This window comes from Lissotriton helveticus, chromosome 6, assembly GCF_964261635.1.
Source record: "Lissotriton helveticus chromosome 6, aLisHel1.1, whole genome shotgun sequence".
NCBI lineage: Eukaryota > Metazoa > Chordata > Amphibia > Caudata > Salamandridae > Lissotriton > Lissotriton helveticus.
In genome coordinates, this window is record NC_136067.1 from 2,135,405,063 (window position 1) to 2,135,477,151 (window position 72,089).

Here is a 72,089-nt window from a genome sequence, read left to right on the forward strand (position 1 = left end):
TTTTTTTAGCAGCGGGATGACCATCGCCTGCTTCCATCCTGGCGGAACCACTCCCTGACTCAACGAAAGATTGAGAAGAGGGTTCGCCAGTGGGTTAACCACCTCCGCCAACTTGAAAAACTAATCGCAATAGCATATGTACCTGTGACTGATCTAGCAGAGCACTACAATATTCTAATAGATAGCCCCTATTACAAAAGGAACGAAAACAAATTAACCCCACTCCTAGACTACTATTAGGACACTTGGGTGGGAAGACTACACAGATCAGGGCATAGAAGATAACCAAAGTTCCATATTCCTTGGTGGAATGTGTACCTAAGTACCTTAAACAAAGAAACCAAAATAAATAATAGTTTTGAGGGATGGCATAATGCCTTCCAAGCAACTACAAGCAGAGGGAAACCTACCCTATAGAAACTACTGGAATCTATACAGAAAGAACTAAGCTATCAAGAATTACGGACGAAACAATCTGTAACTCAAGTAGGTCCAAAATTAGCTAAACAAAAATGTTTGAGCTACTACAAAGTCAGGTTACCCTATCCCCATCAACAAGAGACCTAGACTACCTGTCCCTAATAGCCAAAAGTATCACTTTACACACATATATTAATATTATATTTTCACAAATAATATTTAATTGGTATATATATTTTTTTAATATACTAAAGATATATTTACACTTAAATATTAGTGATCAATATATACTATATATCAGATTTATTTATAACAACATTTCCCACCCAAATAAATAAGAAAAACTGAACTTACAATTTATGTAGCCGGAGACAATGTATTCCAACAAGCAATAATCCTTCCATCTGTCTGTTAATCCATGGTATTGGAAACAAAATGCCCCCCCAAACAATGCAAAAATCCAACAGGTCAAATATAAATCCATACTCGACAAATCCAAGTAGTCGAAACCCTCAAAAACCCGAAAAAGATATAAAAATATAAAAAATCGCTCCAGGAAATCCCAAAAAATGAAAGAAAGTGTGATAACAATATTAGTTGAACCAACTAATACACACTTTATTTTACAAAAACGCGTTGGGGAGTGGGTGATTTCCGGGGCGGGGGGGTGGGGGGTTCGTTAATATTGTTACTGTCCACTTGGCTTCATGATAGATCTTTGTTTGGAAACACAAATTCCAACAGCAGCACACTACGAGGACTCCGGTGTGATAAGAGGACCCTGGCGAGTAACGGGAAGTGCTATACAAAACAGAGATGCCGGCTTGTCCTTTGCTTTTTTTGTGGATTCCTTATGGCATTGTACTGTACCTGTTTTATACTGAAACCAACAAAAGAAATTTAAACCTAAAAAATCCCGCATCTTTCTCTCCAACGTAACATCGAATAACAGGAACCTGCAAAAAATTTCAAAAGCATACCCAACCACATAAATACACCCAAATACATTAATACACCCAAATACATTAATTAAATATAATACCATTACTTTAAAATAACCAAAAAACACATATTTACTCACAATATCATCTATCTACACTATGCCTCAAACTCTAACTCACAACATCTCACTAAAATATTACTATCACCTACAGCACACCAAAACCACGATGACCTAACAACAAATACACTATATACATCCTAACTACACTTAAACATAAGTATAAGTAAGATATAATACTTAAAATTCCCCTTACCTTGCTCAACGTGATGCAGCTTCCAAACCGCGAGCTTCTCCGGTCCTGAATGACCCAAAATAACATTACGCGGTTACAAAATAGTCCTTGTGAAATTAAAATGGCTGCTTAAACATATTGAAAGAAATGAATAAAGTAAAAAACATGCATTATACTAAACTGTAAATGTTACATATATTTTTCTGTATCTTTAAGAATTAGTTTATAATTTATTATTCTTTGTAAAGTTATAATAATGATTAATATACATACATATTTATTATTATAATGCTATATGTATGTTTATTCATTCTAAACATTATTAAAAATACATATTTATTATGTAAAAATTTAAATTTATACTTAGCTGTTTAAAAAAGTTATTGGCATGCAATGCAACAATATAATAATTGTTATTGTTAATATTATATATATTATTAAAGTAATTAAATTTATAATTATGTCACAATATTAATATTTTCTCAAAATGTTAGTGTCAACTACAGCATTATAATGTTAAAATGTTATTTAAAGATCAAATATACAATCCTTTATGTTATGTATACATATTCCAAAAATGTCTATATTAATTGTGTGAATATAATAATATGTTCCAACAACTGTTCTGAAGTTATAAAAAAGGTATGTTTTGTATATAAAAAAATTAACACTTCTGTTTTAAAATTTGATTATATTGTCAAATATTCTTTTCCATAAAATATTGCATAAAGTAATAAATATGTACATGTTTTCTGTATTTTTACTAATGTGTATTCCATGCTGTAAATAAAAAATCATTTTTATTTTATTTCTACCTACTTCTACAAAAATAAAGCTTGTTTGAAAATTACAAATGTCTCATTATTTTTATATTTATGTATTAGTCTTTAATACTTAACTTAAATGTATTTATTTGATAATTGTACTATCTTAAATAACTTTAAATAAGCACATTTATTTTTATTAGTAAATTATAAAATATACATCAATTACACAATACAACTACATTATCACTGTACATAATATACATCTCTTACATTTGTTTACATATAATAACACATATTGTAATATTACTACAATTATTTATATAAATGTATCAAATACACAGCACATAACATATACGGTATATTCCCCCCTGCATCCCATCAGCCTGAGAAACCCCCCTTCCAAAATAGGTTCTTACCTATTCGGACCCCGCCTCACAGTTGGCTCTATTTTATAACATTGAAAAATGTTTGCTTCTTACTGGATCAATAAAAAAAAGATTTTTTTCATAACAATTAACCTCCCTTACAACCCCCCCCCCCTTGTTTTTCTTCCCGGATCTGAGCCATAAGCGTATCTGTCTCTTTAGTTGTTCGGATCATGTGCATGTGATTATTCCGCATGACTCGCAATGTGGCTGGGAACCTTAATTGGGCCTTTGCCCCTAAACATTTTAGTTCTGTTAATCTCTTCCCCAGCTCCCATTGCCTTTCTGCTGTTATGTGTGAGATGTCAGACCTAATAGAAAAAGAAAATGCAGATAGGTCAGAGAAGGGAGATGGTATGCTGCCTGCTTTTAGGGCCGATAATTGGATCTGTTCTTTCACTGAATAAGAAAGAAAGTTCACCAAAATTTTCCGTGGCTTCTGTCTTCCAGGGTTCCTTTTGAACGGGTCTCTATGTATCCTCTGGATTTCATTCTTTAAATCCACGTTTGGAAGAGCCTTAGACACTGTTTTTTCCAGAAGCGAGATTACAAAGCCCTTTATATCTTCTCCCTCAATAGCCTTTGGCACATTCAAAAATTTTAGATTATTTTTGCGTGAATGATTCTCAAGCCTTTCCAGATCCTCTTTAAGTTCTTTGTTCTGTATGGCTAGTTTCTCTAATTGAAAAGAGGTAGACTCTATTGCACACTTCATCCTGGGGATCTCTGCTTCGATTACCTCAGTTCTCGCTGTGACCTCTTCTAATTTCTCGGCTAAGATTTCGCACAAAGATTTAATAGCAGCCTGATTTGCCTCGGACACTAGAAACCTATTTGCCAATTCGGCCTGGTTTGCCTCTGAAACTGAAAATCTATTTGCGATGTCCCCTTTCAAAGCGAGAAGAATATCCACCAGAGAATGGGGGTGTTGATCTTCGCTACCTTCAATTCCGCAGTTATGTGTATTCCCCGACTTGTCCCTATTTCCTTTAATTTTGGAAACATTGTCTGCAACCTGAGATGTAGCTTGTCCAATATCGGAGCCTGCTATGTCTACTATATCTGCCAATTTTTCAGGTTCTAATACTGAATACCTGTTAGATAAAGTAACAATAGGATGAACCCTTGACATAATCAGTCAATCAATCAAATCATTTGTATAGCGCACTACTCAACCGGAGGGTCTCAAGGCGCTGGGGGGGGGGGGTCCGCTACTGCTCGAACAGCCAGGTCTTGAGCTGCTTCCTGAAGGCCAGGTGGTCTTGGGTCAGGCGGAGGTGGGTCGGGAGGGAGTTCCAAGTCTTGGCGGCCAGGTAGGAGAAGGACCTTCCTCCCGTGGTGGCTCTTCGGATGCGGGGGACGGCGGCGAGGGCGTGGCTGGTCAATCGAAGCTGGCATTTGGGAGCGTAGAAGTTGAGGCGGCTGTTGAGGTATCCTGGGCCTTGGTTGTGTAGGGCTTTGTGTGCGTGGGTGTGGAGCCGGAAGGTGATTCTCTTGTTGACCGGGAGCCAGTGCAGGTCTCTCAGGTGTCCGGAGATGTGGCTGCGGCGGGGGATGTCCAGGATGAGTCGTGCTGAGGTGTTCTGGATCCGCTGGAGTCTCTTCTGGAGTTTGGCGGTGGTTCCGGCGTAGAGGGAGTTGCCGTAGTCCAGACGGCTGGTGACGAGGGCTTGGGTGACCGTCTTCCTGGTCTCGGTGGGGATCCATCGGAAGATCTTACGTAGCATGCGCAGGATGTTGAAGCACGACAAGGAGACGGCGTTGACTTGTCTGGTCATGGAGAGGGAGGAGTCCAGGATGAAGCCCAGGTTGCGTGCGTGGTCTGTGGGTTTGGGTGCGCTGCCCAGGGCGGGGGGCCACCAGGAGTCGTCCCAGGCGGAGGGTGATGATCCCAGGATGAGGACTTCCGTCTTGTCCGAGTTCAGTTTCAGGCGGCTGCTCGACATCCATTTGGCTACGTCTGTCATCCCTTCGTGCAGGTTGGCTCTGGCGGGGTCGTTGGTGAGGGAGAGGATCAGCTGGGTGTCGTCGGCGTAGGAGATGATGTTAAGGTTGTGCTGGCGCGCGATGGCTGCGAGGGGGCTCATGTAGACGTTGAAGAGTGTTGGGCTGAGCGAGGAGCCTTGAGGAACGCCGCAGATGACTTCGGTGGCCTCCGATCTGAATGGGGGGAGGCGGACTCTCTATGTCCTTCCGGCGAGGAAGGAGATGATCCACTCCAGAGCCTTCTCCTGGATTCCGACGTTGCTGAGGCGCTGTACTAGGGTACGGTGGCAGACAGTGTCGAAGGCCGCGGAGAGGTCCAGGAGGATGAGGGCCGCTGTTTCTCCGTTGTCGAGCAGGGCTCGGATGTCATCGGTAGCTGCGATCAGGGCGGTTTCGGTGCTGTGGTTGGCCCGGAAGCCAGACTGCGAGAGGTCGAGGGAGCCGTTCGTCTCGAGGAAGGTGGCCAGTTGCTTGTTGACGGTCTTCTCGATGACTTTTGCCGGAAACGGGAGCAGCGAGATGGGGCGGTAGTTCTTGAGGTCGGTGGGGTCGGCTGATGGTTTCTTAAGTAGAGCGCTGAGTTCGGCGTGCTTCCAGCTCTCCGGGAAGGTGGCGGTGTCGAAGTAGGTGTTGATGATGTCCCGCAGGTGGGGTGCGATGACAGCGTCGGCCTTGTTGAAGACCCATATCCCATATCTCACTGGAACTAATAGGTTCTGCCTGTTCTACCGAGTTAGGCGTAGTAGTTCCTGGGGACTTTGATTGCACATCTTTAGACTTCGGACTCTTAACTCCTGTGGTTTCCTTAGTGACCTTAGGCTTTAGAGGGACCCCTTGCAACATCGTGAGAGAGGATTTGGGCGTAAGCTTATTTTCCAAACCCTCTTCCACCATCAAGGGCAAGGACAGAGGAGGGGGCGATGGAGATGTTACTTTAGATGTTACTTTAGCAGTTGACAATGACATTACTTGATAAAAAGTTTTTAGTGATGGAGTAATTTTAGGCTTAGAGAATATATTTTTCTTTGCACACTCTTTTCCTTTTCCTCTCCGAATCCTTAGTTTCGGTGGAGTGACTTCCAACCCAACCGCTCCTTGTTTGTGCTGTTTTGCAGACAGTTTTATTTCCTCCACTGGTGGTGATTGACGTTGTGGTATCGAGGATTGAATTATCAATTTATTGGCTGAGAAGTGTGCTGCCCTCGCTCTTAGTGAATACCTATTTAGCTGGGGGGGGGACTTTCCCTCTTGCACTTTGGTGTCTTCCTCCTCCATACAATCCTCAAAGATTTTTAAACATTTGCTACCCCCAACCCCCACATGCTTTAATGCAGCCTCAAAAAAAACTCCTTGCGCAGCGCGTGCAAATTCACTTTTGTCTGTTCCACACTCCTCTCTAAACACCTCTCTCCATTCCCTCCATCTCCTGTCTCCCCCTACCTGCTCCCGGAGTAAGGCTCTCCCAGGTCTTAACACGCCTCCACAGTTCAGAAGCAAGAGGGGGCCACTCCGTCTCCGCTCACGTTTGATGCAACCTCTCAGCGCCATCTCGACTGCAGCGCACCAGGGGGACCCTCAGGGCAAACTCCAGCTGTACGAAAAACAAAAACGTCTACCCCTGGGCTCGCCTCCGATCTCAAACTCGCTGCTGACCCCCCCCACATACCAGACCGCTACCGCCGACCACGCCAAACGCGGAATGAGGAGGCGGGCGAGGCAGGGTGTAGAGCTGATGGAGAGACACAGCCAAACGCGACGCGGAGAAACGGCAGCAACAGTATCTGAACGTCGAAGGTAATACACCTTAAAATTTAACAAAATCCATCAATAAGCATGCTCTAAACTTGCTCAAAACGACAAAGGATAAAAGGGGTTCGAGGTCTCCAGCCTCATTGATCCAGCACAGCTAGAGCCTCCTGCGTGGGTGTCCGCGACCGTTTACTCGGCGGCCGCCATGTTCCTCTGCTGGAATGGTCACGGAGGTGTGGGGTTCGAAAGGGGGGTTTTGGGGAGGGGGGCACTGGGTGGGAGCAAAAAAGATAAAAAATTGTCCTTACTCCATGATGTCCGAATAAGTCGGATGGTCAAAGGGTTTTTTGCCTTACAGACAAGCTTTGTACAAATCATATAATGTTAAGATCAGAATGAAGGGTCGGAACATTCAATTTATGTCTTAGAACCTGAACGGCCTGAAATGTCCGAGAAGACAGAGATTAATATTAAAATATATAGAACTTTCACCTGCACAAGTATTCTTGCTGCAGGAGATGCACTTGAACAAGTCAGAGTTTGATTCTGTATTTTCAAAAATACCCTGGCTTCAAAGCTTTTGTTGCTCTCAACAAGTATTGAGTACCCGTGGAGTCGCCATTTTGGTAAAAAGGGGATGTACATGCATAATAAGATCGTTCCAGACCGACCAAACAGGCAGATGGATCACCGCACTATTAGATTTTGAAGGGGAGAAATTGACATGTGCTTCATATTATGGTCCTAATATAGATGACCCCCTCTGTCTGGTAAAATTGCAGGACAAGCTAATCATGGGAGATCCACCAGTTATTTTAGGGGGAGATTTTAACATCTTGCTTGACCCAGTAAAGGATAGATCTAATACTAGTCATGTTATAGGTACCCCAAGGGTTATGAAGAACCTATTAGTAAACATCAATTTAGTCGACTTATGGAGAGCCAAGGAGGGGGACATGGATGGATTCACATTTTTCTGTAAGAAGAATCACCATGCCTCTAGAATCGACTATGTCTTGGTAAATAATGAAAATATAGAGAATGTAGTCAACATCTCAGTCTATCGAAGCCATCTGTCGGATCACGCTCCATTAGTGTTCTCATATTCTACTACAATAAGTCTGCAACGGGCTAGATGGACGCTAACTAGTTCGGTGCTCTTGGACCCTGGATTAATCCAGGCAATTAAAGGTACTACTTTGGAGTTTTTTTATATAATTGTGGGTCTGCATCCGAGGAGGTCGTCTGGGACACCTATAAAGCGAATCTGAGGGGGGTTCTGCGTTGCCAGATAAGAGCAAAGAATAAGCGGGATTTTTTAGAACTGCAGGGTTTGGAGGGAAGAATCTCTTCTCTGGAAATTAAAAGGGGTCATATTTCCCCAAAAAATGTAAGGGATATGCAGAGCATCGAGGGAAAGCTCGAGGAAGCAAGAAGAGACTTACGATCCTACTTTGATCAGAAATGCAAAGCGCAGTGGAAGGCTCGAAACATGGAAATCTTTGCGTATGGGGGGAGAGCAGGTGCCTTATTGTCATGGAAGGCAAGGATCGACAGGGCCAAAAATAACATAAGAGAATTGCTGATTGACAGTGTAGGTACTAAATCTAGCGAGCCTGTAACTACTCAAAACTGTCTCTTGTCACGCTTTGCGAATCTCTACAAGGAAGATATCAACCCCTCAAATGAGGCAATAAGATCATGGTTGTTGGATAGAACACTGCCAACACTTACGGATACAGCTAGGGACTTTCTTGATTCACCTATCAGTATGGAGGAAATCAAGGAACATATAAAGAGGGCAAAAACTAAGAAAGCAGCAGGTCTGGATGCCCTGCCTGGAGAAATCTATAAGGAATTGATGGAAGAGCTCTTGCCTGTACTCCTTGTGTTGTTTAATAAAGTATATAGTGTAACAGGGAAAGTTCCCACCTCCTGGAGAGAGGCCACCATAGTGCTGCTATTAAAGCCAGGAAAGGATCCCCTATTGCCAGATTCATATCGCCCAATTTCCCTGCTAAATGCAGACTATACAATCTTTATGAGCATATTAGCAGGGAGATTGGGCAAACTGACACCTAGTTTGATTAATAGTGATCAGAAAAGCTTTATGCCTGGGAGAATCATTCAGGAGCAAATTCAGCTGCTAATCGGTAATATCGATTTGGCAGAGAATAGAGGGGATCCTCTGGTGGTAGTGGCATTAGATGCCGCCAAGGCATTTGATCAGGTCTGTTGGAGATATCTATGGGGGGTGTTAGAAGCTATAGGCATGGGTCAAATCTTTATTCAGACCTTAAAAAACTGTTATAATGGAGCGTCGGCAAAAATGTTAATAAATGGTTCCCTGACCCGAGCTTTAAAATCCAGAGGGGGACTAGACAGGGGTGCCCTCTGTTGCCTATGTTGTTCAATATATATATTGAGCCCTTGGCGCAGGCTATTAGGCAGGATAATATAATGCGACCTTTTAAAACAGGGAATTATGAATGTAAAATCGCCTTATATGCAGACGATATTATAGTTATAACATAAAGCCTGACATCTCTATTCCCCATTTAGAAAATCTACTGCTTGAGTTTGGCGAGATCGCTGGTTACATGGCCAATTCAGATAAGACAGAGATTATGTGCTGGAATCTGATCAATAGTTATGAATAGTTATGGTCCCGAAAGTAAGGAGTTTAGATATTTAGGGGTAAAAATAGTAAAAGATTTAAACAAAATACCATCGCTCAATCTAAAAAAAATTGAAAAGATATAGACTTTCTCTTTGCTAAATGGAAAAACCTCCCTTTATCGGTCTATGGGAGGGTTAACTTAGTAAAGATGACAGTATTACCTAAACTAACCTTCCTTTTTAGTGCGCTCCCCCTTATTTTTCCACAAGATAGTATAAATAAAATCCAAGGGAAAATAGGCAGTTTCATCTGGGGCCAGAAAAGTGCCAGGGTATCTTGGAAAAAACTACGAAGAAAATTGCTAAAGGGGGGGTAGGCGCTTCCGTATATAAATTTATATCAATTGGCCTTTTAATTCAAGGGGATCAGGATGCGTCTATCAAATCCGTCAGAAACTTCATGGGGTAGATTATTAGGAGAACTTGTATTAGCGGAGGGCGGCAATGGGCAGGCGGGGTTCCTATATAAGTTCGGGCCCCAAGATTCTTCAAGAAGGTACGCCTTAAGGTGTTAAAAGCAGCACTTCAGATATGGTATAAACTACGACGCATCTGGGGTGTAGGCTATTTTTCTCCATTCGCACCGATCTTGGACTCACCAGGTACCCCGGCCTGTTTAAGAGACTCTTTGGCAATCCCGATAAGAAGAGCAGGGTTAGAGAAGTGGTCGGATTTGGTATATTTGGATGGGGTCCTCCCCTGGGAAGTACTTTTTGACAAGATTGGGTCCACATTTTCCAGATTTAAATATCTTCAGTTAAGATCTTGGTTTGAGGCGGAGGTAGGAGAGACAGAAGGCAATTGGGACTTAGGGCGGCTATTTGCGTGTGTTATACCGAGGAAAAAAGAGGTATCGTTTTGGTATAATAGCCTCTTAGATGCAGTAGACCAGGAAGTTCCTCCACAGGTAGATGTCTGGAACAACACCCCACTTTACCAAGAATTCTAAACCCTGTTCGAGCTCTCCGAAAAGTTAATGTAGAAATACATTAAGCCTGCCACACTTAATAAAAATAATTTTTATGTTCTAAACAGGCTATACTACACTCCAGCGAAGATAGCCAAATTTGCTGTCCCCTCTACCTCAGTACCTTCATGCACGAGGTGCCGCATCAACAAGGTGGATGATATACACATGTTTTTTGAATGCGCAGAACTGGGCAGATATTGGAAAGAGGTGGGTGAATCCTTGTCGGATATTTTTCAAATGCATATAGTGGTAGACCTGCCTCTGGTCCTTTTTGGCGTGAATAAGCAGTAGAATATAACATCGTTACGGCCCCAGAATGGTTTGCACCTTAATCTGGTGGTTTTGGCCAGAAGAGAGATATGCATAAGATGGAAGGACTCCGCCCTCCAACAAGGGAAAGTTGGATTAAAGCCGCTCTACGCATGGCGAGCTTAGAATATGAAGAATCATCAACGTACATCTGGTCCCCTTTGACATCATGGGGACGACGCCTGCATATGATAAATGGGTAAAATTTGGAGAGCGCAATATAAGTCCAATGATTACGCCCAGTCCTCGGGATAAAGAGGAAGGCCGAGGGTGACTAGACGGATGCAGTAAGTCGGAGGGAGCACAGTTAGTACGAAGCGGCTTGTCAAAACTGCTGTGTCTATGGGGAGATGGAACAAAAAACCCATAAATTACTAATAATTTGCAAATGTTTTTGTACATAAACATATATAATTTACTATTCCCACTCCAGTTAGCATAAAGTCAGGGAAGGTGCTGAACACTAACCATATATAATTTACTATTCCCACTCCAGTTACTATAAAGTCAGGGAAGGTACTGGACACTAACCATAAATAATTTACTATTCCCACTCCAGTTACTATAAAGTCAGGGAAGGTACTGGACACTAACCATAAATAATTTACTATTCCCACTCCAGTTACTATAAAGTCAGGGAAGGTACTGGACACTAACCATAAATAATTTACTATTCCCACTCCAGTTACTATAAAGTCAGGGAAGGTGCTGGACACTAACCATAAATAATGTACTATTCCCACTCCAGTTACTATAAAGTTAGTGGAGGTGCTGGACATTAACCATATATAATTTACAATTCCCACTCCAGTTAGGTTAAAGTCAGGGACGGTACTGGACACTAAAAAGTTGTAATTTACTATTCCCACTCCAGTTACTATAAAGTTAGTGGAGGTTCTGGACATTAACCATATATAATTTACTATTCCCACTCCAGTTACTATAAAGTTAGTGGAGGTGCTGGACATTAACCATATATAATTTACTATTACCATTCCAGTTAGGTTAAAGTCAGGGACGGTACTGGACACTAAAAAGTTGTAATTTACTATTCCCACTCCAGTTACTATAAAGTTAGTGGAGGTGCTGGACATTAACCATATATAATTTACTATTCCCACTCCAGTTACTATAAAGTCAGGGAAGGTACTGGACACTAACCATAAATAATTTACTATTCCCACTCCAGTTACTATAAAGTCAGGGAAGGTACTGGACACTAACCATAAATAATTTACTATTCCCACTCCAGTTACTATAAAGTTAGTGGAGGTGCTGGACATTAACCATATATAATTTACAATTCCCTCTCCAGTTAGGTTAAAGTCAGGGAAGGTGCTAGACACTAAACTGCCAGACACTAACATATATAATTTACTATTCCCACTTCATTAAATATGAATTTTATGAAAGAACTGCTCAGTAAACTTATAAAAAAAAAATCAAACACCAATAATAATTAATTATGTTAGAATGCTGGACAATAAACATTTGTGATATAATATTTTAAGGACCTCACCATTTTCCTACAATAAAACATCATTCTAGAACTCTCTTAATTTTTGTAATTTAAAATTAAAACTATAAATGTAAATTATTTTTATTTAAAAAAACACCCTTATATCCCCTAATAACCCAACAGCTAACTTACCTAACACACCTCCTAAAACAAAGAATATTATTTCGAAATTAAAATAACATTTTTAATTTTATAAAATTTTAAAATTTAATATTTCATTTAATGGGTTAATTTATACTTATATTTTTTAAACACTCCACAACCTTACCCCCTAATAACCCAACATCCCACTCCTAAACCAAACATATAATTTCAAAATAAAAATACAATTTCTAATTTTAAAATAATTTAAAATGTTATTTTAATGTTTATGTGTAATTATATACTAATGTTTTTTAACACACTCCCCACCCTTATTCCCTAATAACCCAACACCTAACCTTCCTAACTCAACTCCTAAAACAAACATATAATAACAATATTTTTTACATTACTAACAATTCAATATTATCTACTGAAGATATTACTGATTCGATATTTTATACTTTGATATTATTCTATAAAAGAAAAACGATATTTTTAACTTTGATATTCTGTACTTCGATATTATGGTAATTTTTATATTTTAACTTTGATATTACTGCAATTCGATATTTAAAAGTCGATGTTATGTCCATTTACCTTTATAGGCATGTCTTATTTAATGTGCAGCGTTGGTGCTTCTTTACAGGCGTGTCCTATTTAATGTGCAGTGTCAGTGCTTCTTTACAGGCTTGTCTTATTTAATGTGCAGCGTTACTGCTTCTGTGCAGGCATGTCTTATTTAATAAGGAGTGTTAGTGCTTCTGTACAGGCTCGTCTTATTTAATGTGCAGCGTTGGTGCTTCTTTACAGGCGTGTCTTATTTAATGTGCAGTGTCAGTGCTTCTTTACAGGCGTGTCTTATTTAATGTGCAGCGTTAGTGCTTCTGTGCAGGCATGTCTTATTTAATGTGCAGCGTTGGTGCTTCTTTACAGGCATGTCTTATTTAATGTGCAGCGTTGGTGCTTCTTTACAGGCGTGTCTTATTTAATGTGCAGTGTCAGTGCTTCTTTACAGGCGTGTCTTATTTAATGTGCAGCGTTAGTGCTTCTGTGCAGGCATGTCTTATTTAATAAGGAGTGTTAGTGCTTCTGTACAGGCTCGTCTTATTTAATGTGCAGCGTTGGTGCTTCTTTACAGGCGTGTCTTATTTAATGTGCAGTGTTAGTGCTTCTTTGCAGGCATGTCTTATTTAATGTGCAGTGTTGTTGCTTCTTTACAGGCATGTCTTATTTAATGTGCAGCGTTGGTGCTTCTTTACAGGCGTGTCTTATTTAATGTGCAGTGTTGACGCTTCTTAGAGACATGTCGTATTTAATGTGCAGCGTTAGTGCTTCTTTACAGGCGTGTCTTATTTAATGTGCAGCGTTGGTGCTTCTTTACAGGCATGTCTTATTTAATGTGCAGCGTTGGTGCTTCTTTACAGGCATGTCTTATTTAATGTGCAGCGTTGGTGCTTCTTTACAGGCGTGTCTTATTGAATGTGCAGTTTCAGTGCTTCTTTACAGGCGTGTCTTATTTAATGTGCAGCGTTAGTGCTTCTGTGCAGGCATGTCTTATTTAATAAGGAGTGTTAGTGCTTCTGTACAGGCTCGTCTCATTTAATGTGCAGCGTTGGTGCTTCTTTACAGGCGTATCTTATTTAATGTGCAGTGTTAGTGCTTCTTTGCAGGCATGTCTTATTTAATGTGCAGTGTTGTTGCTTCTTTACAGGCATGTCTTATTTAATGTGCAGCGTTGGTGCTTCTTTACAGGCGTGTCTTATTTAATGTGCAGTGTCAGTGCTTCTTTACAGGCGTGTCTTATTTAATGTGCAGCGTTAGTGCTTCTGTGCAGGCATGTCTTATTTAATAAGGAGTGTTAGTGCTTCTGTACAGGCTCGTCTTATTTAATGTGCAGCGTTGGTGCTTCTTTACAGGCGTGTCTTATTTAATGTGCAGTGTTAGTGCTTCTTTACAGGCATGTCTTATTTAATGTGCAGCGTTAGTGCTTCTTTACAGGCATGTCTTATTTAATGTGCAGCGTTGGTGCTTCTTTACAGGCGTGTCTTATTTAATGTGCAGTGTTGACGCTTCTTAGAGACATGTCTTATTTAATGTGCAGCGTTAGTGCTTCTTTACAGGCGTGTCTTATTTAATGTGCAGCGTTGGTGCTTCTTTACAGGCGTGTCTTATTTAATGTGCAGTGTTGACGCTTCTTTGCAGGCATGTCTTGTTTAATGTCAGCGTTAGGGCTTCTTTACAGGCATGTTTAATTTAATGTGCAGTGTTACTGCTTCTTTACAGGCCTGTCTTATTTTATGTGCAGATTTAGTGCTTCTTTACAGGCGTGTCTTATTTAATGTGCAGTGTTAGTGCTTCTTTAGAGGCATGTCTTATTTAATGTGCAGTGTTGACGCTTCTTTGCAGGCATGTCTTATTTAATGTGCAGTGTTAGTGCTTCTTTACAGGCGTGTCTTATTTAATGTGCAGCGTTACTGCTTCTGTGCAGGCATGTCTTATTTAATAAGGAGTGTTAGTGCTTCTGTACAGGCTCGTCTTATTTAATGTGCAGCGTTGGTGCTTCTTTACAGGCGTGTCTTATTTAATGTGCAGTGTCAGTGCTTCTTTACAGGCGTGTCTTATTTAATGTGCAGCGTTAGTGCTTCTGTGCAGGCATGTCTTATTTAATGTGCAGCGTTGGTGCTTCTTTACAGGCATGTCTTATTTAATGTGCAGCGTTGGTGCTTCTTTACAGGCGTGTCTTATTTAATGTGCAGTGTCAGTGCTTCTTTACAGGCGTGTCTTATTTAATGTGCAGCGTTAGTGCTTCTGTGCAGGCATGTCTTATTTAATAAGGAGTGTTAGTGCTTCTGTACAGGCTCGTCTTATTTAATGTGCAGCGTTGGTGCTTCTTTACAGGCGTGTCTTATTTAATGTGCAGTGTTAGTGCTTCTTTGCAGGCATGTCTTATTTAATGTGCAGTGTTGTTGCTTCTTTACAGGCATGTCTTATTTAATGTGCAGCGTTGGTGCTTCTTTACAGGCGTGTCTTATTTAATGTGCAGTGTCAGTGCTTCTTTACAGGCGTGTCTTATTTAATGTGCAGCGTTAGTGCTTCTGTGCAGGCATGTCTTATTTAATAAGGAGTGTTAGTGCTTCTGTACAGGCTCGTCTTATTTAATGTGCAGGGTTGGTGCTTCTTTACAGGCGTGTCTTATTTAATGTGCAGTGTTAGTGCTTCTTTACAGGCATGTCTTATTTAATGTGCAGCGTTAGTGCTTCTTTACAGGCATGTCTTATTTAATGTGCAGCGTTGGTGCTTCTTTACAGGCGTGTCTTATTTCATGTGCAGTGTTGACGCTTCTTAAAGACATGTCTTATTTAATGTGCAGCGTTAGTGCTTCTTTACAGGCGTGTCTTATTTAATGTGCAGCGTTGGTGCTTCTTTACAGGCATGTCTTATTTAATGTGCAGCGTTGGTGCTTCTTTACAGGCATGTCTTATTTAATGTGCAGCGTTGGTGCTTCTTTACAGGCGTGTCTTATTTAATGTGCAGTGTCAGTGCTTCTTTACAGGCGTGTCTTATTTAATGTGCAGCGTTAGTGCTTCTGTGCAGGCATGTCTTATTTAATAAGGAGTGTTAGTGCTTCTGTACAGGCTCGTCTTATTTAATGTGCAGCGTTGGTGCTTCTTTACAGGCGTGTCTTATTTAATGTGTAGTGTTAGTGCTTCTTTGCAGGCATGTCTTATTTAATGTGCAGTGTTGTTGCTTCTTTACAGGCATGTCTTATTTAATGTGCAGCGTTGGTGCTTCTTTACAGGCGTGTCTTATTTAATGTGCAGTGTCAGTGCTTCTTTACAGGCGTGTCTTATTTAATGTGCAGCGTTAGTGCTTCTGTGCAGGCATGTCTTATTTAATAAGGAGTGTTAGTGCTTCTGTACAGGCTCGTCTTATTTAATGTGCAGTGTTGGTGCTTCTTTACAGGCGTGTCTTATTTAATGTGCAGTGTTAGTGCTTCTTTACAGGCATGTCTTATTTAATGTGCAGCGTTAGTGCTTCTTTACAGGCATGTCTTATTTAATGTGCAGCGTTGGTGCTTCTTTACAGGCGTGTCTTATTTAATGTGCAATGTTGACGCTTCTTAGAGACATGTCTTATTTAATGTGCAGCGTTAGTGCTTCTTTACAGGCGTGTCTTATTTAATGTGCAGCGTTGGTGCTTCTTTACAGGCGTGTCTTATTTAATGTGCAGTGTTGACGCTTCTTTGCAGGCATGTCTTATTTAATGTCAGCGTTAGGGTTTCTTTACAGGCATGTCTTATTTAATGTGCAGTGTTACTGCTTCTTTACAGGCGTGTCTTATTTTATGTGCAGATTTAGTGCTTCTTTACAGGCATGTCTTATTTAATGTGCAGTGTTAGTGCTTCTTTAGAGGCATGTCTTATTTAATGTGCAGTGTTGACGCTTCTTTGCAGGCATGTCTTATTTAATGTGCAGTGTTAGTGCTTCTTTAGAGGCATGTCTTATTTAATGTGCAGTGTTAGTGCTTCTTTACAGGCATGTCTTATTTAATGTGCAGTGTTGGTGCTTCTTTGCAGGCATGTCTTATTTAATGTTACAAATGGGTGTGGGGTCGCACACTACTCACACACCGGCGGTGTCGCCCCTAAGGACTCTGGTCAATGTAGTAAAGTGTTTGCGATGCATCATCTTTCGATCTTCTGCTATCTTCGCTGTCTTCGCCATCCCTGGACAGGTGTTTCGGGGTATTACCCCTCATCAGCAGGGATAGGCCGTGTACTGGGGTTGCCGATGGCTGCCAATATCTGCCAGGTATAGTACCACTCAGGCGCGTAGGTGCGGGATCCCAGGCTCGTCAGCCCGCTGCTCAAGGGAGCATTAAAGTTACAAATGGGGGTGGGGTCGCACACTACTCACACACCGGCGGTGTCGCCCCTAAGGACTCTGGTCAATGTAGTAAAGTATTTGCGATGCATCATCTTTCGATCTTCTGCTATCTTCGCTGTCTTCGCCATCCCTGGACAGGTGTTTCGGGGTATTACCCCTCGTCAGCAGGGATAGGCCGTGTACTGGGGTTGCCGATGTCTGCCAATATCTGCCAGGTATAGTACCACTCAGGCGCGTAGGTGCGGGATCCCAGGCTCGTCAGCCCACTGCTCACGGGAGCATTAAAGTTACAAATGGGGGTGGGGTCGCACACTACTCACACACCGGCGGTGTTGCCCCTAAGGACTCTGGTCAATGTAGTAAAGTGTTCGCGATGCATCATCTTTCGATCTTCTGCTATCTTCGCTGTCTTCGCCATCCCTGGACATCGGCAACCCCAGTACACGGCCTATCCCTGCTGATGAGGGGTAATACCCCGAAACACGTGTCCAGGGATGGCGAAGACAGCGAAGATAGCAGAAGATCGAAAGATGATGCATCGCGAACACTTTACTACATTGACCAGAGTCCTTAGGGGCAAAACCGCCGGTGTGTGAGTAGTGTGCGACCCCACCCCCATTTATGTCTTATTTAATGTGCAGCGTTAGTGCTTCTTTAGAGGCATGTCTTATTTAATGTGCAGTGTTGACGCTTCTTCGCAGGCATGTCTTATTTAATGTGCAGTGTTAGTGCTTCTTTACAGGCATGTCTTATTTAATGTGCAGTGTTGACGCTTCTTCGCAGGCATGTCTTATTTAATGTGCAGTGTTAGTGCTTCTTTACAGGCATGTCTTATTTAATGTGCAGTGTTAGTGCTTCTTTACAGGCGTGTCTTATTTAATGTGCAGGTTTAGTGCTCCTTTACAGGCGTGTCAACTCTGGCAATTCGATCCTAATTGCACTTTTAGGGCCAGTGTAAAGAGCAGCGGAAACCATGGGCATCATTCTTAGCGCCACTTCTGATGCTGAAAATTCTGATACGAATCACCGCAATTTACTTATGCCCTGGGGATGGCAGCATTGGCATACCCAATAGGTCTCGCTTTTGGGACCTTATAAGTACTTAGCCATGCAACGGTTGATGTTGTTGCACAAAGGATATTGTGCTGCATAACTAAACACTTATAAGGTTCCAAAAGGGAGACCTATTGGGTATGCCAATGCTTGTTACCTTTTTGAGTTTTCTTTCACCTTTTCATCTCTCTCAAACGTCTGTCTCCTCCCTATCTCGGGTTGTCTCTTCTACTCTGCAGTCCTTTTTTATCTTCTCTCCAGTCTATCTCGCTCACTGTCTTCCCTGCCCAGTGTTTCTCCCTCTCCCGTGCCTCCCCCGCGTACCTTTAAGCCGTCTCTTCTTCATACGCCTCTATATCATTATCCCCCCTCTCACACTCATCTCTCCTTCCATATCTCTCAGCTGTGTTTAACTTATCTTCCTCCCAACAACTGTCTCTCTTTCCCAGCTGTCTTTCTTTCTTAGTGTTGTAGCTCTGTCACTTCTCTCCCCTTCTATCTATAACTGTCTCTCACATCTGTCTCCTCCACCCTGTTTTCCTCAGTTTTCCTTTGTAACATGTCTGTCCCTTTATCTCAGTCACTCTAATTCTCTCTCTTAGCGATTTCTTCTCACAGCCTCCATTGTTCCTTTTTAACTGGCCTCCCCTCTCACGCCCCCATGGTGTTTCACCTGTCTATCGCTCCTGCACCTGTCTCTTCTGCCTCTCTACTCTGTCCCTTTCTCACCTGCCTGCTTCTTTATCTCCTCTCTACTCTCTTTCTCTGCAGCTGTCTCTCGCCTATTTCTGTCTCACACCTGTCTCCTCTCTCATCTGCCCTTTTCTCATCCTCCACATCTGCACTCCTCTCTGTAACCTGTTCTTTATTACCTGACACTCATTCTCACAGTTCTCTCTGTCTCTTTCTCCCTGTCCCCTGTGACGTTTAAGTGTCTCTCTCCCGTCTGCCTTTCTCCTCCACGCTGTTGTCTTTCCCCCCTCTCTCCCTGGGCTCTGCAGGGGTTTCCTTGCTCACTGACATACAGAGACATGGAGGCGGGTTTTACCAGGGCCTTCTCTGCCAGCAATGAGTGTTTGTGCAGATGTGTGTGTGGCTTTCACTGTGCTGGGATATCCCCTCCCATGCAGCAGGCTTCAGCCAGGCAGCAGCTGCAGTGCTGTTTACTGCAGCCTTTGCAAGAAGGCTTCGGAAGTGGATGGGGCCCCCTCCAGAGTAAGGATACCGGGGCCCCCCCGCACTGCGGGGGCTGCGGGGGCCTGTGTTACGCCCCTGTATCCACTCCTTCATTGCATTTTCGTTCATTTGATGTGAGTTTGACACTGTTTGCGTTTGCTAAGGCCCTCACACTGTGATTGATGCTTTTTTTGCCTTGTAAACCTGTACACAATTAGCATTTTGCATTAAAATAAATTTTTGATAAACATTATTAATTTTACTCTGAGTTTGTGATTATTTATCAATCTAGATAGATAGCTAGTACTAATCATTACCATCAACTACTCGACTTTAGGTCCATTGACCAGAGGAAGAGAGTTGATATACAGGCTCAGTTACGTATTTAGTGTGTTAAATATGAGTCTGTACAACTGGTGATTAAAACAAAATCCAGCGCCTCTCCTACAAAAACGGGGATTAGTACAGGGTAAGTTGGGTTGAATAAGTATGGGCTAGTGCGTTCGTGATCAGTTAATCCCAGTTTGAAGAAGATCGTGGGAGACCGCGCTGGATCACCTTCACATGCTTCCAATGACATGCTGCCATTAGAACGACATTTAGCCAGTGCTTTAAATGGGCCGGTACTGTCCGGTACGGAGTACCGGCACTTTTTTATTTTGGGAGGGAGAGTACCGGCACTTCTCAAGAGAAATGCTATACTTTTAATTGGAGAGTACTGGCACTTTTCAGAAACAAGCAGGTACTCTGCCTCAAAGTACCTGCACTTCTATTTTTCCATTTCAAGCACTGCATTTAGCTCTTACCTGGACGCAGCATTCACATTCCCTGTCCTAAGGACGGTCTTTACTTCTCCATCTCCACATCATCTAATCACTAAGCTTTACACAAGAACGCCAGACCCTGCATCGGTTTGCGAACCCAGGAGCTGCGGCACGTGGGATTATTACGTGGACTTCCCTCCCTTCGATGAGCAATGTACATATTGCTGTGATCCATAATGTGCACTCTCCCCTAATTATAGATTGCACCTTATTCACTTTTAGTCCTTGCATAGGCTCTATCGTGCCCCCTTTGTGTTACACGCACTGCTTGCGGAGGTTCATTGTGTGCAGTACCTCGCGCTCCCTGTTTGCATTCGTCGAGTGAATGTAATGTAGAGCTTTGGAGTGAAGTGTTTGCTGAGCTTGATGTGATGCTTGAGTATAAACTAGAGCGCTCCCCCCCAGTTGCGCTGCTGGGCTATGCGGAAGCTGCTCCTCCAGTGGGTCATACACTGGCTGCACATCTGCTTCTGCTTAGTGCGGTAGACGTGGGGCTCCATGTATTCTTACGAGCACCTCAACGCTGTTCCCTTTTACAAGACATTGGGGTATATTACCAATAACTTGCGAAAAATATCGCAATCGATATTTAGCGGGAAAAATTTTATCGCGCAGCATCGCCTGGAAATATCGCCGCCGTAGCGAGGTATTACCAATACCCCGCAAGGCGGCGATATTTCCCCCTATATGCGATAAAAGCATGCGGTTAAACCAGCGTGACGACGCTAACCCGACGCACGCTAACGTGAAAAAAATTCACGCTGGGCCTATCAGCGATGATTATCGCTAAACCAATAGGCCCAAGGCTACCATATAACGCGTTAGCGGGACGAAAAAATGCCCGCTAAACCGAAAATCGTTGCTAAGAATGGCAAATAATGAAAATGATGGTGAGCAGCCAGGGACAAGTGCAGAGGGCAGAAACAACACCCAGGAAGGCCAGGCAGACACCCAGGGAAAGGGCAAGAGGAAGAGGAACCCAAAGTTCACTCCAGATGAGAACCAGGTACTGGTTGAAGAGGTGACGCAACACCAGCAGGAACTCTTTGTGAGTTCCACCGTCACCATGGCGAGGAAAAGGGACATATGGCTGGACATCATGACCAAGGTCAATGCCGTGGGGGAGCGCAAGAGGACAGTGGAGGAGTGTAAGAAGCGGTGGCACGATACGAAAAGCAAAACAAAAAAGAAGCTGGGGGCAAACCTAAGGGCAGCAAGTGCGACGGGAGGCGGTGGACCAGCTCCACAGGAGGAGCTGGATGAGTTGGAGGCGCAGGTGGCGAATGTCATCAGTGAGGAGACTGTTGTAGGAGTCACAGGCCAGGATTCTGCTGTACTGGAAGTCACACAACAACACCAGGGTGAGTGTCAAACAGGAACAGGTGGAAGTGGGTGGATGGCAGCCACGGCCGGTGGCAGGTGTAACTGCAGGGTGGTGACGTAGGGAGGGGGAGGTGCAGGGTGGGGGTCATAAAGTATGGATTACGGACTTTGACAGGTAAGTAAACATATAAATTAATAAAACTATTTTTGTTGCGCGCACTGCATCGCATTTGGTGATGCAGTGCACACAACGAAATTCGTTAATTAATTTTATATGTTTACTTACCTGTCAAAGTCCGTAATCCATACATTACTACCCCCCACCCTGCCCCTCCCCCTCCCTACGTCACAGCCCTGCAGTTACACCTACCACCGGCCGGGCTGGTGGATGGGCACAGTGGCACTCATGTACCATGCAAGTCATGACATTGCATACCCTCATGTACTGTACAACAAGTCCTGGAGAGCCCTGGTCATGCTGGCATAGGGACACATCACCAGGAGGATGAGGGCAGAAGTGCCGCTGTTGCACAGTTGGCTCATGATGTCGTCAGTGGCGGACATGAGTTCTGGCAGGGTCCTGTGGACTTGTATGATTCAGGCCTGGGATGGGTACATGATGTTGTTATCTACCAGGTGTTGAGCAATTCCCAGTGATTGGCCCTGGAAACAGGAGCAGGGAAAAACGCTGGAAGCACATGAGGTCCTTGTGACCTGGCTTCGGCTAGTTGAGGAGGGTGTAGATTTAGTTGTGTTCCAAGCACCATGGAAATGTTGTTGTACTGTAGTCAGCTCAGATAGCAGCATCTGCCATGTTATATACGTGGTGTGGGAATAGGTGTGACAGGGAGTGTGAGTGGATGGAGTACATAACCTTGTGTATCTTGTTGCTGTTGACATTGGCCTGGGAGGTCAGGTGGCATGCGCTGCTGGTGTACACAGGGGAGGGGGGCCCTGGCATAGTTTGGGTGGGTGTCGTGTTGAAGCTGTCATGGATATCAGCGAGCTAGCAGTGGAAGAAGATGGCTAGTGAGTAGCACTGTTCTACTCAGGGAGTCATGTTGTTGGTGTTGGTGCTGGAGTCCGAAAGATCCCTTACGATGCAGAAGAGACCCTTGCTCCCGTGTGTGTTGTCTTCCAGTTAGGCTTTCAAGGAGAAACCCTTGGCCAATCACAAGAGGTGGAGATGTATGTGTATGGCATCCCTGTGGTCTGCGTGGTAGTCTGGAGTGCATATGGTGACCAATATCCACTCCTGTTTCCGACATCCAACTCTGGATACACACCAGCACATTGGTGAAGGTGGCAGCTGGCCTGCTGGTGTGGGGGTTACAGGGTTCCTTGAGTGGCATAAGTGTGTTGTCACAGTTGCACATACACTGCCTGAGGTGGCGGCCTGCAGCGTTGGAGTTGGTGGAGTTGTTGTGTGGCCTGTGGGTAAGGGTGGTGAGTAGCTGGTCTACAGTCACTCACCTCCAGCAGTGGTGAGTTACCCGTGGTGTGTGGTGGTCTGTGGACTGTACATTGAAGGGGGAATGGATGCAGCACGGTACTGTCCTGTGGAAACAGGTGGTGTGTACAGAAGTTACGTGGGTGCCTGTGTAGAAGGTGGTGTCCAATGTGTGACCAGCGGCGTGGGTGGAAGGGTGGGTGGGGGGGTGACGAGTTGGCTGAGGTAGAGGTTGGCTAGTGTGGCTGACAGGGTTCTGGAGTTGGTGTTGGTGTTGTTATTGTTCCTGAGCTGGAATGTCAGCTCCACGAGGAGGATGTAGTCTGTGGAGGTGACTGCATGGTTGCAGGCGACGTAGGTGAGGGATTTGCTGAATTGACAATGTGGTCTGGGGGTGCTGGACATGAGTGTACGTCTGAGGGTGGTGTTGGGGTCGGTGTGGATCTGGAAGTGGAGATGTGTGGCAGTGTTGAGGAATAAATCTGTGTGGGTGGTGAGCTTGAGGGTGGCAGTGGTGACCCTGAGGGTGGCAGTGGTGAACTAGAGTGCGGCACAGTTGAACCAGAGGGTGGTGTGAAGAAAAAAATGGTGCCAGGTGTGAACCTGAGGGTGCTGTGAGGAACCAGAGGGTGGTGCAGCTAAACTGCCTGGGAGACCTGTGTGTCTGAGCCCCTTGCAGCAGAACTGCCCCTGAGCCCTCCCAGTGTGATTATATTATTTAGCACAATTGCGGGTAAGCCCTCAGGGTGTGAGCACATATTGTGCCAAGGTACCCCCTGCCCCCAGTACATATATACCTGTAACGCACAGCACGATCATGTTCTTGCACCATGAAGTCTTGTGGCTGGATACTCCATATCTGTGTAGGTGGTACCACCGTCAGTCCAGTCAAAATGTTAAGTCACAACGACCTACACAGCACCAATAAACATCTGTCCCCCTTGGCACAAGTATGTGCATGTACCATGTGTGCAGCACCTGCATGCCACTGCACCCTACTGCCCAGCGCCAGCATAGTCCTGTATGGGGCATTTAAGTATGAGATGGGATATTGTCCAGCAGCAGCTGCATGCGCATGAACACACTGAGCAGGATCAGAATGGCTAGTTACCAACACGTGCAGCAGAGCAATCTTGGACATCCGAAGGATTCTGGGGTCCAGACCAAATTTATATTAGCATCCATTACTTTCCCAAGCGCCATCCCTGTGAAGCTCCTGTGACAAGGTGCCTGCACTCTCCGCACCTGATGCTCTGCTTGGTCTCTGATCCCTCCTAAACAAGATGCATGTGAACTCCCATAGAAGCTATCCCTGTTTGGCAAACTCCACCACACACTAGCAGTATGAAACATCTTGTCGGCCGTCCCCACTATAACGTCCAGTTCACTAAAGGGACCTCGTTGCATTATGGTGTGCTGCCAAAGTGACAGCCACATGCGGGCACATATTTTATCAAATAGCTACACAAGTACGCCAGCAAATTTGCTAACATGTGGACTGTCTTGCCATCTAGTGCTAAATAGCAGATTGGTAAGTAGCAGATTTGGCCCATACACAAATAATTCTATGTAATCTGTCAACCATGCAAGTCAACAGATACCACAGCTAAGGTTTACTTAACACTATACATGCATCCCAGTAACCGGTTGCATCCAAAGTCACACATACAGGGATCACAACACTGATGACCTGAAAAACATACTATGTGTGAAGACACACACTCAGCAACCAACCTGACACCAATGCAAGTAATAACAAATTCTGAAATATTTATTTTATAACAAATTACCTATCTAAAACTACACTAAACACTAAAACTAACACTATATCTAAAATCCCTACACACATATAAAACTAAACTACACATGTAATACTACCTAAACCCTACTACACAAACTAAAAAACTACATCAACCCCCCACCCAAAGAGAAAATAAACTTACCCCCAACACTATCTTAACCTAACAACATCTCACTACACTAAACTAACTATACATAATCTAACACTAATCTACATCAAAATACTATAATACAACTATCAACAACAAAACAAGTCATAACAAGGAGGGAAGGCAGAAGAGGGGTGTGGGGCAGAAGAAGTCCAGCTTCATGGAATGCCTAGTTTCTGGCAAATGTCATTTACCCGCCGGCTCAGGTTCAGATAATCATTCCTGAGATCCAGGAGCAAGTTGTTGTTCCTGCCCAGCTCCATGAGGATGTTGTTGAGAGTGTCTGCCATTCCCGGCGTTGTGGTGGTTGCCCCCAGATCCTGGCTTGGAGTGGCCAGGGCTGGTCCCTGGCTGGGTGCAGCTTGACCCGGCCCCTGGCTGCTTGTACCTGGAGTAGGTGCAGTGGATGGGACCGGAACAGGTGAGGCCATTGTGGCTGTGTGCCTGACTCGGCCAGCCTTGCCAGCAGCCTTGGAGCTCTTAGCTGCTGTCTTGTCCCCCACAATCTCTGGCATTGCGCGCCAGGTGCCATCCTGTCGAGCTGCCGCGTATTTACGTGCCATGGCTCGGTAGCCCTTCTTCACCCGGCGGATGTGGACCCACCGTTCCTTGGCCACATTGAACGCATGGGTCTCCTCTGCATTCATGTTGTCTGGAAAAAAATGGAAATGTCAATCCCAAAACAAGGACACTGGGTCATTTGCCTATCATCATATTACTTGGCACTAATCACATACCACATGGGAGGCAACACACATGTGACATCCTGTAACGTCTCAAAGTGACCTGAACACATCATTGACAAGCCCTACTTTCCACAACACAGGCCCTGGGACGTGACATGACAGGCCATGGCAGGTGTGACGTAATGAACAAATAGATGCCAAATGAGACAGTGATAACATGTCACCATTGTGCATCCTGAGAGTGTGCAAGTAGACCAACTAACATCAGTAGTGTGGCACTACCCCTCCATGGGCAGCACCACCCTCATCTGACCCTGTGACACACTGCTGCTACTGCTGTACATTGCACATGTGCAGACATGTGTGTCTATCTGAAAATCTGTACAGTTCATGTAGTCACTGACAAGACTGGCACCCTTTTACATGGTTGCCAGTGTGGCTGTATGTATATGCCAATGGCAAGTGAATAGAAGCTCAGCCTACATGCACGGGAAGAAGACCGGGACACCCCTACCAACAACAGGTGTCAAGAATATCAAGAAAGTTCTCCACAATATTGCAGCGTACATCGGCAGGAAACAGATGCAAAACACGCTATGAAATCCTTGACAATATGCACCTGAGAAATCACATAGCTGTCCTGGTCATGGGGTTAAGGATCTGTCCTAAGTCCAATGCTGTTCAATGTATACTTGAGCCTGTTGGGCAAAGTTGGAAAATAGTACGGCTCATCTAAGCGTATTGTATGCTGGCAATAACCAGTAACTGAGTACGTGTGGGACAAACAACACTGACACATGTCTCTGTTGTACGAACAGCATGTTTTACATTAGCAACTAGAAGGGCATCAACAAACTCTAACTAAACAGTTGTGAAACAGACATCATTCAGTTTGGCAGCCCTCAGGTATCTTGGTCACCTGAAAGGTGGCAGCTGGAACTGTGCTCCAGTCCCCCTTGCAAACATGTGATCTTAGACATACGAATAACAAAACTACGGGGCATATTACCAAGGGCATTATCCCGGCATTAGCGTGATTTTTCCCCGCTAATGCGGCGATAATTATCTCGCCCTATCACCAAGCAGTCCCTATCACCAGTTAGCGACAGCTTGTAGGCGATAGCGGGCATTTAGGGGCCCACTTTGCATGTCAGCGATAAATATCGCTAATGACATGCTAAGTGGGCGTGCCAAGATGTTAGCGACTGAAAACAGTCGCTAACATCTCTAACTCCTATTAACAACATTTGGAAATATTCGCGCTAAGCGCGAATATCTCCAAAAGCTAACGCCTGCTAAAAGCTGTTCTTAGCCATGTTATCCAATGGAAGGTGGATAACATGGCTAAGAGCATTGTCACGATAAAGCATGAATATTGCTGATTTTGCTGCGAAAATCATGCTTTTTGCTGGCTTTTTACGGCTTCAGAGATAAAGCTTGATAATATGAAGGTATCTCAGCTGTAAAAAACCTCGGTGCTCTGCGAAAATATTTTCCCGCTAACCAAGCTATAGCGATAATTATCGCAATTGCTTGGTAATATGCCCCTACATTCCCTGTCCTGGACAGAGGTCGTCTGCCAGGTAATTGCCACCTGCTACGGGTTCATGTGTAAAATATGGAATGTCTTCAAATGCCATCCTATTGAAGCAAGGAACCCTTTGCTGCAGGGCGTGCCCATCAGCCACACCGATGACAGCAATCCTCAGATTTCATTAGTAAAAACTAAAATGTGTGTTAAACAGCAGACCCTGCTGAATTTGGCAGACACACTGACTCACAACCTCTCGCCTATAACCCCTTCCACACCTACATAGGAAATACACCACATGCTCATCATGCGGCAGAAAAGGCAGTGTAACAATCAGAGTTGCATTCATGACATCCTGTCTAACCCTGGACCTAAAGACCTCCTAAAAGAGAATAACTGGGATGGGCCAAATAGACCCCTTAGATCCTGGTATCAAACATTCATGACCCTGTCTTTTGTTAGACCCTCTCAACATGGCTACGCTAGTTAACTGCTCCAGCCCCTTGGCGGTGTAATGAACTTCCCCCTCAACCATTATCCATCTATCAACACAAACTCTCCTGTGAAAGTTGGTAAACTTGACTGTTCCCAATATGTGGTGCAACATTGCCTGGAACCTCTATGGCACAGTTTCATTTGATTTACACTGCTAAAGGACCTTCAAACCTTGTGTGGATGAAAAGTGATAGATTTATACCTTACACATGACATGACCTTAACCTGGCATGATATGGGAATGTCCAGGGCATATTAGTAAACCTCTATGTCCGCTTCACTGCCAGTGTACTGCAGATGAAGCGTGGATACCTCTTCTGGCTGGTATTGATAATATGTAGCCATGTGTGAGAATCCTGTAATGATCCCTGGCTCTTTGCCTATTTAGCTATAATCAGTGCTGGATGTCATGCACAGGAAATCAGAGCTGTTGCATTGTCCCTTCATGGACAAAGTCACTACTTAGATAGATAAGCGTCTAACCACACTCTTATACATATTTTCTGAATGATAACCGAACAATACTCTGCACCTTGTGGCCCCGTGACAGGCCAAACACACCAGCATTGCAAAACGAGCGTGTGTTGCATTAGTTAATGACATCCTTTACATCACACATGGCAATTTACATAACAATTACTCACCAGTGGCATTTGGGTCCCTGAATCGATCCACGTCACCCTGTGTGAGGGGTCGCCGACCATCTGCAGCTGAAGGCAAATAAAATATGTGTCGTTGCATGGCATCCAGAAACGTTACATACACATGATGAACAACTTTTCTGTCTCAGGAAAAGCTACATCACTTTGTAGGGGATTCACACATTGAACTAATGACTCTGTGCACTTTGATTGGCATGCACACATGGGCTAGCTAATGCAGTGGTGGCCAAACCTAACATTACCGCAGACATACATGCACATAACATTTGGATTATGCCATTTCTAAGACCCATGTCTACACAGGCATCATGTAGAAGTTGTCCTGCGTATGATGGTAACTATGCATTTAGTAAGAGGCAGATACACAGTCCATTGCGATGTAAAACACTCTGGAGCTGTCAAACTCACACATTGCATAATCACCTGGCAAGGATATATCTACACATGACCCATGTACAAGGACCGTGTAGATACAGTCCTGCTGCTCATGGATTTGAGCATCTGTCACACTGTGTACTGTCCTGCACATAGGTCACACACACACAGGCGCTGCTCAGATATGTACAGTTACACATACTGGCCACACACACATCATCCTGCACACAGTCACTGCTCACATCTCTGACTGACTACAGCCGTGATGGTCTCCTAAATGCAAACATCCTCTGTGCCTTGCCACCCTTACTGCCATGTGGTCATTCACCATCACATAGTAATGTGAATGAAAGTGACACACAGAAAACCTCTTTCCCACATCTGGTCTGCATACAGCTAATATGTATTCACACCTCAATGATAATGTGACTACTCACTCCAACTGTCAAATCATGGAGCTATACAAACCGGCGCATTTGCATTGCCTACTCACACACCTACTGTACTGTAGCACACCAAGGGACAGTATTACAGGTAATGGTGCATCCCACAAAAAAAGCATGGAGGCAAGAGTAAATGTGCACATTGGAAAAAATACCTATGCGTAGGGTGGGATTAAACACTAACACACTAGGGATGTGTTTGACATGCTAACCATATCTATGTGTATGGGGGGGGCAACACTATTTGTTTTTAGTTACCCTCACACACCCTAGTGGTGTCATGCTTCATCATTGGGTCACCCCCGACTCCTACAGGTCGGGGTGGGCTCAACCACAGTGTTGGGAAGCTCTCATGATAGTGAAGGCAAAGCAGCCACAATCCGGGAAGCGAGACTGTTAATTCCGGTAGTGAGCGTCCTCCAAATAACAGAGTATGCCCAGCGTCCCGCTTACTGAGGTGCCTGCGCCCAACATTATTTTTATGGAGCCTGGCATTTCTCACCAATATTACCACACATACACGAGGAGAAGCTACTCTTCCCTCGACACATTGATAGAGTAGGGAACTCCCCCTCTTTAGCATCCCCACACATAAGGGGGTCACTGAATCTTGCCATGAAGAAAGTCCGGGACCTTTATGGCCATACAAGGACTGAAACATGTTGGCACTTCACTAGGGTAATAGGACCATAAAAATCCTACTTGACCACTTTTTTCACTCCTTCATTTACAACCCAACCACACCCATGAATAAAGGAATACCAGGGGTCCGATTGAGGTTTCTCATATATACCCCTTTGCCTTCACTATCATAAGAGCTTCCCAACACTGTGGTTGAGCCCACCCCGACCTATATGAGTTGGGGGGAACCAATGATGAAGCATTACACCACTAGGGTGTGTGAGGGTAACTAAAAACAACTAGTCTTGCCCCCCCCATACACATAGATATGGTAAGCATCTCAAAGACATCCCCAGTGTGTTAGGGCCAGATGTAGGTAGGCATTTACCGGGTGGTAACGGCCGAAATCGGCCGTTACCGACCGGTAAAAGCAATTTGATATGTAGGACCCTGTATTTTACAGACTCGGTAAATTTACCGATAGGTAAATTTACCGATTATGTAAAATACTGAGTCGGTATTATTACGGATTCCTGAAAATTGGTATGTAGGTGGGACTCTTCTGAGTCCCACACGCAGGACAAAATCGGTATTTTACCATCAAATACTATTTGATGGTAAAATACCGATTCTGGTGTGCATGCACATGTGTGCATGCACACCTATGCCATATGACAGGCAGACCTGCCCTTAGGGTAGGTATGCCTGCCACATGGCACACGAGCCTCTTTTGGGGGTGCCAGAGGGTGTCAAAGTGACACCCCCTGCACCCTTGTGACAGTCGGTATTTTCCGATGCGGTAAATACCGACCGGTAAATGCCCAATCATTCCTATGGGCTTCAAAGCCCATAGGAATGAATGGGCATTTACCGGCTCGGTATTTACCGCATCGGTAAATACCGACTGTTTCCGATTCGGTAAATGCACATCTGTATTTACCTACATCTCGGTACTTTTATTTTACCACTTCTGAAATACCGAGTCGGTATGATGCGGTATTTAAGAGGTGGTAAAATAAATGTTATCTACATCTGGCCCTTAGTGTTTAATCCCACACTACACATAGGTCATTTATCTATGTGCGCTACCTACACTGAACTATCAGTTCTCTCAGTAGGTTTCCTTTGGAGTATTTTTAGTAGTAACATATTCGCTGGGAGGACGTACTCCATATACCCTCTCAAATCCCCCAGGACCTCTGGATTACGTTACAGTGGTCCCTTGTTTATCAAGAGTAAATGTGCACCGTGGGCCGACTCACATGATGAGCTGCATTTCCCATGCTGCGCACCATGCGGCAAAAATGGCACTTATGCTTCAGGCATCTGTGCTGTAAATGCAGTGCATTGCAGGAGTTGCGACGCATGTGCGGCGCAGCTCCAGCAATGCTCTTGTTGGCCCTATCTTGTCAATGTTGCGTCAATCCTCATGCCTGCTTCAGGCAGGGCAAGAGTGAAGACGCAGCATTGCCATGAAAGTGAATGACAGAAACGTGATATATTTCACTCTGTCACATTACAGAGGTGTTCCTGTGCATGAATGCCCTCCCCTGCGCCAGAACGCACCCTAAAGGTGCATAGCTTTACAATGTGACGATTCTGCCAGAATTGTGATATTGTACATACCCTGCACCATGGCGCAAAACTTGCACTGACGCTTTGACACATAAGTAATGCAACTGCGCCGCAAAAGAACCCCAAGTGGCTTGTAAATCTGCAAAAATGTGCCTGGAAGTGGGAGCCCAAATTAATCTTAACTGAAGCGAATCATGTGCAAATCACATTGGGACATATGTATCAACATTCCGTTTAGCGATTACTAAATAGCGATTTAGAAGGATTTGCTAATTTGCAAAAGCTAAATGCAAAGTATGTAGGAAAAAGCTTTTTGTTAGGGATCCATTAATATTCCATAATTGCGATTAGCAAATTGCTAATCTCAAACTTCGCAATCATTTCTATGTGGCAGGAGGCCCATAGGAATTAATGGAAAATTACCGAATAGCAAATTGCTATTTGCTATTTGTGAATATTTTCTAGGGTGCAGGTGTGTCATAAGAACACCCTGCTGCACCAGTGAAAATTATATGTGTGCGTATATGGCGCACATACATGCCCTAAGGGCATGTATGAGCGTCACATGGCACCTTTTGATGATTACAAAAAACCTACATTCTAATATTTTGCTAATTACCACCAACTAGAAGTAGGTGGAAATTTGTGAAACCTTAATGGCTATTAGGAATGTTATTAGCCTTGATACATTGCATGTAAGGAATTGCTAAAGTAGCTATTCCTCAAATGCTATTGCTAAATAAGGAAAGTAAAAAGTAGTGAAGCCTTACTTTGCACCAAAAATGTCTCATAAATACCATTTAGCGAAAAAGTGTTCGCTGACGCCGGAAATCAGCGAATGTCTGCGTTACCGAACACATTTTGGCTTCAATCACATGGCCCATAGGGAAATGACATTGTCATCAACACTTAGTTACAGTATCACAGTAAAGAGTCAGCATGTACATGCCATACTCACATGTCAAACACGTAACTTACATTACATTTGAATATTAAAGTGAAATAATGGCTTTGAGACTTACCACCCTGGATGCCTGCCATCACTCCGGTGTAATCCAGGAGGTCGGCCTCCCGCGCAGTCATGTCCTGCCAGCGGTGCTTCCACTGGTGCACGGAGCGTACAATTTCAAAGTAGTGCTCCATTTGGAGCCTCACACGCTCCCAGCGCACATTCCGTGCCCCCACAGCATACCCCTGCAGGATCCGGCCCCCCGCCTCCAACATATTTGGCAGATAAAATTTTATCAGCCATAAAAACCCCCCCAATGCCTCCTCACTCATCCTCCCTGACCTCCCAACAGCAGGCATCTCCCTGAGCCCCTTAACCCACTTAAAAGTAAAAAATAAAACCCCAATTAACTAACTAACTATAGAAAATTACAAACTAACCCCTAAATAAACTCTACAAAACACAGGACACTAGACACTCAAACTGTGTAAAATACTACAAATGCAACAAACAGACACTGCAGACAAACCAGAGGACAGTAGACACACAAACAGTATAAAATACAACAACAACTATTAAAAGACACTTCAGACAGGAAACAGCACACAGCACCACTCTCTAAAACCAACTTTCAACACACCAACTACCATACACCTCCTTCACTCAGCCCATGCACCAGCAATGTGCTGAAAAGAGAAAGTGAAAGCAAAAACCACACCCATGTGACAGGAAGCAGTAATACACCACTTCCTGTGTTTGCTGCAAAAAATCCCGCCTTAGCGACAGAATTAATCGCGTTAGCGACGAATAGCGTGACATTAAACATCGCTATGGTATTTATATACAAAATCCATCGAAATGCGAGTCGTTTTTTTGAATTGCGACGAAAATATACTCGCTAAATGTCGCTAAGCATCAAAATATTAATATTGGAAATCTGCAATTATAAAAGTCATGGATTTCATGCAAAATATATAAATAAATAGCAGAAAACATAGGAAAAAATTGACATTATTTTTAACACAACCAAAAAATTTTGTATGATTAATAGGTGTAACCACAAATGAGAATATTTAATAAATTAGAAAAATAAATATACACAAGATATAGGGGTCAGGGAACGTGATCATGCACAGATTTCCTACAAGCAAAATATTTACAAATAATGCTACAATACTGTTTCATCATGGTTCTGTGGAAAACTATGGCAGGACGTTCAATGATTCACGTCAAAATGCATTTAAATAGACGGGAATGGTCCAAATCTTTGTTTTGCCTCTACATGTCATGCATTGCGTGATAAGTGAAATACCATCATGCAGACATAGAAAGGCAACACACAATAGGGGAGATCAGCACACCACAAACCATACATCATGGTGCAGAGTTACTAGTTCCTTGCACCCCTGAAAGTTAGCATCAGAGTAACTTTTAGTGCAGCTGCTGTGGCGCAATCCATGTGCGGCATATGTGGTGCAAATGATACCCAATGCTGCGACAAATCCTCAAGGTCTTGCCTCATAAAGAGATGTGACATCACTAATGGATGCCACCGGGTGTGGCACAAATGCACAGGAGGTAGTGTACTGGCGTTGCTATGCGTCATTCCATTGGCTAATGTAATATAGAATGATACCAGCCACTCACTCTTGGACCAATGCTGCGTCCTATCCCTGCACTTGCTTTCAGCATGTGTGATGCTTCATGCAGGGCGGTTGTGGGGTCACATGGTGCAGTCATTGATATCCGTGTGGTAATGTACATGTCTTGGGCCTCTGGTGGCGCAGGCTCGCACTGGTCTAGTGTGTGATTGTAGCCGAGGCCTCATGTATATCCCATGGTTGCTTAGTTTGCTCTGGGCTCTTACTGCCTTTGTACCTCCTGAGGATGTTGATGTTCCGGTCACACTGTGTGATGGTGGTGTGAAATGCCATATGTGTGCGTTCCCACAAATTGCACATGTTTTGTGGATCTTGCTGCAGGTTGGACTGGCTCGAGCCTGCTACGTGGGGAGGCATCGAGTTTCTTTGGGGCGGGTCTGACTCCCTACATTGTGTTTGGCAGTGGGGCCTTGCTGCCAGGCCCGGACTGACCGTTGTGGGCACCGGCCAATCCCCCAGTGCGCCGCTAGGGTAGTGGCCGGTTTAGGGCCCCTGGGGTCCGTTTTAGCTACAGGGCTGTTGATGCAGCATAGCTGCACACTCCTCCCTGTAAGGATTTTGGACGAATACCGGCCCTGGAAAGGAGCTCTGTTGTACCCCCAACCTCCCCAAGTGGGGCAGCCAAGCACTTTGCCTGGCCCAGTTTTGGTTCCCAGTCTGGCCCTGCTTGCAGCGGCTTGCCGGAGGTCCCTTGTTGTTTCACATCTCGGGGTGTCTGCTCTGCTTGTGGGGTGGCTGTGGTGTGTCTGGACCTCCTTGCATTAGCCTGTCCTCCTACTATGGGTGAGTTAGGACCTGGGTTTGGTAGCCCTTGGCCCCTCGGGTCCCATGCCAGTCGTGTGGTCATTTTACCTGGAGTGCTGTCCGACACAGGGTGTGTCCGCATTAGAATCCGGGATGTGTGTAGGATTACGTGGTGTTTGGCTTCAACTAGGGTTGGGCTCTGTCCTCCCTGCAAGCTCTGTGTGTGGCCGGATGGCCCTTTGCCGGTTTGTGGGTTGAGTATGTGAGCCCCTTGTTGTCCCGATGGACCTTGAGTAAATTCCTCCTGGGGCAGGATTTTACTTCCTATGCACATTGTCAGAGTATATGGTTGTAATATTGGTCTGTCGTGTACTGCTTACTGATGTGTATGTGCAGGTGCTCAGTTTGGCGTTTGTGCACCCTCTGGAGGTGTGCCTCATTCATGCTGTGCCTTTGTTGTAGGGAGGTTATCCCTTTTGGTTCCCTTTGGCCTGGCTGGTCATTAACTGTGGTATTCTGTGCCTACTCTCCATCAGTGGCTGTGTTGGCTGTGGGGCCTGTGTTTGGCCTTGTGGTGTGTTGGCACATGGGCCATTTGGAGGTTGCTTGCATTGGGTGTGGCAAATCATTGGGCTTGCTTCTGGAGGGAATCCCTGGCCAGGTTGTGCATGGATGCCGTTGGGTGTTCTCAGCACACTCTAATGTCATGTGGACATAGGGTGATGTGTGGGACTGTGTTTCCTGGCTTTGGGAACGCTGTGTTGTTTAATGCTTGCGTAACTTGCTGCTTGTACTGCTTCTGTCTGTTTTGCTAATGTGTCAATCAAAATCTTGTTTAGCTATCTGCACAATTTAAGGACTGGTACGTGGAGGGCTATGACTCCGAGTAATGTTCATTTGCATAGAGTCACCGACAATACTACTCCCCAACCTGCATATGTCAACACCCTGCACGTACTACCACTTGCATCTGTACCTGGCTGACTTGCACTTGCAAACACACTCCAGCAATGCCACACATTTACGGCATAGATGGCTCACACATACTGTTATTTTACGGACCAGGCTGCAGAACATTAAATACGCATCACATCCATGCTGGATGTTGTGTTCTGCCCAATTACTGTGGCATCCCTGCAGACATGCAGGGAGCCAACAGGTTTTGGAAGTCTGGGCCTCATTGTCGGACACTGTGGGACATAGGCGACATGTGGTACGCCATAACGTTATGCAGCCAAGCATGGCATGGGCATTGTGGCTAGCTGGACACATAGCAACTCCCCTATTGGAATACTGATTTTAGATGGGTGGTAGGTTTGCAGTAATTCATTATCACACCAGGACATGTATCAGCCTTCCATTACTCTGTCCACACTAAGGATGTTTCTGGTGCGTCGAGATAGGTATCTTTTATCCAAATGACACACAGCATGAAATAAAAGCAGAACTAAGATGAGCCACCCACTAAGGGGGAGGTGATGTCAGTGACAGTATTGTGTGGAATGATGAGCATATGAGATGAAGTCCCACAAGGGCTGCCAGATAGCCAGTGTATATATGCATCACAGTCCAAATAATCAAGCATTGTGTTAACATACACTCCACACTCATTAGTCTATTTCCTAGTGCAAAGGCAGAGCCATTTTTGTATGTCCCATTGAAAATAGGGCACTGTGAGACCACCATGTACCACTACTACTTCTCATGTGACATCTTCTCCCATCATTTGCCATTTGTCAAACACAAGTCCTTACCTCTAGACAAGTATGATCAGACAATGTCATGCTGTATCAAGGTGTAATGAACAAATGCATGATTGTATGTGACAAACAGTGATGTAATTCATCTCCCATGTCACATTGCAGAGGGCGAGACAGCACCTCCTGAAGAGCAACCTGGCTTGGCACCCACTGATGACACAGACGCCTATCCTACCATCAACATTGACGACCTGCAACTCCTGTTCAATGTCATTGCCTCCCCAGACTCCGGTGCAGGGCAACCCAGTAGCCCTCCGCAGAGCCCACACCCTGCTCACACCAACGAGCAGCAGGCATCCACCACCCCACCCACCACCCTGGGGCCAGATCCATTCCAACTGCGGATCATAGAGCTCCAGGAACGGTTGGGGGATAGGGTGGAGCAATTGGTAGCTGAAGTTGCAGGCCTACGTGGGTGGCTTACTGACACCCACGGCCCCCTCCATGGTCTCCACCAGTCCATGGCTGACATTGCTGGAGTCATGGTCCAGAGGCAGCAGGCTTTGTCTGCTCAGGGTGATACCAGCAGTGTCAGCAAGGATATTCACGACATCAAGAAGACCCTGGAGACCATGGGGCAGATGCAGGCCCAACATCTGGCTGCCAGGGCTGAACACATGCACCATGTTACTGGGATCTACACTGCCCTGCACCTTCTTGTTGCCTCCTTACTGCCACAGGGTTTGGCGCAGATGGATGCTGCTGCAGCCTCCACATCCTCAGCTCCAACACCAGGTGTGTCAGTGCCTCACATGGCTGCTGCCACAACACCCACTGACACCTGTGAGGCACATGACACCGATGATGATGGAGATGAGGATGACAGCGGATTTCTGCTGAGGAGAAAGCGGTTGTATCCCTCTGTGCCAAAGCCCCAGTTTCTTATGTTTTGCTGCACTCGGATTCGTGCCACCCATGAACTTCTTTCACTCACTTTCACTGTCCCCCGGAACATCCTTGGACCCCCACCATGGACTGCCATATGAACCCATTCCTTGCCACTTCAACCAGCCTGTGGAGTGAACTATGCCTCTTCCCTTGGACCTGATAACATCAATTGTCTCTGTCTGGCCATCCAACGGGCACCCTCTGCACTAGCCCTATATGCTCACCATGTGTAAATACTGTTAATAAATATATATTTTCAGTTTAATACGTGTGTTGGTCATATGTTGCTAAGGATTTAACTAGCTTTTTAGGGTCAAGAGACTGATACCTTAGGAATGTACAACAATGTCAATACGAGCTGTGTACATGTTGATACAGATCCTGAGAGGGTGGAAACTAATGTTGAGATGTGTAAACATGTGGAGCCAACATTGCACCAATGCTATGCTATGACATTGTCACAATGTAAATGGGCCATCAGGTAAGGTCATCTATTGGGACATGCCAGTGAACATACATTTGATAATTGTGATAGGAGAACGCCCCCTGGCCCATGTTTGGATGCAGCAAGGCAAGTACTACTGTCCTCATGTCTTGTTTGCCATGCAATGCTACATACCACTGGTTGACCTCCATATTGGCATCATACATTAGAAAGGATACACACTGTCTGAAAGAATATTAGTTCCTCTCCTGCATACACTGAGTATTCCTTGCCGTCACACTGTTATGTGTGTAGTCTGTGAATCATGAGTCTGTGGCCCTTAGGTGCAATGAGCATGCCTTTCATCAACATCACATTTGTGGAAGGGTTGCAGCAGGTGTGTAGTTGGGCCACAACTTACCAACATGGGCAGCAGCTCTGCATCCTACAGGTGTAGGTACAATTAGGAAGGTAGCTCCAGGCAGCCCCAAGCACGTCAGTACTATTTGTACACTTAGCCACCACACATGCCACGTCATGTTGCCATTGCTCACAAGTGCTCCATGAGTGATGATAGCCTCGTCTAACATGTGCTACTCCCCCATGGTGGACACGTGACATAGGATCATCACTTCCATGAAACATTGTGGTGTGTGCACCTGCATGTGTAATGTCAGATGTTGATGTTACGATGTCACGTAGTGGTTGAAATGCAATTACAGAAGTGTCGAACTGGTATCTATGAATGACCCAGGGGTCTGTGGGGCATATAATCAACACAGGCGATAAAATTATCGCTGCTTTTATCGGCAGAAAACTGCCGCTAAAGCCGCTTTTGCTGCAGTTTTCTGCCGATAAAAGCAGCGATAATTTTATCGCCTGTGTTGATTATATGCCCCGGTGTGTATACACATATACTAGTCTGTCCAGCTGTAGGAGGTGTCTTCACCAAGCCATGTAAAATATTTTGGATGTTGCAGTTATGCATGTCATGGTGATGGTAATGGTCCATCGATTCAGCAAAGTATCTGGTCAGCATAGTGATGTATGGCCTTGTGGATCTGTAGCTGGTAGTTGTTTCCAGGCTGAGGTCTTGTGACAGACAACCTAATGTTGTACCCACATGAGACGTAAAATCAACTTGTTACTCTAATTTGTCCCATTACTTTTAAAGTGGTCTAATTCATAGTCCCTTTCCCCTGTTCATATGGCGCCACTTTTCACCGGCCATAGCAACATTTCTGGCCATTACATGACCTTATAGCAGCTCTTATCACATTCCACACATGGATCTTTGAGGCATATGTTCATGAACCTCATTGACAGTATGGCCATCTGTGCAGATATGTACTTGACATTATACATCAACAATGAGCTTGGTAATATTCTGGATATGTAAGTTCTACGGGCCCTGGTTATTTATACGGCACTTCTTGTGGCTGCTACAATGGGAAAAGAAATTTGCTGGTAATCCGGAACATAGTTCACATCTTAAGGGTCAATTTACGGCTGCTACGACGGACATGGTTTGGACATGTGTCTTGATGATTGGCACCATTGTGTATTGGGATGTTGCTATGACTATTGGCATCCTGTACACCATTTCACACACTCCAAATTTGTGTGATTGACACAACATGCCCAATCCATCATACATGGATTGGGGAAATGGACTCAGAATAGGAATGAAATCCTCATCACACACAGCACCCTGGTTTGCTAGTATTTGAAGCATGTGACACAACCATATGACATAGTGTAGCCTACGTAGTACCTTGACAAGTAGAGTGTGATACATTAGACACAGTGCAGGGCATAAATGTACTGCGTACACATTCCCAAACTCTATTGAAATTTGTCTCATCTGACCACTCATTGGGACACGTAACTGTTTAATGGGTACAGTGCCCATGCCAGACACTAACACATGAACATGTTATTTATGTGACTATTTTATTTAACAGACACCACGTGACAGACTCAGACAAAATAATTGTTGATGATGCGGTTCCTCCGTGCAAGTCCTGCAGCATTTGGTGTGGGGTGTACAGCACCAGCCTCTTCTTCTTCCTCATCCTCATCAGGTGGGTCTGGCACTTGGATCCATGGTGCTTTGGTACGGACACATATGTTGTGCAACACACAACATGCCATGATAATTTTGTTCACCATTTCGGGACTGTACCGCAGGCTGCCACCTGTGATATCCAAGCACTGGAACCTGGACTTCAAGACACCAAATGTCCGCTCTACAATGGACCGTCTGCGTATCTGTGCCGCATTGTACTGCCTCTGGCCAGGGGTGGTGGGGTTACGTACTGGTGTCATCATCCATGCTCCCAGTGCATATACTTGGTCCCTTGTGACATACAAGGGAAAGCGGAATTAGTATTTGGTTGTGCTGGATGTGTTGTTGATGAGCATGGATTTGTGTGTTGGGATGGATGTCAAGTTGTATATCAAGTTGCTCATCTGTTTAAGCTGGATTCTGTAGTGCATGTTAGCATGTGATCAAGGCTCACTGCTGTGACTCCATCCAACATCATTTTAGTGTGCAGATGAGTTGCATGTGTGGCTCTTTTCCCATCTGCAACAGACAGTGATCCACCTACTGCACTGTAATTTACCTTAGCTGTATAGGTGGCAAGATTACACACAACACACACTTGACCTACTGTGCGGCAGCATACAGCAATCGTGCTGTAGAACGTCATGGTCTGAACCGTCATGGTCTGAAACAAATCACCAGGCAGCTACCCGTTACATGCATGGACCATTGGGCCCTTGTTAGGTTCAACAACAACATCAACTCCAGCATGTGCTACACCATCCACTACCTGTACTGTGTGCTCCTTCCTGTCCTGGACTCAAAACCAAATGACATGAGTGCTCAACAGACATTATCAATGTTGCTATGTCACATCTCTTATGTTTCTGATCTTTTACTAATAAGACTTTTAGTTAATCTTAACACCATACTAAACAAAACTAAGGGCCTTTATGAATTAAGGCCATACGCTTTCCAAGTTAAGACTGGACAAGTATGCTATAAGTGATAAAGCTTATTAATCACCCTCAGTCTCCGGGAAGGTGGCGGATGCGAGGGAGCTGTTAATGATGTCCCGGAGTTGGGGTGCCAAGATGGAGTAGGCTTTGTTGAAGATGTGTTGTGGACAGGGGTCCGTTGCTGAGCCGGAGTGGATGGTGTTAATCATGCGGGTGGTGTCTTCTGAGCTGACCGAGGTCTAGGTGCAGAGGGTGGTGGGGGTGGGGCAGGTTTTGTGGTTTGCTGTGTTGTCTGTGTGCTGATGCTGTTGTGTATGTCGGCAATCTTGTGGTGGAAGAACGAGGCAAGTGAGGCGCTGAGGTCTTGCGAGTGTGTGATGTCATTGTTGCAGGCGTAATGGTATGAGACCTCTTTGACGATGCTGAAGAGTTCCCTGCTGGTGTGGTTGTTGTTGTCTAGTAGTTCTCTGACTCTTGTCCTTTTGGTGTTTGTGATAAGCTGGTGTTGTTTGTGGGCGGCGTTCTTGAGGGCTGTCATTGACTCATGTTTCCTGTTGACTGGTCATGGCGCAAGGCTTTCTTGAGGGGGCTGCAGGTTATCTTTGGAATCAGATTTAGTAGTACAATGAGGATTTGTTACTGCCAGGTCTGCTGGGAGGATACTTCATCTGTGCAAGCTCATTTGCTAAGTTGTTGATCCACTGTGTGAGGTTTGGGTCAGATTATTTGGTGTCCGTCGTGTTGGTGGGAGGGTTCTAGCTAAGGGAGGTGGTGAGCTGGTCAGAAGTGATCTTGCTCCGGCTTCTATGGGGTACCTGTTGCAGGTGGTGGTGAGTCGTGGTTCTCCTGAAGTAGAGTGGAAGCATCTGTGATCTGTCCAATGTAGTACGGTGGAGTGGTTGAAGGGGATGTGCTTGTTGGAGGAGAAGAAGGGGTCAATCGTGTGGCCCGCATAGTGGTTGGGGGTGTTCACCAGTTGCTTGAGTCTGGGGTTGGCGAGGTTGGCCAGCAGGGTGGTGGTGGTGTTTTTGGCATTGTTGTTCACCAGGTGGAAGTTGATGTACCCAAGGAGGTTGTACTCTGAGGGTGTTTGGCCCAGCGAGCTGACAAAGTCTGCGATGGGTTTGCAGAATTGTGTGCGTGGTCACAGGGGTCTGTAGATGAGAGTGCCTCTTAGGGTGGTGTTGGGGCAATCCAGAATGTGTATGGCGATGTGGGGGGCAGAGGAGGCATTCATCCATTTTAATGTGAGCATGGCAACATCTGGTGATGTTGTGTCCAGGAGGTTCCAGAGTTCAACAGTGTGCCTGTGGACAGAGCGGGTGTTGAGCAGGATGCACTTGAGGTGGTTGTTTCTGTGGCCTGGCCAGGCGGGTGCGGTGCTGGTCTAGAGGCAGGTGAACTTGCTGAGTTGCCAGGTGAAGGGTCCGTGTGTGCATTTTGTGCTGGCTTGGTGGCAGGTGTTGTTCAAGTTGGCGTTGAGTGTGTGGAGGGTGGTGGCATCGTTGTTCAGACCGGTGGCCTGGTGTTGTTGAGGGCAAGGGGTCCTGGCGCTGGGCACCATCCATGCGCAGACGGGCACAGGCAGGCTACCTTTGTTGCCCCTTCGGCACAACAGCAGTGCGTCCGCTGCACAACAGCAATGGAGCAATAGTGTATGATGAATAATACCACTCAACACTCACACGAGGTACAAAATGAGAAGGGATGAGAGCAGGCACACAGGGACCCAGAAGGCAAGGGGCACAGGCACTCAAGGGGGGCCATGCAGCAATGACACAGGCGAATCAGCGTCGATCTGAGGAAGGGTCAAAGCTGGAAGAGCGGACAGGGCAGACAGAGCTGCAGCAGTGGGTAACCGACCTATCCAAGGGTCAAGGGTCGCTGTCACCACTGCGCTGCAGCTGCGAAATAAGGGGATGAAGGGAGGAGGGGTCAGCTGGGAGGCGTGAGCCAAGGTCAGCCAATGGCATCCAGGGTGCTGTGTGGCACGGGTGGCAGCATGGGGATTGACAACCCCGGAGGCGCTTGCACCGCCAAAGTGTGCCATCGGACAAGCTGCCTCACCCCCAATGTCAACTTTCTGATCATTACTTTACAAACTGGGCACCAAACATGCCACCCACCCGTGGGGCTCCATAGATTGGTTCTCAGGGGAAATGATCATTGCAAGTGCTGTGAACAATCCGGGCCAGTGTTTATTAATTTGTCCTGGGTCTGTATTCATGGTCACCTATGCTGGGAGGTAGTATTGAGATACTTGAGAACCACGATGGCTTAGCAGTTTCCGTGTACACCTCTGTTTGACTACTTCATCATACTCAGCACATTAAGGGACAGTGGCCAGGTTGGTCAGATTTGCTCTCAGACTGGATATACGCCACATCCTATTTACATGGGATGGTAGGGCGTAGGCAGGTATGGAGTGCTGGCTGGAAGACTTGGATTACTGTAGGGACCCTGTCAACTTATGCTGTAGAACTGGCAAGGACGTCAGAACCCAAGTACAACTGGGGTCAACTGCAGAGTTGCCTTTCTCCTCCATCACCTGTAAGTGTCACCATTCATTCTTCCACGAGTCATACTTTCCATAGTTAATAGTCAACAGTGGTTGATGCGTCACCTATATCATCAGGCAAGCAATAATATGAGGTATGAACCTTATGTTTTTGTGCATGCCCGTGCTATATTATCCACTGACGTCTCTTGTTTTTCAAGTATGTACTGCCGTAGAGTGCAGTATTACTGTGTTATGTTGTAAATAAGTAAATTGACTATTTAATGAGGCAACAGTCCTGTATCAGATCCATATTTGAGGCTCAGTCTCCATATACCTAGAGGTGTACCAGGTAGTCTGCATCTGCCTCACATGTGTCCGCGTACTCCATACAGCCTTGGCAAATATGCACACATTGTAGTGTGCTACTGGGTCACGGACGGTAAGTGACATGCAGCAGTACTACACTAGCACACTAAATGGCAACATGTCAGTCTCTCCTGTGGTATTCATCATGCCTGTCCAGCACAGGACATGCACAGTGAGAGTTGTGTTGCAAGTTTGCTTGTGAGTGATGTTTCTCCGTCACACATGCATGTTTCACACATCTTGCAACTTTGGGGAGGGGGACAGGGATGTACAACTTGCAGTGATTTTGGTCTATGTATCTGGCAACAATGACCACAGTTCATGGTGTCAATGTGTCTGGTGTGGGCTGTTGTTTTTGGACATCTTGGGGCAGATTTAAACACCCCTTGCGTCTCATTTGCAACATCGTTGCATCACTTTTGTGCAGGAGTACTTACAACCAGAGGCATCTGGGAGATGCGTAACATTGTAATGCCCTGCACCACATGTAGGCCAAAGTCATCGAGAAAGCCGTCAACAGTCAGCTCACTGCCTTCCTAGAATCCAACAAATCCCTCAACTCCTCTCAATCAGGCTTCCGAGCCAAACACAGCACCGCAACCTCCCTCATCGCAGCAACAGATGACATCCTTACACTACTGGACAATGGAGAAACAGTTGCTCTCATCTTACTTGACCTCTCCGCAGCCTTTGACACAGTCTGTCATAGCACCCTCATACAACGCCTCAGCAACATCGGAGTACAAGGAAAGGCATTGGACTGGATCATATCGTTCCTCACCAGAAGAACCCAGAGAGTCCGCCTCCCCCCTTTCAAATCAGAGGCCACCGAAGTCTTCTGCAGTGTACCACAAGGATCCTCACTCAGTCCCACCCTCTTCAACGTATACATGAGTCCCCTCGCATCCATCGCGCGCCTACACAACCTCAACATCATCTCCTACGCAGTCGACACCCAGCTGATCCTCTCCCTCACAAAAGACCCAAACACCGCCACAATCAACCTACACGAAGGAATGAAAGAAGTAGCCGAATGGATGAAGAACAGCCGTTTAAAACTAAACTTGGACAAAACAGAAGTCCTCATCTTAGGACCATCCCCCTCTGCCTGGGACAACTCATGATGGGCACCAGCCCTCGGAACCGCACCCATACCTACGGACCACGCACGTAACCTGGGCTTCATCCTAGACTACTCCCTCCCGATGAGCAGACAAGTCAACGCCATCTCGTCATCTCGCTTCAATATCCTACGAATGGTAAAAAAGATTCTTCCGTTGGATATCCACCAAAACAAGAAAGACAATCACCCAGGCACTGGTCACAAGCCGATTGGATTACAGCAACACCCTCTACGCCGGAACCACAGCCAAACTACAGAAATAGCTCCAACACATCCAAAACGCCTCAGCCAGGCTCATTTTAGACATCCCTCGGCAAGCTCACATTTCCGACCACCTGAAAGACCTCCATTGGCTCCCTGTCAACGAGAGAATAACGTTCCCTCTCCTCACCCACGCACACAATGCCCTCTACAACCTAGGACCCAAATGCCTCAACACGCGTCTATCCTTCTACACCCCCTCCCGCCAACTACGATCGTCAATCAAGCCTTCGCCGCTAACCCGCGCATCCACAGATCCACCATGGGGGGGAAGATCCTTCTCCTACTTAGCTGCTGAAACCTGGAATTCTCTCCCCACCCACCTCCGCCTCACTCTGAACCACCTCTCTTTCAGAAAGCAACTAAATACCTGGATATTCGATTAGGAAATTCACCTCCGTCCCTCAAGCGCCTTGAGACCCTCTGGGTGAGTAGTGCGCTATACAAATTTCTGAACTTGAACTAGGCGTTCCTGTGCAGGGGGGGCCTTCTGCGGCTGGGACACCTCCTAAAAGTGGCGGAGTGAACTCCTAAAGATTTCACTCAGTCACTTTTAGGCCCATGCTGCGTCACAACCCTGTGCCTGGCTGAAGCAGGTATAAGGATTGAGGCAGCATTAACTAGATGGGGCCCACAGAGCATTGCAGGAGCTGCGTGGTGCTTGTGATGCTATTCCAGCTATGCATCACTTTGACGGCACCGTTGCGTCACACATCTGTGCTGTTTTTGCACCACGGTGCACGGCTTTGTAAATGAGGCACATCCATGATTTTGGGGCTGTGGCGCACAGTAACTGACGCATCCCTGCAGATTAACAGGAATGCGCCAGTAATTGTAAATGTGCCCCCTTGTATGTGATATGGTGACATTGTAATTGGTACATTTCTGTAATGCATCTATGTGCTGTAGATGGAAGTGGTATGTTGGATTACTACTTACCAACTAGGACTGCATTCCCATATTGTCCATCCTGGAAGCGCTGGTTGATGACTGACTGCTGGAAAAGATACGAATCATGCACACTCCCTGGGAACTTGGCAATGACATTTGTGAACATTCCACGGTGGTCCACTATTGCATGCACATTCATTGAGTGAGTGTGCTTTCAGTTTCTATATATGTGTGCCCTGTCCGCAGGAGGCACTAATCGGATATGTGTGCAGTCTATTGCACCCAGTACTTGTGGGATTCCAGCTATGGCATAGAAACCCTGCTTGACCAGGAGCTGTTCACGCACAGTATTGGGGAAGTGTAGTTCCTGAGGTATCAGGCTGATTATGCCATCCAACACAATTGGGAGGAATCTTGAAAAGGCTGCCTGTGAGACTCCACCCACTCTGGATGTTGTGGGTTGAAATGTCCCTGAGGCCAGGAAATGCAGCACAGCGAGTAGCTTTGTTTGCGGTGGAATATTGGTTATCCGCTGGGTTGCTGGTGTGAGCCGGTGGCCAATGTGGTTAAGTATATAATCAATAGATGTCCGTTTGAGCCTGTAGTGGGCTATGATATCCTGGGGTTGTAGATCTCCAAGGACAAGTCGTGTGCGCATTGGCCGCCGTCGTCTTTGCTGCTGCCTTGGTGGTGGTCCAGGAGGAGGCGGTGGTGGTGGTGGTGGTGGTGGTGGTGGTGGTGGGGGCTGTGGCCTTTGTCGGACTCCAACCTGTGTGGTAAATAAATAAATAATTACCGGTACTATTTTTCTATACATTAACTAAAACAGATAGCTCAATAAATAAGAGGCAGGATCCGTGATATCTGAGTCAGAATGGCTTTACTCGGATGGCTCGAGCCTAAAGACCATGAAGTGGCATGCAATGAAATGGAATGGCAGCTGCAACGTCTCATTAACATTACATAGTATATATAGAAAAACAGTACAATTGCATTGCATACAGTAGGCGTAACAAGTGACAAACGTAAGATAAGAACATATGGGCGTACAAAGAAGGCGTGCACAGGGCGTGCACGTAGACATGTGATGAAAACGTCACAGAAGTGTCATAAATGGGTGGATACATGGAGGGGGGTACCTAGGCAGCTGGAACCTTTAACCTAGTGGTGCGCGCAAACGGGCCATGACGTGTAACTAGGGAGAGCTAGGGGCTCTGACTTCTGCACTAAAAGAGGAGACTAAAGTCTGGGATGTCAGGACGACATGTACCTATAGCATATCTGGTATCTCGTGTTTGGAGTACATGTTGATAGAATCTAAAAGTCATCAGAGCAAAGGCTACTTGACACTAAGACTGGTGCATGCATATATTCTACATGTATTGCGTGTGCTATGAATCTTCTATGGATATTAATTCAGTAATTCTCTTACATGGAGACAGGAAGACTAGACTATAGCTGAAGATGTTTATGCGGTTCGTTAGCTTAGGAATGTGAAGCCGGGGAGCTGAACTGATAACTAGAGGCATAACATATTCTTGGCAGACAGGCAGGCAGGCCAGGCCGGCCACCGCGCTGCTTGGCAGAAAGTAAGCGAAGGGTCAGGGATGCGGGAGGGGCTGCATCGCTCCTTGGAGTGGTTTCAGGAGACTGGAGCTTGAATCTGGTGTCCGGGCCCTTTGAGGCCTAGAAACGGGGACAACCCGATGAATTAACGTGCACAATGTAAAACATGGGCAACATAGGCCTAATACTCGTTGCTTTCACGAGGACTGGAAACTGGCATACTAACGTTGGACACAACCATAATTGCGTCTTTATTCGTCAAGGGGGAACATATGCATATCGATCATGCACATATAACATATAATGGGGAACACGTAGGGACACATAACAAGGCAAAATTCACTTTTCCTCACCTGTATGATTACTGCTTCCATGACGTCTGCAGGTCCTCAGCTTTGTGGTGGGTCTGGGCTGGCCTATGTCTCCTTTTATGGAATTTTTTATCTCCAGTTTTGATGTTTTAGAACTGCTTTTAGCAGTTCTTATTTATCTCCTGCTTAAGGGCATTAGCGGGAATTTTTTCCCCTCTAAGCAAGTCCATGCGTTAGTTGTTATTAGTGCGATATCCTTTTAGTGGGAATTTAGGTGTCATTTAGCGAGGGTACGCCTACCTTGCATATCATTAGCGATATTTATCGCTTCCGTGTATCGCGATAATTTTTTTGGTTGCTAACGCATGGTAACAGTCGCTAACAGTAGTTAGCGGCCGCTTGGTCATAGCGCGATAGTTTTATCGCAGCATTAGCGGGAAAAATTCCCGCTAAAGCGGCGATAAGGCCCTTGGTAATATACCCCATTATTCGCTTTTACAAGCGAATATTGTCATTTTGCTTTCTTTGAAGCAGAGTCTTTCAAGCTATTGTTTGCATGGATCCAAGCATTAACAGTGTGATTTTGTTTCAGCTACAATATCGTTGGTCTATTCTGTGAGAAGTTGGCCTGGTGTATGCTGTTCACTATTTAAAGTGGGCACCGTGCACCAGTCCAAACGACCCTTATGATGTCGAAGTCAAAGACAAGCTTTATTGAAAGCTATCCTAGTGGTAGCTATGAAGAGCAGCCTTCAGGCTAAATCTTGAAGGAATGTAAAGCGTATTGTTTTACCAGAACATCACCTCCTGAATGATCAAATGAAAGGAGGACCACAAAGTGTTTGCATAAAAATATGTATTTATTTCTAAAACACTGTCTACTATCCTCAATGTAAGAATAGACACAAAAAACACTCAATACATTTCAATAGAACAATGCAAGTAGCACAATACACCGCGGGTTCCAGGGAGAGTCAGAACCATATACTAAGAAAGAGGTATAACAGTATCGACTTTTGTAGACAGAGTGCCTAGAGCATGTAGAATCGCTGGGACCACCCCAGGTGAGAGGATTGGGACCCCACGGAGGATGGGTGCAGTGCAAATACACGGACGCAGGTTCTGTACAACAACATGTGAAAGTCGCAGTTAAAGTTTTACAATTTCAGGACACTTCGGCGAGGACTTCAAGCAAGACAAACGAGAATTTGAAGGTTCTAAGGCCAACCCACCCATGGATACAAAGGTACTTGAGTTAGCAAACCCAGAGGAGCCGGGTGCCTAGGGGTCAAGTGGTGTCGGAGACCCTCATCGTTTTCAATGGTGTGCTGGAGAGAAGTACTGCTGTTGTGGAAGTGGAAAGTATCCGTAGGAACCCAAGCCTGGATTCGAGGTGAGAGGAACCTGAAAGCAGAGGGGACAGAGTGTGGGTCACTTCACGTGACCAGGGGCTCAGGAGGCGAATGCCCACCGATGTCGGGTGCTTCAGGTGAAATGAGGTGCTGCTTGACTCTTCAGCCACAAGGACCAGGAGACGTCGGGGATGACCAAAGTCCAAAGGTGAGCTGTACCATGAAGGATGTTGAGTGTTGAGGGTTCGATGTCCGGATGGAACAGAAACAACACTTGTCCAAGGCAACTCACACGGGAAGAGGAAACAGGTTACGATGTGGACTAGCAAGGTCGACAGGACTCTCCAAGGGATAGAGAGTCAAGGCACATCTGGAGCAAACTGGGAAGACCACGCATTCAAGAGATGACCCTCGCCAGGACCCACAGGCCAACGGACCAGGGATCGTGAGGAGACCTCAAGCAAGACTACAGGCCCATGGAGTACACGGTGCAAAGACGCTGGAGATCTTTGGAGGAAATACTGCTCGGAGTCGGGACTACTCAGAGTCCAAGGCACTACTTCAGGAAATGCTGGAAAGTATGTGCCTTAGCAAAAGAACGCAGTGCACAGGAGTAAGGGTCACGAGGTCCCCACAAGGGATACTGGCCTCAGCTCTGTTGGAAGGGCAGATCGAACTCAAGGATCACAGGGGCCCACCTCCTGTGTTGCAGAAATCTTCGGAGTCCTCAGGAGCTCGGGAGATGCAAGCCGGTCAGTTGCAGTTCAGGTGCCTGCTTTTGCAGGGGAGTAACTCCTTTACTACAAGGGAGATTCTTCAGTCATGCAGCAAGGCAGACAGTCGTCCAGCGTTGTACAGATCATCAAAGTACTTGGCTTCTTCTTTGCAGAATCTTGTCCAGGTAAAATCTAAAGTCCTGTAGCCAGGCTACCCACTTTATACCCATGGGAAGGGGTTGGACTGATTCTGAGGTCCCTCTTATGGGAGGGTTGGGACAGAGGAGTGGTTACACCCGTGTCCTTTGATCAGGTTTTGTGCCAGAGCAGGAGCAAATGGCTCCTGAACCGGTTTGAGCGGACCAGGGCCCAGGGACACCAAATGTGCCCCCAGGGCAGACTTTCTGGCACTCAGAGAGTGCACTCCCCAGCCCCAATACACTCAATCCTGTCTGGGAGGTGGTCACACCTCCTCTCAGCAGGAAACCTTTTATCATGACTTCCCCTGATCAAGCTTGGCTCAGCAGCAGGAGGGCAAACCCGTGTTGGTGGCAGAGAGCATCCATTGTGTGCTGCCCGGGTTTAGGAAAGCTGGTACCAGGTATACCGGTGGCCCACACATGTCTCCGTGGAAGGGAGGAATCATGCCTCCCACCCCAGTCCTGGGTTAGGAACCTTCTGGTCCTAGGCTTTCCTTTGCCCAAAAGAGTCCATCTGGGGGATGTCACTACCTAGGGGTAAGAGGGATCCATCAGTATGTTAAGGAATATTCACCTGGCTAGTACTACTAGGCTCTGTGTCCCTAATCTGGTGATGAGGGGTTTCCTCTGACCTCCCTGACCTCTGCAGCCCTAGGCTGACTGAGGCAGGGTAGAGAGGGGCAGGATACCTGCTCCAGACTGGGTACCTCCTTGGAAAGGTCCACTGACTTCAGGGGCTCTGTCAGGCCAGGCCTGACCACCTCTGGGGCAGTTTCTTCACAAGGGGTAGGTTCAGTTCCCTGAGGAAGCGACCTTTACATATTGTCTGGTGGTAAAAAGACTTTTCTTCATTCCCTTTGCTCTCTGGTGGAGTAGAGTGGCCCATCCTTTCAGGCTCCACCACTCCAACATTTCCCTGGGTTTGTACTGAGGCCCTAAGGGTCCCTTCAATTTTCTCAGGGAGGTTCAACATTTTTAAATGGGCCTTGTGCTCACCTTCAGCCCTGGCTAAAATTTCTACATCATTACCCAATAGGCAATCTACAGGCAAGTTTGGGGACACTACCACTCTCTTTGGGCCAGTGACCCCTCCCCAGCAGAGATTGACTATAGCCATGGGATGATTTGTCTTGATACCATCATTGTTGGTCACCTGGTACTTGAACTGAGGTAAAAGCTGTTGGGGGAGTACTAAGTTTCCTGTCACCATGGTGATGATAGCCCCTGTTTCCCTATAGGCCACAGCTTTCTGACCATTGACTAGAGGCTCCTGTCTGTACCTGCCCAAAGAATTGGGACTGACAATAAAAGTGGCAATTCCCATGCCACCATCACAGACTGGGGAGTCCTGTGAGGGGGACCTTGCTAAGCTAGAGCCCACCTCAGTTCCCCAAGAAAATGAACCTATTTTTTTGGGTGTACTACCACCACCTGGGGGATTACTACTTGTAGTACCAGGGGTTGTAGTAGTAGTGTTTGGAGGAATACTTTCCTTATTGCTGAACTTGGGGTAAATGGCATCATTTTTCCTGTTGCCAGGCTTCTTACAGACAAAGCAATAAGGTTTCTTTTCAAGAGAGGAAGGAGTTTGGGACCCACCCCCAGAAGAGGATTTTTGGGACCCTTGAGAGGACCTATCTTCTGATTTATCCCCACCTTTCTCTTGGGACTTGGAAGAATCTTTCTCCAGGTCACCACCCTGAATCTTATGTTTCACCCTGGTTCTGACCCATTTGTCTGCCTTCTTTCCCAATTCTTGGGGAGAGGTCAGATCAGAGTCCACCAGGTACTGGTGCAAATGCTGGTTTTGATAATTATTAAGGATCTGCTCCGTCGTAATCAAATTGTACAATTCTAAATAGTCATGCACCTTGCTACCAAGTATTCAACCTTCTAAAGCCTTAGTAGCACCGTCAACAAAGTCTACTGAGTCCTGAGTCTGTGCCTTCTGGGTATCTCTGAACTTAATTCTGTATTGTTCAATGGTTAAGCCAAACCCATCAATGAGTGCATTCTTCAGGACTCAATCATTTTCAGCATCCTCTTCTCTAACAGTGAGGAGCATATCTCTACCTTTGTCAACAAAGAAGAGACACAAGATAGCTGCCTGCTGCTCTTGAGGGACCCTCTGTACTTTACAGGCCATCTCTAGTGCAGTTATCCATTTGTGGATGTCATCCCCACTCTTGTAGGGAGGAACAATCTTATTCAGGTTCCTACGATCATGGGTGTATTCCTTAATCCAGGGGACACTGTTGCTGCCACCATGGGACTCTAGTCTCAATCTCTTCCTAGCTTTCTGGAGTTCTATGGATTCCCTTTCTAGGGCCAATTGCTCTCTCTGAATCCTGAGCTTTTCCTTCTCAAGTTCCAGAGCTTGACCCCCTCTCTCATAAGAGCTAGGCGTCTTACGAGAAGCAGAGGTCCCTACTGAAGTACCAGAATGTGTAGACTCTGCAGAGGGAGACCTATCTCTAATTCTCCAAGGTACACCCTGCACTCTACCAGGAGGAATGAAGAGAGGGCCTTGTGGGCCTTTGATCCCATCCCCCTGGGCATGATTGTCTAAGTTAGAGTCATCATGCTCCTCTAAGTCAAGGTTTGAGGTGAGGTCAAAGGAGATAAGTCCTTCTAGCCCATCCTCAAGCCGTGCCCCACCCCATTTTCCTACTTCATCTGACCCCGGAGTCTTCTTAAGGTCATTTAAGACAACTACCTATGAGTCGTTGGGTACTGGGAATTCTCCCTGTCCTCAGCTTCCTTGACACACACATGGCTTTTAATTCATTGAATCTCAAGCCATTGTATCCAGTGGGCAGGGAGCCACTGGGCTCACCTCTTGAAGACATATTAGTGCGGTGTGGTGTATGCACCTACCTACCCTAGTGGGATCTAAACTCTCTTAGGTTGGAGAAAGGGTGTGCTAGACCCTTAACTTTTCCAACCCCAAGTTCAATACAACTTCCTTATTCTAAACTTGAAGTATTATATGTGCCTAATAATGTAGAGCTGTTCAGTTAATCACTCACTGAGATTTATCTGGTAAAACAATAGCAAGATTGAATCCCACCCGCTGCACACCAATGTGAGAAGTTGGCCTGGTGTATGCTGTCCACTAATTAAAGTAGGCACCGTGCACCAGCCCAAACGACCCTTATGATGTTGAGGTCAAAGACAAGCTTTATTGAAAGCTATCCTAGTGGTAGCTATGGAGAGCTGGCTTCAGGCTAAATCTTGAAGGAATGTAAAGCTTATTTTTTTACCTGAACATCACCTCCTGAAAGATAAAATCAAAGAAGAACCACAAAGTGTTTGTATAAAAATATGTCTTTATTTCTAAAACACTCTCTACGATCCTCAATGTCATAATAGACACAAAAAGCACTCAATACATTTCAATAGAACAATGCAAGTAGCACAACACACAGCGGGCTCCAGGAGGAGTCAGAACCATATACTAAGAAAGAGGTATAACAGCATTGGCTTTTCTAGACGGAGTGCCTAGAGCATGTAGAATCGCTGGGACCCCAAGGATCCACCACAGGTGAGAGGATTGGGACCCCACGGAGAACGGGTGCAGTGCACATACACGGACGCGGGCTCCGTACAACTCTATGGGAAAGTCGCAGTTAAAGTTTTACAATTTCAGGACATTTTGGTGAGGACTTCAAGCAAGACAAACGAGAACTAGAAGGTTCTAAGGCCAACCCACCCATAGATACCAAGGTACTCGAGTTACCTAACCCAGAGGAGTCGGGTGCATAGGGGTCAAGTGGTGTCGGAAACCCTCATCATTTTCAATGGCGTGCTGGAGAGAAGTACAACTGCTGTGGAAGTGGAAAGTGTCTGGAGGAACCCAAGCCATGATTTGAGGTGAGAGGAACCTGAAAGCATAGTGGACAGAGTCTGGGTCACTTCACGTGACCAGGGGCTCTGTAGGCGAATGCCCACCGATGTCGGGTACTTCAGGTGAGATGAGGTGCTGCTTGACTCCTCTGCCATGAGCACCAGGATACGTCGAGGATGACCAAAGTCCGTAGGTAAGATGTCCAATGAAGAATGTCGAGTGCTGAGCGGACGATGTCCGGATGGAACACCAACAAGCCTTGGCCAAGGCAACCCACACGGGAAGAGGAAACAGGTTACGATGTGGACTAGCAAGGTCCACGGGACTCTCCAAGCGATGGAGAGTCAAAGCACGTCTGGAGCAACCAGGGAATCCCACGCAATCAAGAGATGACCCTCGCCAGGACCCACAGGCCAATGGACCAGGGATCGCGAGGAGACCTCAAGCAGGATTACAAAGTACAGACCCACGTAGCACACGGTGCGAGGAGGCCAGAGATCTTTGGAGGAAATACTGCACGCTGTCAGGACTACTCAAAGTCCAAAGCACTACTTCAGGAAATGATGGAAAGAACGCGCCTTAGCAATAGAACGTGGTGCACACAGGTATGGGTCACGCAATCCCCACGAGGGATATTGGCCTCAGCTTTACTATAAGGGCAGATAATTCTCAAAGACCTTCAGGCACCCACCTCCTGTGTTGCAGAAATCTTCGGAGTCCCAGGAACTCGGGAGATGCAAGCCAGTCAGTTGCGGTTCAGGAGCCTGCTTTTGCAGGAGAGTAACTCCTTTACTCCAAGGGAGATTCTTCAGTCATCCAGCAGGGCGGACAGTCATCCAGTGTTGTGTAGATCATCGAAGTATTTGGGGGCATTTCAGCAAGGCGGTGCTATTGTAGTGTAGTTCCTATCTTCCCAATAGGCTCTGCGCATTGGAATAATACCTACAGCAGTAAAGGCCTAGGCCAGACGTTAACTAGGTCTACTACTGTCGATACTAGACTTAAGTTTTGGGTTTGCCAGCGTAGCTCAGAGTTCGCTAGAAACTTTCTCGAATGTTCAGGAAAGAATTAACTCCCCTGATTAGACAAGAAGGGATTTAGTTTCTGACAACCATAGAACATGACAACTTTGCTCTCCCCTAATCAAGAGTCAATCTCGAGAGTCGTGTGAGCACAAGGCAATTATTTTACTCAGTCAGTACGTGCATTCTTAGTCTCATCAGAATGTAGAGAAAAGGAAGAGACGGGCGTGTTCAATAAAAAGGTGTTATTTATTGATCAGTCTCTTTTCTCGTACAAGAGAAATGGATCGATATTATTGCAATACTTATAGTTAAGTAAAGTGCATACATTAAAAGCAATAGTATAAAATAATACTGTAAAAACATTGATATGGTTTCTGAGCCATATGATGTTTAAAATGATTAAAATATATTTACATACACATATACATTTGACTAAACGTACTCAACTGGTGTTTCTAAATACGCCTACCCCGTGTACCTGACCTAAGTCTAATGCGTGGGCGGGAATAGAAAGTTACAGTTTAAGTTAAGTTTGTTTTTGCCAAGTGAATAACTAAAGAATTCTCTGTGAGGGGTTATTCAGTTCTGTACCTGGAATTTAGGATGAATGAGGAATGGTATCTCTTTCTCTGCTCTCGATATTCCAGGCTGCCTGCGAGGGCTACCCGGAAGCACCGGTGCTGGGTCTCTCGGCAGGAGATAGCAGCGCGTCTCTCAGCGCGTCAGGAAGGCGGGGCTGCTGCCAGCGGGGTCTGCTCTGCTCTTGGCTTCGGCAAGTGTAGCTGCTCCGTCTCGTCACCACGCGTGTGTTTGCATAGGGCAAGATCGGCAATATTTATACCTTAAAGGTGCCGAGATTGACGTAAGGATGGACATAGATACGTCAATAAAGATGTCATACGACTTGCTCGTTAGCACATTCTTTTACTGAAGTTCTCTGTGAAATCAAAACAATGGCCGCACGGATTTTCCAGGTTGTCATAGGTTTGATTTGTTATGAGAACGTCGTATGCCTTATCAGGGGCTGGAGGAATGTCGCTTGTCTAATTAGATCTCAAGCGTTATGACCTAATCAGATAACACGTTCCTGTGCCGTAGTGTGACTGCGTCAGATAACGGTATCTGCATCATGGGGGCTTGTCTTGCCTCATGGGCTGACTGTTAGTTAACTTGATAGTTAGTTTAACCAGAATAGGGTCAGGAATAGGGGGATCGATTCAGAACCTATAGGAATACATGACACTATGAAATTATCGCCACTTTTACGTCCGTTTTTAGGCAAAAAGCGGCAATAATGTCATCGCCTTATCAGCAAAGACATACTATCGTGTGTTCTGCTGATTTAGTGCCCCTTACAACAAGGCCCAGGTTTGCATCTCTAATGAGATGCAAAGTGGGCGTTCCGTGTCAAAATAACTGGAGAAATGTCGCTAACCGACATTTCTCCAATTTTCAAGCTGCACGCAAACTAGGAGAGCGATAAGAAAAGTAGCGCTAACCACAGTTATCGCTACTTTCCTTATGTCTGCTTGTAGTCTCACTTAGCCATGTAATCCAATGGGACCACCCTGCCCTATCAGCAAGGTATCGCTTGTCGCAGTGCAATTATCGCTGGATTTCCAGCCATAATCATACTGTTTTCCAGCTAACGCATGGATTCCTATCACTTGGGAGATATGGTTGCTGAGAGCACGCTTTCTTCGCGATAGAATACAGAGTTAGCCTGCGATAATTAAAGCGCTGAGCGATAATTATCGCAGGCCCTTGCTGATATGCCCCTTGGTTTCTTCTTTGCATTTTCTTATCCAGGTAAAATCTAACGTCCTGTAGCCAGGTTACCCACTTTATACCCATGGGAAGGGGTTGGACTGATTCTGGGGTCCCTCCTATGGGAGGGTCAGGACTAAGCATGGGCAGATTTTGCGGATTGGCAATCCGCGAACTTGCGTATTTACGGATTCGCAATCCGCGAAGATCCGCGAACTCTAGCGGACTTGCGGATTTTTCCGTTTTTTGTGTTGGCGCGTGTTCGCGCCGATTTTGGGACAAGTTCGCAATTGCGAACTTACTTTTCGGCTTGCAACGGCCGCGACTATGTTGTTTCTACGTCTGGTTTATCATCACAGGTTCACAGCACCCTCTGTTTCACCACTGCCACCCTCTGGGACACCCATGCCACCCTCTAGTACATCCTCACAGGCACCTATTAGGTTTATTTATTACTGTAGATTATGGTGGTTGAAAAAAGCTAGCACACCTGCCCTTCTTCAACTGCCATCAATTAATTTGTGTTTCATTAATGTGTCAGTAATTTTGAAAGTTCCAGTCTGGCTGGCACCTGCTTCCTTCCTTATCTGTAATTTGCTTTTTGTTGCAGTGAAATTTTTTTTTTACAGGACCTTTATGGTGCTATTCTATGAGCCTGCTGTTTGGGTCATAGCAGGGTCATAGAATTGTTGCAAACTCTGGAGGGGCCCATCAGGAAGCACTACCTTGAATGTTACTAATGTTAAGTTTGAACTTTTGCACCTGCTCATTGCTTTCATTTTAGCTAAAATCGTTTTTTTTGCAATTTCGCGCGTTATTTGGGGCGCGAATCCGTGCGAGATCGATTTCGGAAGCCGCGAATACGTGCGAATACAAAATTGTTTTTGTTGCGACGTGTATGTTCGCGTGATCTTGCGCGTGTTCGCGAGGCGCTTCTAGCTATTCGTTTGCCAAGTTACCCTATCGGTCGTACACGGGCGCGGCCATCTTGTTGGCGTGACGTAATTCCGTTTCCGCCCGCTATGTGTAATCTCGCAAAGTGTGCTGCTCGCGAGTACAAGTTCGCGCGTACTCGCAAGGAAAATCTCGCGCGAACTTACCCACGCGGTCGTGAACGGGCGCGGCCATCTTGTTTCTCATTCATTGCTATGGTTCTGGGCATGCTTTCTCTATCCTCTCTCAATCTCTGCCATCCTTTGCTTGTTTGAAGTTTTTTTGATCTAATTTTACTTATTATCTAACCCTCTATTTTTCTAGCTCTATATTTTTGTGTTTTCTGCAGCTTTTAGTTACTTTTAAACTACTTTTTTAAACTCTTTTATTTTCTTCTTCACTATTCTATTTCTTCTTTATCATTTAAGTTTATTTCTGCCCAGACCATGGTAAAGGGAGCCGGGAAGCACCCTGAGAAGGGGAAGGGTCCCGCACCCCGTGCCCGGCTCCCGTGCGGGCGTTTAAGGGGGGAGCAAGTGGTCCCGAGGGAGATCTTTAGCGCGGAGGAAGTGGCGGCACTGATCTTCCATGTCCAGCGCCGCCTCCCCAAGACGATCCTGGGAGGCGGCAAGATCGCGACCGGCTATGGCATCCGGGAGCGCCGCCAGCGGTGGGAGAAGGTGTGCCGGGCCATGTACAAGATCTCTGGGGTCCGGCGCACATATAACCAGGCCACCCACCGCTGGACCGATGTCATGGACCGGGAGCGGGACTTGCTGGACGCGCTCGGCGTAGAGGTCCCCGGGCTTGGTGAGTAGTAGTAGTAGTACATTTACTACTCTGTTTTATCCTGCTCTGTTATTTGCAAATCTTTGTTCTTTACCAAGAGCAATAATGCTGCCGATTACATTGAGGTAAATTATATTTCAAAATCTTCTATGCATTTCATTTTCAGGTGCACTGCTCTCCTTCTCAGTAGCCTTGCTTGCTACTATGCTTCTTTGTTTTGTATGTTGTGTTCAGAAGCATTTCATTGGCCTGAGAAATTATGTATCAGTGTACTGTAAAGAAAAGAACTGCGTAATGCTAGACAGTAAGGGTCATATTTTCAATTACCGGCGCATCCCTGCAAAGTAGCAGGGATGCGGCAGTAATTGTGTGCCATGCCACCACCACCCATTGGCCCAAAACGTCACAGAAGCCTTACGCATCTGTGCCGTAAAGGCAGCGCATTGCTGGAGTTGCGTGCCAACGATGGCGCAGCTCCAGCAATGCTCTGGGGTACCCTATCTCCCCAATGCTGCATCAAGCCGTACGTCGGCTTCAAGCGCGCAGGGTTTGAGTCATGCATCATTGTCATAAAAATGACTGATTGACATCTTGTAGATTTCCCTCAGCCACTTTTAGGATTCGTTCCTGCGCAGGTACGCCCTCCCTTGCGCCGGAACGCCCCCTGATGGCGCAGGGCTTTACAACGTGATGCATCGCCCATATGCCCATATGTGGTTTTTTTTTTAATATATACGCCGCACCAACACCATGGCGAGTCTTTTGTTCTGCCGCTGCGTCAGAAAAGGCACGCAACAATGGAGGAAAATCAGCCGCAACTTCCGCAAGGGACTTATAAATCAGCCCCAACAGACTGAAGTCCAGTGTCCTTCCTTTAGACAGTCACATGGCTATCAGAAGAAATAGTGGCGGTGGTGGCGGGTGGATTGATAGTTTGAGTATTCACTGATCTGCAAGCAGGATGGACTTTGTCTGTCACGTGTTGTGCACTACTGCCTGCAGTGCCAGGCCTAGGCAAACCTCTTTAGTAGTCTGTTTATTGAGTTACATAGGAACTTTCTAAGTCAACGTTCCGCAAATCAGGCAATACGAATAACGTAGTATACCACATGAGATAGATCCCGTGGAATAGTTGTCTATCTATTTGCTATTTTTCCAAAATATGTTGTTATTGTTCTTTTGAAATGTTTGATTTGGTTGAAAAATCTCATCCATGTTTTATGGTTTTTCTTTCTTTCATGTTGTACATCAGCTCCCCCCAAGGGCAAGAGGACACAGGAGGAGGGTGCTGAGGATGCAGGCCAGGATCGGGCAGGCGAGGGCTCCTTTGCTGGCCCCAGTAAGTTTACATTTTACTAAACAGTACCTATTTTTTCCTAGCGTTCCTCATTCGATTTTTTCTAAATCGTCTTTGATCTTCTTGTAGACTGGATATAAATTCTTATCCTGCCTCGAATATGATGACTCCCTGTGGTATTACTAGACTATTCTTATTAGTCTGTCTGTGTAGCTAACTAAGATTGGACATTTGGCAATTCCATTGGACTCCCATTATATTCAGCAATACCTCTATGCACTGTCTCCTTACTGACTAGATAGTGTGGCAGAGTCATTCAGCTCCCGAAGTCACCGATTATAGATCCCCAATGATCTCTAGATTATCGTACGCAGGACAAGAGAGTAGTACGGAGTCACAGCACAGTCAAGAAGTGTCAGAGGCACTCATGCTTGCAAAAATTCCAAAACCTTTAGCTCATCCACTCTAGTCTAGAGGAACAAAAACCACAGAGTCTATTTAAGTGTAAAAGCTTTATTAAAAGTAAACACATTTATTGAAATCTACTTTGTCATAAAACTATTTAACTGTAAACGGAAAAGTGGTTAGTGCTGACGATTAATTGGACACATTTCTTGTGGTCGAGCCGAACTCTCACCTACTTTGAACTTGATCCTGGTCGTGTTCTTAGGACTCAGGAGTCAAGCTTCTGTCTGTTAGGAGAAAAAGTGGTGCGTGTTAAAAATCAAAAGCAAGCATTCATCAGTTGTGCATAAAAGTGCAGCAAGACAACAGCCTTCCCTGGAAAATGGGACATTTTTACTATGGAGTAGACAGTCACAAATTATTACATTGTATTCTGTGTTTTTAACATTTCTCCTAGACCAAATATTATATAGTAGTGAGTGGTGTATTCTAACTTTCTTAAATGTACTTTGTAGGTGTAACATCTGGTGACGGGGCCAGCGCGGAGGTGGCTGATGTGTTGGACTTGGACTCGGAGGCCTCTGGGGAGGATGCGGCGGTAGAAGAGCTGGTGGCCGTTCCTGTGGGGGATCAAACGGTGGTGGCGGAAACAGGTAAGCTATATATTCCTTACTTATTGAGATTGAAGACTGCATAGTGTGCTTTCTGCACGGGTGTATTACAATTACAAATCAACCAGGTAGTAGCCTCCTCGAAATGTACTTCGACTTAGCTGTGAAGTTTTTGGTGAGAAGAATCCCAATAAGTTCTTAGACGAACGTGATGGATGGGATGAACGAAAAGCGAAAGAAGGGTGTAAGTAAGTGGGACGCGAACTTGTATGATGGCTGGCAAAGAAGAACGATATGTGTTTGCTTGGACCCAGAGGTGGCTGGGAAGGAAAGAATATGGTATGGTGCATGGCTGGGTCAATGATGAAGCAAGGATGGGTGGAAGGACAGCAGCCTGGGTGGGTGAAACAGAAACTGTATGTGTGCGTATACTTTGAATGAATGGATGCCTGGAGCATGGTATTCTCTGACTCTTACATAGCAAATGTGTATCTAGAGAGAGTAGATGGTCGCCAGGTGAAGTAAGTGTTACCTTGAAGAGCATGTACCACCGCACCCGCACGTCCGTCCCAGTGCAGGGAAGGCAAGGAAAAGAAATTGTAAATGTGTCCAATACTACCATGAATAGTAGCAGTACTTTGTATTGCGTTTGCATTCACAGCATATATCTGGTTATTACGGTGGACACTCCGTACCTCTCTTAATAACTTTAGTTTACTTGTAGTACGTCATTCATGTGTGGGTGTATCACTGTGTTCACTCAATATTAAGCAAAGCACCTAAAGTCATCTCATCTGTCATTAAATACGTCCCATGTGAAGTGATAGATAATCAAATTAGTTAGCTTCTTCAGTTTCCTTTTCTAGTACTCATTTGCACTGTAGGGTGAAAGGTAAATTAATTAAGCAGTAGCCCTTGTAACAGAGTATTCTCAGTGCCACCCGTAATAGAAAAGTAATAGCTTCACCACCTGCATGTACTGGACCGGTACAGTAACGCAAGTCTGTCTCCATCATCATGGTGTGCAACTTTTTTTCTCGGGTGCAACTTCACTGTGCTGTGTCCATGTCATTCTGCCGGCTTGCATAAGATAACGTACCCATTTCCCTAAACAAGAGAGAAGAAGAAGAATAAGACTGGTGTACTGTCATAGTCGACTGTAATGGAAGTCCATAGTGGTCGTAGAATTAGTTCATTAAACTACCACTACTGTTAGAGCAAGGATGCAGAAGTGGGAGGGTTACATAGATACTGTCCTCAATAGTTATGTACTGTGCTTTCAATTTGCTACTTGTACTCTGTGACCCAACTTTCGGCTCAATCACTTTGTGTTATTAATAAGGAGCATTGGTTACAGACTATGTCTTTCTTTCTTCATATAGTTGCTCCTTCTTCCAATTCAACAACAAGGAGGGAGCAGGCTAGATTGGCCCGGCAACGGAGGCTGGAGGCCACAGTCGCCGAGTATCGGCGGCTGGTGGCCCTGGAGGAGGAGGAGGACACGCAGTCGAGCGGGGCAACATCTTCGACTGCATCCTCCTCCGTGACTAAACCAGCGGGACCGAGCCGGGCTAAGAAAGCCGACCGCCACCGCCAAGCACCCGAAACACCAGCTGCCCCCCACAGGAGCTGCAAGGAACGCCAACACCGCCTACGAGTCCGCATGTCCAACCTGGAGCAGGAGGTCCTGAGGTATAAGACCTTGGTTAAGGGCCTCCGCTCCGAGCTTGCCACCCTCCGCAAGGAGTATGATGCCCATGCCGCATCATGCACCAGCACCAGCACCCTCCAGTAGTGGAGTGTCCCTTGCCCTTTTTTTATAGACTTTTGGGGGGTGGGATTTGGGAGTTGGGATCGTTTTGGGACGTTTCAGAGACAATCGTTGGGGTTAGGGTGGGTGAGGGAGATTATTTTGTTAGGGATAAATAAATATATTTTTCAACTACTTTATCTGACCATACCTGTTTTTTACTGCTTTTCAGTCTGGTGGGTGGGGGGCGGGGGTGTAACAGTAACTTTGTTTTCCTGAACAGTCGTAGGACTTTAGTAGTACAACCGTCAAACTCTTGTCTACTCCGAAATAATACTCCATTATACTACCTCCCACCAAACGCTTATCTTACCTGTAATTTGTGTTAGAAATTAGGGCTAGGCCCAGGGCTGGCTCCAGGTGAAATGGGGATTAACGTTGTCATTCCTGGGCGGGTGACATTTCCTCATTGCGGTGTTACTAGTGGTGTGACACAGTGGCAGTTGCATGCCTATGGAAAAAAAGAAAACGAAACCTTGTTTGTACTCCTTACTGTAGCATTACAACGGTTACGGTACGATCGAGAAAATAGCAGGTGACAGTACACTAGAACAGTGCCATAATGTAGCCTAACAAATGGTAAAGTATTGCAAGTATAACTAGTACTTGCGTTGAATTTATTTGACATTGGCTACTACTACTAGAAGATATAGTACTGAAGCTGAGTAAGTCTAGAAGATATCCTCGTATTCCTTCACCAGCCTGTTGCTGCTATCACCTTATCCTCCCCAGCAAGTGTGTGGAATTATTGATGTCATTTTAGTCAGACATCAAGCAAAACAACACAGCCCGGGGGAAGAGGGTTAGGGTTTGTAAAATGGATGGGAATGGGGGTTTCTTTTTGGGTAGGTTTTGTTGAGAGAAGAAAAAAAAAGCAGAGCATGGACAAACAATAATTGAAGATACAGAGTTTACAGACAATCTTTGGTTACAAAGTAAAGGTAAGCACATGCAGTCACAGTCATAGAATAAAAGACAACAATGGATACTGTATCTGTATTGCGTATGTTGTTGGAGTTGTCCTGTTGAAATTGGTAAGTAAGTTGCATGCAGCAAACAATTCCTCTTATTGGCGGCACTCCTCCATTCCAGCTGACGCTTCGTCCATCAATGTGGTGGTGACCACTGACAGAAGAGACACCCTGTCCACTGCCTGCCTGGCGGATGTTGACTGAAACCCGGCCTGTAATTATTGAACGGAAAACAGGAAGTGCTATTACAATACCACTGATAAATAAATAAAAGGTATGTACGCTGTGTGGTTCAAAAAGTCACACTTTGATGATGCCTAGCAGAAAAATGGTTACAAAACGTACTTTGAAAGTAACAGTAGACCCAAATACAGACCGTGGATTGTATTCAAACCACTTGCCTGCAAGCAAAAGTATCCATAGCCAGCATCGCTCCAACAGTGCTCTACAACAACAGAACCGCGTTGCAATAGAACCCCCCTAAACACATGCAATCCTGCTGCTAGGGCTAACCCTAACGAACCCTAACTTACAAAGTGCCAAAACTGGTGTTTCCTTATGGATTTTGTCCAACTAACTTCTAGCCGGTATTAGACCTTCCCAGGAATGCCCCAGGCAAGACCCGCCAACCCACCCGCAAAAAAACACCCGACACAACACCACCAAACAGCGAAAAAGCTAAATCTCATACTTACAATGTCTCTCGGCCTTCGGTCCAAACGCGGCGCTGTGCAGCTAGGTCGTCATCATCATCATCAATCATCATAACTCCTGTTTTCCACCACGGATTTCCTGAAAAGCAAATGCAATCAAGATTAGACTGTCGCAGCAGTGCTTCGACAGAGACCCCGGCCGCAACCCACCCATGAACAGCAGGAAGCCCCCCAAAACGCTACATTGAGCAAGATGTCTGAAGAAATGGCAAAAAAAAGGCTGTTCCTTATGGATTTTGTCCAAAACACTTGTATCCGGTATTAGACCTTCCCAGGAATGCCCCAGGCAAGACCCGCCGGCGCCAACCCACCCGCAAAAAAACACGCGACACAACACCACCAAACAGCGAAAAAGCTAAATCTCATACTTACAATGTCTCTCGGCCTTCGGTCCAAACGCGGCGCTGTGCAGCTAGGTCGTCATCATCATCATCAATCATCATAACTCCTGTTTTCCACCACGGATTTCCTGAAAAGCAAATGCAATCAAGATTAGACTGTCGCAGCAGTGCTTCGACAGAGACCCCGGCCGCAACCCACCCACGAACAGCAGGAAGCCCCCCAAAACGCTACATTGAGCAAGATGTCTGAAGAAATGGCAAAAAAAAGGCTGTTCCTTATGGATTTTGTCCAAAACACTTGTATCCGGTATTAGACCTTCCCAGGAATGCCCCAGGCAAGACCCGCCGGCGCCAACCCACCCGCAAAAAAACACGCGACACAACACCACCAAACAGCGAAAAAGCTAAATCTCATACTTACAATGTCTCTCGGCCTTCGGTCCAAACGCGGCGCTGTGCAGCTAGGTCGTCATCATCATCAATCATCATAACTCCTGTTTTCCACCACGGATTTCCTGAAAAGCAAATGCAATCAAGATTAGACTGTCGCAGCAGTGCTTCGACAGAGACCCCGGCCGCAACCCACCCACGAACAGCAGGAAGCCCCCCAAAACGCTACATTGAGCAAGATGTCTGAAGAAATGGCAAAAAAAAGGCTGTTCCTTATGGATTTTGTCCAAAACACTTGTATCCGGTATTAGACCTTCCCAGGAATGCCCCAGGCAAGACCCGCCGGCGCCAACCCACCCGCAAAAAAACACCCGACAACACCCCCAAACAGCGAAAAAGCTAAATCTCATACTTACAATATCTCTCGGCCTTCGGTCCAAAGTAACACGCTGTGCAGCTAGGTCATCATCAATCATCATAACTCCTGTTTTCCACCACGGATTTCCTGAAAAGCAAATGCAATCAAGATTAGACTGTCGCAGCAGTGCTTCGACAGAGACCCCGGCCGCAACCCACCCACGAACAGCAGGAAGCCCCCCAAAACGCTACATTGAGCAAGATGTCTGAAGAAATGGCAAAAAAAAGGCTGTTCCTTATGGATTTTGTCCAAAACACTTGTATCCGGTATTAGACCTTCCCAGGAATGCCCCAGGCAAGACCCGCCGGCGCCAACCCACCCGCAAAAAAACACCCGACAACACCCCCAAACAGCGAAAAAGCTAAATCTCATACTTACAATATCTCTCGGCATTCGGTCCAAAGTAACACGCTGTGCAGCTAGGTCATCATCAATCATCATAACTCCTGTTTTCCACCACGGATTTCCTGAAAAGCAAATGCAATCAAGATTAGACTGTCGCAGCAGTGCTTCGACAGACACCAAAAATTACACACAAACCCCCGGAACCCCGCCAAAGAGCACCTCAAAGGCAAGCAAGTCAGCAAAAACGGCAAGAAATTTCCACCTCATATTTGGTCCAAAACACTTTTGTCCATTATTAGAGCTTCACAGCAATGGGCCCAAAACCGTCAACTCACCCGCAAAGAAGTACAACACCCCCACAAGTGCTGAGTCTTTCTTCATTGTGCGTAATCCAGCACTCTGCTTGGAGGGAAATCGCAGTCTGGAGGAGGAGGATAGAGGAGCATGTTCTTCAGAACTTGTGAACCTGAGGAATGTAGACTGCGGCACCTTCAAATCAATAAGCAAACAAGTGAAGACAGTTCTGATGATGGTCTTCTTTTTGGGATTAGGTGATTAAAGTTTGAATTAAATTAACTGTGCAAAACAAAGAAAGAGAGACACAAAGCACACAGGAATAAAAGTGAATAAGGACGAAAAAGAAAGTTCTTGATTGATTGTCTCATTTTCAGGGCTCGGTGTCAGGGAATAAGAACAAGATTTCGTCATCATACTCTGCGAATTCAGGCTGGATGAGGTCAGTGGCACCGAACAGAGAAAAAATCCCCTCATCTACGTTGCTGTCCTCATCGTCTTCATGTGGCGTGCTTTCTCGCACTTTGTAATCTGGTGGTATGAGGTGCTGATTCATCTTGATCATTGTCAGCCGCTCCACATTTTTGGGCGATAGGCGGCTCCGTTTGGCAGTTACAATGCCACCAGCAGCACTGAAAACACGTTCAGAAGACACACTTGCGAGTGGGCAAGACAAATAGTTTATAGCCAGGTTGTAGAGCTGTGGCCACAATTGTTTTTTGCCATGCCAATACTGCAATGGCTCCTCATTAAGAAAGACCACTGTTGAGTCATTCAGATAGTCCTGCACCATCGACTCAAGGTCATCAACTGTTCCTCCACTTTGCTTACTTTTTGCTGTGCCTGTGACATTTTTTAGAGAACCATACCCCATCAAACTTAGCCAATCCTCCTCCCCAGCCACTGTTAGTGTTGTCATTGTGTGTGGTGCAGATGATCCAGTTGCCGGTGTCTTTAACGGCTGAGAGGTCACTTGTGCCCCAGCCACAGGTGCAGAAGTGGATTCTTGTGACTGCGGATGGCCTGCTGATGCTGATGCTGATGTACTGGCTTCTCCTTCAATAACCTGCCGTTCTTTTTCAAACCTCTTGGCTGACCAGGCTAACCAATGTTTGTACTTTTGAACATCTGCATCAGCGAAAGGAAAGAATGCGTTGTCTGCCAGCGCCTTTTTGTAGCGTGGATCCAGAATAGTAGCACAAATGTAATGCTGATCTGAGTTGATGTTTTTAAGACGTTCATCACCACGTAGGCGATGTAATAATTTCTCAGACAAAATGAAATGGTTTTTTTTTTTTTCATCTTTTTCAAACTCAGAAGAAACCGCCATCAGTTGGTGCTCCAGTATGCACAACAATGGGATAGCTTTTCCCAAATTACAGTCCTCCTGGCTGACTGCACGCGTGAAGAACTCAAAAGGACGAAGCATGTCTGTCAGGCTTTTAACTATGGCCCATTGCGCCTTACTCATCCGCAGGTCCTCCTTCTGAGATGTAGCCTCTGTCAAGAAATAGTGATCGAGTACCGTATACTGCTCATGCAGACGCTCAAGCATGTAGAAGGTTGAGTTCCAACGTGTTGCCACCTCCTGGATGAGTGCTTTCACTGGCATTCCACGTTGAAGTAGCAGTCTCCGCAGATGCTTCCGGGCCTTAAAAGAATGGCTGAAATGGTTGCACATTTTGCGGCAGGTGGCCATTACCTCGAACGCTGTACTGTCTTTATCACTCAAGAATTTTTGAACTACCAGGTTGATACAGTGCGCCAAACACGGCACTCTAACATGGTGACCCTGTGACATGGCCTTAACTACATTGGCGCCATTATCCGTGGAAACATAACCAATCTTGCGTTTTAGGGGGGATAGCATTGACAACACCTTTTTGTCAAACTCTTCCAAAAGGTTTTCTGCTGTGTGACTTTTCTCCAAGGCAAACATGGCTAGTGTTGCATGTTTCCGAGCAGCTTTGAAAACTTGGTCCGGGTCAACACCTGCGTTTAGCTTTGCTATAACACCTGAAAAAGAGACCCAGTGTGCAGTGATGCACATGTAATCATCGCCTGGGCCACTGGTCCACATGTCTGTTGTCAGATGTATAGTGTGAACAGCACTCTTCTGCAAAGCTGCCCCAATCGCCTGCAGCACATCTTCATGTAGTGCTGGAACCGCAACTCTGGCAAAATAGAACCGGCTCGGAACCTTCCATTTAGGGCAGAGCGTTGTAACTAATTCAAGAAAACCTACCGCTTCTACAAAAGAAAAAGGTAGAAGGTCCACAGCTAGCATTTTAGCCAGCTTAGTGTTATACAGACGCGTCAGTGGGTGGTTGCGTTCATATGGCACGTCTGAAGTAAGCATTGTTCTAATGTTGGCCTGGACCAAGCATTTACGGGCTGATAATGACTTCGTTGACCCAATTTTGCTCGCTGGTGAACTTTTGTGCGTTGGTGTCTCACTCGCTCCAACACTCTTAGTGTGCCTCACATTGGGTGTGCTGCTGAGAGGGGTACTGGGTGTAAGGGAAGTGTTTGACACGTCTTCTTCCTGCTCGTCAACATCAGATGAAACATCAACGTTTCCTTGATTTTGGCCTTTCTTGATCGCAGCTAGGTGCGCAAACCATTGGACACCGTGCTTTCTGTCAAGATGACCACTCTGGCCGCCGGTACCATAGTTGCTACCTGGCTTACCACGACTAACTGCAAGCTTACAAAGGGTACAAATGGCAAACCTTGGATTTTTGGGACAAACAGTAAAGAAGTCCCAAACTGGGGACTTGAAGTGTCTGTGGGACCTGGAGGAGGCGGCGATACTGGTGGTGGTGGTGGTCATGAAGCTAATGCCAGATGAAGTGGAGGATCTGGATTGGCCAACTTTTGTACGTTTTCCACTTTCACCGCCACTAATTAAGGTCGAGGTTGACGCAGGTCTCTTCTTGCCAGAAAGAAATATGGAAGCGGGACGAGTTGGTGTACTACTTAACTCCAATGATTGTGGTGTTTCCACTGCCTCCTCATCGACAACATCATCATCATCATCATCACGCGCAGCAGCTCTTCGGGCTAGGGTCAAAATGTCTGTTTGCTGCATGCCCGCTGGGGCTGCAGTGACCTTTATGATGACTGGGTCGTCGTTGGCAGAGTCTTCATCAGCAGCAGTATCCGCCACTTCTTGTTGAGCCTCATCACACTCCATAAGTCTGAGACTTTGGACGAGCTTCCTTTTACGCTTAAGTACCTTTGTTGGATCATGGTGTGCCTCACTCTCAGACGGCTGTGGTGCTGGTTCCCAAGTTTGATCCGTATCATCAGAAGGAGGTGTGCTTGAAGAGGATGTAGACACCACCCTTGATCTCTTCCTTGCTAGGGTTGTGGAAGACAATGAAGGATCATCAGGAGGAGTGGCTTCCTCAAATGATACCTCGCCTTGATTGTCGATTTCCTGATGTGCCCCTACTTCGGGAGGAACAACTATTGTGGGCACTTGTTGTGACCCTCCATGCACCTCTGCATGCGCATCTCCTTGCGCTGCCTCTCCTTCCACATGTACTTGGGCTTGTACTTGCACATGTGATTGTTGTTGCCGCTGTGGTTGTTCAACACTCGTCAGATGAGCTACAACAACCTGTGTTGATTGAGGGACATTGCTGCTGCTTTCTTGCGATGAGCCAACATCACTGGTCGATGGTGATTGAAGAAGTATACTGGCTGCCTCTGCAGCACTCAAGGGCTTGGACTTAAGTTGGCGTGGTGGTGGTGGTGGCACTGAGCCCAATGGAGCGGGGGTGCTGCTGCCAGCTTGGTCCCCAGCAGATCCCGCTGCAGCTGCTGCAGGCATACTTTTTTTTTTACTCACAAAAAAAGGGGCGGGCGGCACACCAGTGTCCTTGGTAACTTGCTTCTTCTGCTCCTTACTGGCACCTTTCTTGCTAGAGGAGCTACGGGTTACTTTTTTTGGGGCCATCTTCTTCAGAGCAGGTCAGCAGGCAGCAGTTGCACGAGTTGCAGAGGGTTCTGTGTCCAGACGTGACGTCGCGTGACGTTATGCTGCACACACCGCTGCAGGACTTCTTCCTGGCACTGGTGGTTCTATTGAGTCTTCTTGTGCACCTAAAAGCAATGGAAGACAGAGGAACATCAGTTCAGTTATACACCCCAAAAAATCGACAAAACACAGAAAAATGAGCACAATCCCATGCCATCCATGATGTTTACATTGAAGACACCCCACAGAAAGACTAGGGACATGCAAGTATGCAACACTCACTACCCCTGGGCATAAGGGATGAAAAGTAGGCAAAATAAGTACAGGCCTCAGACACTGCCTCTCCTCAAAATGGCCCCCTTACACCCCAAGCACATGTTGCTGCCTGTACCAGCCAGCACTCAAGATGGCCACCACCACCACCCACATGGCCAGTCCACATCAACAGTACACCCCCAAAAAACAGAAAAACAGCCAGAAATCACCACAATCCAATGCCATCCATGATGTTTACATCAAAGAGAGTGAGACAACACCACAGGCACACTCAGTTCATGCACCACCACCACCCCTGGGCAAGCAAAAGGCCACACCAGCAGCCCCCCAAAAACGACAAAAAACAATAAAATAAGCACAATCCCAGCCCATCCATGGCCTCAATTATGTTTAAATTCAAGAAGACACCCCACAGAAAGACTAGGCCCATGCAACACTCACCACCCCTGGGCAAAGGGCCACACCAGCAGGCCCAAAAAAACGACAAAAAACAATAAAATCTGCACAATCCCAGCCCATCCATGGCCTCAATGGTGTTTAAATTCAAGAAGACACCCCACAGAAAGACTAGGCCCATGCAACACTCACCACCCCTGGGCAAAGGGCCACACCAGCAGGCCCAAAAAAACGACAAAAAACAATAAAATCTGCACAATCCCAGCCCATCCATGGCCTCAATGGTGTTTAAATTCAAGAAGACACCCCACAGAAAGACTAGGCCCATGCAACACTCACCACCCCTGGGCAAAGGGCCACACCAGCAGGCCCAAAAAAACGACAAAAAACAATAAAATCTGCACAATCCCAGCCCATCCATGGCCTCAATGGTGTTTAAATTCAAGAAGACACCCCACAGAAAGACTAGGCCCATGCAACACTCACCACCCCTGGGCAAAGGGCCACACCAGCAGGCCCAAAAAAACGACAAAAAACAATAAAATCTGCACATTCCCAGTCCATCCATGACCTCAATGGTGTTTAAATTCAAGAAGACACCCCTCAGAAACACTAGGCCCATGCAACACTCACTACCCCTGGGCATAAGGGATGAAAAGTAGGCAAAATAAGTGCAGGCCTCAGACACTGCCTCTCCTCAAAATGGCCCCCTTACACCCCAAGCACATGTTGCCTGTACCAGCCAGCACTCAAGATGGCCACCACCACCACCCACATGGCCAGTCCACATCAACAGTACACCCCCAAAAAACAGAAAAACTGCCAGAAATCACCACAATCCAATGCCATCCATGATGTTTACATCAAAAAGAGTGAGACAACACCACAGGCACACTCAGTCCATGCACCACCACCACCCCTGGGCAAGCAAAAGGCCACACCAGCAGCCCCCCAAAAACGACAAAAAACAATAAAATAAGCACAATCCCAGCCCATCCATGGCCTCAATTATGTTTAAATTCAAGAAGACACCCCACAGAAAGACTAGGCCCATGCAACACTCACCACCCCTGGGCAAAGGGCCACACCAGCAGGCCCAAAAAAACGACAAAAAACAATAAAATCTGCACAATCCCAGCCCATCCATGGCCTCAATGGTGTTTAAATTCAAGAAGACACCCCACAGAAAGACTAGGCCCATGCAACACTCACCACCCCTGGGCAAAGGGCCACACCAGCAGGCCCAAAAAAACGACAAAAAACAATAAAATCTGCACAATCCCAGCCCATCCATGGCCTCAATGGTGTTTAAATTCAAGAAGACACCCCTCAGAAACACTAGGCCCATGCAACACTCACTACCCCTGGGCATAAGGGATGAAAAGTAGGCAAAATAAGTGCAGGCCTCAGACACTGCCTCTCCTCAAAATGGCCCCCTTACACCCCAAGCACATGTTGCCTGTACCAGCCAGCACTCAAGATGGCCACCACCACCACCCACATGGCCAGTCCACATCAACAGTACACCCCCAAAAAACAGAAAAACAGCCAGAAATCACCACAATC